Below are 71,767 nucleotides of genomic sequence, written 5' to 3' on the forward strand. Positions count from 1 at the left end.
CTCACAAACACATCCACAAAGACCACAAAAGGATTCCATTTCAGACGCGAGATTCGGTATTAAAAAAACAAGTTTGGAGATATCATTATCGTTATTATGTTTGAAAACCATTAATACTATTGAACATAATAAAGTTGCATTAGTATTTTTAAACTTTTGTTGAAGGTTGCTCAAGGCAATGTAAGTTCTAAGCCCAAGGCATCCCAAGAATAGACCTAGAGGTCTACATGTCCCTAAATATAAAGTCAAAGTCTAGAGTGTTGGGTCAACCAGTTGAGTTTGATATCACCAAAGATGAAATATCCAAGTAGAGCTCGATGACTGAAAGCCTACAAATTTGAGGACTACCTATGCTAACGTCGTTGATATTACACGTCCCAAGCAGATGTCAGATGACAAATTCTATAAATAGTCTCATTCCACTGCCTTTGAGGGGTAAATAATACTCTAAATGCTTAGTTGAACTAAACACTTCATGTAATTTAGGCATTAGAGTGTGTTTGGCTTGACACCACGCTAGTGCGAGTTTTCTTGCAAGTCGATCCAGACGCATTCACAATCCCAAAGGAGCTTTGCTACAAGCCCAAGATTGCGGGATATGCACAACAATATTTGGTGCTGCATGTGGGGATGACAAGTCCAAGAACCACCAACGAAGATTAGCACCCCAGAGGGAAAACAACAATGAAAAGATCGGGGTTCTTCCAACTCTCGAGTTAATTGTGCTTCATAACTGCTCGAGGACGAGTCCGATCGATTGGAGACCCAAGTCAATCAAGATTTTATGAGGACCAACCGTACAATTGGTGACGAAAACCGAGGAGATGACCCTAAAACAAGAGGGCCATACAATCTAAATTGGATTCAAGGTCTTCCTCGCTCTAAGGGCTAAACTTGAACAAGTCCTCAGAGAGAATGTCGATATATTTGCATGGTTCCACGAAGGCATGCCTAGAGTCAATCCGATCATGGTCGTGCATCGCCTAAATGTGGACTCAACCCCCTGTCCTGTCAAGTAGCTGAAGAGGCAAGCTATGAACTCGAAGAGAGGCAAGATGATCATCCATTAAGTTGATAATCTCTACGCACCAACTTCATCTGTAGGGTGAAATACCCTAAAAGTACTATTCATTGTAATTGTTAAATAAAAAATTATAAACTGAAATGCTAAAAGACGAGTCCATAATATATTTGTTTAAGAATTTTGAAAGACCCAATGAGAATGCCAATTGGCTCCCTTATGTTTCAAGCAATTGATCCAAACTCTTCCTATTAAAAGTGAAACCAAAATGATATTATCTCAACTTCCAAGAAAAGAAAGCAAAGTAAAAGATGTAATTGATTGACAATGATATCTTTGTCAAAATGTAAATATACACACACACATATACCTATTCTTAATGATGTCTTTACTCTTTAAAAAAAGAAAATGTCTTTATCATATGTTCTATTTTTTTCATCAAATTGAGTTATTGGTTATTCATATATTAATGCTGTTTGGTTAGATTTGAGTATCCTTTCCCCCACTTTTTCATGGAGGGAATCATGAACAAGATGGAAATATTTAAACAATATAGACCAAGACAGTTGCCATCCCTTTTGGTATTGTTGTTTTTAATATTGGAATTGTTACAAGGATTGTTTTACTTTAAATAATCAAGGATTTTGTTGTGACTTCAAATAATCAAATGTCTTAGAAATCAAAGGATTTTTTATTTATATTATATATTAGGTTAAAAATCACTTTTAGACCCCAAACTTTCGTAGAAGTAACAACTTAGTCCATAAACTTTAATTTATAACGATTTAGTTCTTAGATATTCAATTTTGTAACAATTTAATCTTTTAGTTTTACTATGTAACAACTTAATCCTTGTACTTTAAAATTTGTAACGATTTAATCCCTTTCGTAGAAATTAGTGTGAAAATTCAATAAAATTTCTTACATAAATAAACCGACAAACTAATTAGAGACTCGATCCTTTTATAAAATACAAAGATAATATCATAAACTAATAAAATTGACATCAATTTTTAATGAATTTTTTATATTGGGAACTAAACTGTTATTAATTTGAAAGTACAAAGACTAAATTATTACATACTAAAATTTATAGACTAAATTGTTACATACTAAAATTCAGGGACTAAATTATTATATACTAAAATTTAGGAACTAAATTGATACAAAATTGGAAATATACGGACTAAATCGATATAGAGAAAGCTTCAAAAACTAACTACATACCAAAATTGTAATTTAATTTAAATTTATTAATTGCTCGAGAAAAACAGCCTGAGATGCAATTATTTTTTTCTTTAAATTTAAAAATGTCATTTATTATTTTTTAAAAAAATCACACTAAGTGGGACCCACTAGAAATATAACCAAGTACCGTTGGAATAATGTTCTCAATTATTTATTGTGCAAATGGCATTTACTCATTAGGGAATATGTCGCCTACTATCAACCACACGTGAAAAATAATTTCATTAGAATTTAAAAGGATCATATTCGAGTTCTAACATATCTATTAGGGTGTTTGACACTAAATTGAGTTAATTTTTACCAACTTAATGTCTAGATCATTAATGTATTTATTGAGCTGGTAAAAATTAGTAATGCAACTAAACTCTCGCTCTCTCTAATGTTTTTAATGACTTCACCTGCTTATTATTGTGTGTGACCAACTTCGATAACAACCGTGTCGATGATTATCGCCGCCTCACTTAAGTGACCAACTCTGATAACAATCACTATCGACACCACGCACCTCACTTCGACGACCAACTTTAGGAACTACCTTCAACGACCAACTCCAACCACCACTTCTATTGATCATCTCGAACGACTAATTTCACGATCAACTCGATCAATCATATAATACTCAAAATAAAAATCGAAAAACTCAGCCAATGAGTTTCTATCAAATCAAACAAACTTGTGTATAAAAAATACTTTGAGAAAATGTAGCCACATGAGGAAATGAATATGACTTTTTAGAAAACATATTTTTCTAGGTAATCCAAACAAAACCTAATTCAAGTTTTTAAGTTAAAAAAATATCAAATGACATGTTAAAAAAGAACATACGTCTTACAAATTTTAAAAAAATGGAAATATCCGTATAAATTTCATAAGAAAGCCCTAAATAATACATATACATTTTTATTTTTAAAAAAGTTAAAGATGCATTTTTCATAAGAAAAATAGATTAAAACATGCATTCTCAATTTTAGACATAATGTTGTTAAAATTTCTTGTGTCATGTATATGAAAAAGTGGCACATACTAATGCTCTAATCCAACCAACATACATATATAATAAACCATAACTTACAATTTGATTTAAATGCCATAAAAATCTTAAGCCATAAGATTGATCTACTTTTTTTTTTTTTTTTGTGCATTTTTCATTTATACATTCCACAAATGTGAAAGTATGTTATAAATATGTTGATTCTATGAAAAAAAAAAGTATACCTTGAGTACAATGGTTTACATGCAGAAAATTATAAAAAATGTTAAGTCAACTCAATTAACTTAGACATGTGCCATCGACAAGGAGAGTCAAATGTTTAAATCCTCATACTTTCATGTTGTTGTACTAAAAAAAATCACTATAATTGGAATCTAATAAGTTATTGAAGTACTTAAGGTCGTTGGTTCCTCTATTTCAAAAAAGAAAAGAAAGAAAAGTAGGGGACGTATTCACTAATCTCAATGATCAAAGGCTTTTTTTTCATTACTTTCTAAGTTGATATCCTTGAAAAATTACATGCACAAAATCGATCGTAAAATATATGTAAACTTTTTAAATTGGTATCTCAATTGGACATTGAAAACTTAGGAAAACATGTGTAAATAAATGGTTGCACAAAAGTAGTGCAAACAGAAAATCATAGTTTTTTAGATTACAAAAAACTGCACTAGATATCTCTATTCCACTCAACTCAATTTTCCACTCCAAACACATTTTTATGAACTCCACATCTAATTATTACATGTTCAATTCAACTAAATTTTGTACTCTGAAGTTTATTAACTTTAAACTTTAAAAGTTTCTTCCAATTAAAATGAGTTAACATGACCTAAATGGTCTATTTAATATTATTACTTCGTTGGAGTATAACTCAAATAGGAGTTTGCATGCACACCTAGCTATGGGAATTGAGATCTTTCGAACAAGTTCAATGGATAAAAATACTTTATCACTTTCTTGGAAGTTGAACCATCCATAATCTCACTAAAACGAGCACGGTTGAATTAGGATATAAATGTGTTAACAATTGAGAGGTCTATAGTTTAAATTTTCAACCATTATTATACTAAAAAGATGATCAATCTCCTCACCTCCCATTGTTGTATTAGAGAGAGGAAGAAAAAACCTATCAAGTATAGGAGCCTGCTCTTTCCTTTTGAAAAATCTCATAAAATGATTGTTAGGTTTTATGTTCTAAAACTCGTGGTTTGTAAACAATAAACTTATTCTGAAATTTAGTAAAGTTGTTATTGAATATATGAATTTCTTATTTTATTTCGTTTTAGAAATAAATCCAATAAACGAATAAATCCATGACTATTATATGAGTACTTGAACTTTATGTGGAGACATAAATGTGGATCAGGTTCGAGCAAATAGTCAAAATGGTCTATAGTATATGAATAAGATTGGGTGCCTTATTCTGATTACACTATCGGATGTGGCCCATTCTGTAGTTGTTATAAGAAGTTGTAAAGTGCTACAAACGAAGTGATCATAATTCGTACATGTGATGACATGAGGAGTAGGAGCATCCTGTGCAATGAATTTGCACAAGATCGAACCACGAAATAAGTCACTCTTACTTTATAACGTTGTTTACTATTTAAGACTAATTATTTCACAACGATGACCTAGGTAACTTGACCTTAATCCTGAGCTAACTATGAACTCTTATTTATTCGGGATTATCCTTAGATTTGTATAGGTGAAGATTGGCTCAACAGCGTCGGCTCAATAAACCTTTCATTTCAGGGGTAATACCAGGTAGATAGCTGAGAACATAGGGTGCAAAATGAAACTCACTCTTACCCACTTTTAGGAATAGTAGAGAGGTTGTTCCCTTAAGTGCTAACCCTGGGTCTTGAACAAGAGGCTCTACCCTCTCATTGGCCCGATAGGGGCTCGATTTGATGATCGGATCACAAACCAATTGTTTATTAGAGGACCAATGGGATAGGAACAAGAGGTAATCTCGAGGGTAAAACAACTATTTGGCCCAGTTATTACGAACAACCTAAAAAGGGTTAACTTACTAATCATGGTTATATCGAGTGGATACAATATATCTACGGTGAGGGAAGTGCAACTCTAGGCTTTAGTGGAGTGATCCAATAGTTAAAGAATGGGGGTTTATTCGATGCAAAGAGTTTAGTCAATTAATATCGGATCGTTGGAGCCCATGATCTGTAGGTTCACTAGGTCTCCCTACTAGCTCACAAACAGATTAGCCTTAGAGTAGCGTGATAAGTTGATTTGAAATGTTCAAATTAAAATTAAGGGAATTAGTAATTATATGTGATATAATTACACGTTTAATTTTAGAATTAAACAAAATTGGAGAATCAATTAGTATTTAAATATGAGTTAAATATTAAATTCATGAATAAGAATTCACGGTTGTGGAATTGGTGTTAAATTAATTCATGAATAAGAATTCACGGTAGTGGAATTGGTGTTAAATTAATTTAATATCTGATATTAAATCATTTGAGAATTAATTAAATTATTTAATTAATTATTAATTATTAATTTTATTTAAAAAATTAATTTTGAATTCTTTTTTGTAAAACTAATAAAATTTCAGTTTTTTTTTTAAATTAAAAACTGAAATTAATTAATTTGAAAAATAAATTTTAAATTAAAAAGAAAAAAGAAAAAGAAGAAAATTAGAAATGGAAAAAATGGGGTTCTCCCACTTTAGGTGCTAGCACCTTATTCACATTCCATAAACTCTTCCAGCCCAATTTCTCAAGCATGAGTTGTAATTCAGGTAGGAAATCCATTTGCATGAAAATCATGCTATAAATAAACCAAATTGGAGTAGAAATCGGGCATGCATCAGAGGTGTTTCAGCTAAAAGTTTCAAGAGTTGAAAACTGGGTTTTGAGCTGAAAAACCAGAACCTCTTCTCCAGCTTATTTTGAGTCCCACAATTCAATCTAAGGCACCAAGAGGATAGTGGAGAAGACCTTGTGGTGGTTCACATCCATAGGACGGAAGAATTGCAGCTCGAATTTGTGATTTAAGGGTATCTTCAAAGGTTAGTGTTGAAACCCTCTTTGTTTTGCTTCCGTTGCTTATTTCCAAGATCCAGCAATGATTTTGGTAAATGCTTGAGTCTTAGCCATTAGGGACCTATCCACATATTTGATTTTAGTTTCAAATATCATTTTGGTCTCTCTACTCTTAAATTTAGTTCCTCAAAATTAATTTTTACCAAAAACTGAGTAAATAAAATAATGATTTTTATGCAAGAAAATATGATATATGAATATATTTTTAAAAAAATTACAGCAAAATGCTTATATTAGACAATAATTTTTTTAAAAAAAAAATAAACAATAAATTAGTAGGACTAAATTTAAGATCTACTGAAAATATATGTACTAAAATTGAACAAGCTTCAGAGTATGTGACCTGTGAGGTTGTAGTCTTCATCATTGATATTAACGTGCTAATTCAAATTTTTTATGTCAATAAAAGATCAAATGACATGTTAAATAATATATTTTTTTAATTTCTATTTGCAAAAATATGATATTTAACATATCACTATTTGTATAATAAAAGAAAAAGTAGAAAAACAATAATCAACCTAAACTCATACTTCAAAACTCCATATTATACAAATTAGTACGATAGATACAGATTTTCTTACACAAATTAAAATACGTTGTATCCCAAACATAAAATTATTGTACTCGAATTAAGATAATATAAATTCTAAATACAGACTTCTTGAACACAAATATAATTAGAAAGTGATTAGTGAAGTCGAAGTTTTCATTGGTCATATTAATGGGCTCCTTTGTGCCTTTTTGATGTTGTTTTTACTCATACTTCTCGTGAAGCCAACAAGATGGCTCATTTTCTTTTCTTTTCTTTTTATAACATTTGCTAATTTATTTATTATTATTACTAATATTATTGTTATTATTTTAATTTGCCTTTCTTTAGATCTTTCAATTATGGAATTCAACCTCCACAATAAATAGGGAAAAATATTTGTTAACAGATTTTTAAGAATACTTTGTTAGTTACAACCCAAACTAATGCTTTTGAGTACCTAACAATCCAAATTTACCATACATTCAAATAAACAAAAGTAATAAATAAATAAACATTAAAAAAAAAATAGCTATTAGCTTTCTATAGTTTTCATACGCTTATTCCAATTTTTTTTTAAAAAAAATCTATATAAATTTATGAAATTCTATCTCAAAACAATTAGTAATCAAATGAGTAATTCATATATCATATAAATATTGTGAGATCTCTCTGGTTTTTTAATGTAAAATCCTCAATAAATTTGTACTATTTTTAAATCTTTTAAAAAAAATCATAATTATCATCTATCGAAAAAAAATCTAAAAAATGGATTTAATTATAGATATATTCTCTCTACATTTTAGCTTAAATAGGCTCTAGCTTTAATTTTCAAATACATCATTAAATTTTGAATTATACTTTTATTTAATTCTTAAACATAACACTATTCCTTTCAAGGTCTCCTCCAAAAAAATTTAAAAGAAAAAAACACTATTAATAAGAATTACATGACATAGCCATTAGATAAATGTTAGAATGAGTTGCCATAATCTTAATATTTGAACACAACTAAATAGACTAATGGGCATCTTATATAAATATCTTACTGCCCTTTTTTTAATATTATTTTATCCATGTACTTACAAATTTGTTTAAATTTAATCCTACTTTCAAGTATTCAATTTTAGTCGTTGAAGTTTAAATAGGTATTAAATTTAGGCTCTACTAATTTAATAGATTAAGGTCACGTTTGTCGTCTAGCGCATGTGAAACATAATCTAGCAATGGTAATATGCAAGGTGGGTTCTAATTGATTACGTTTGTTGTTTTTTACTTGTATTCCGTAATTGTAATGAACTGTGGGACTCGCCTCCAAATTTGTAATCAAAATGCGCAATCTGATTGGAAAATGGATGGTGCTTAATCTGATTGTATTTGAAAATTACATGAGACTCATGACCTCTACCATTATCAGTAGTGTTACTGTTATAGATATTGTTACTGTACCAGTATGAGAATTATGGATTTGTCACATTTACTGTTACACTTACCATTACCGTTACCATTAAGGTCAAACAGTAATAGTAACGGTAAATGTGACAGATTTGTTATTCTAAATAAACATGATAAAAAATAATTCAATTACGTTTACGATTCAGGCCTAATGCAATTATTCCATCATAAAATATCATTTTGATCTCCATAGTTTGAAGTTAGGCTATATTCTGTAATAAAAATTAGTCTAATCATAATGGAATTCCCAATTTTCATTACAAATTGGTAAATATAGCCTAACTTCAAACTATGGAGATCAAAATGATATTTTATTACTAAAATATAAATGTTATATTAATTGTTTTAATGACAGCATTAAATAAAAATATAATTCCTCTTTTTTTCTGATTCGAGGGGGAGCCGTGGATACACTTCTTGATAATGGATTCCGTAGACAAAAGATTTAACAATGTCATTGGAAACTTTCAAATTTTTAATTTTTAATTTTATTTATTTATTTATTTATTTATTTTTATTAATATTGTTGAGTTGAACACAATTTGGAGGTGAGAGATTTCAACTTGTAAATTTAAATTTAGACTTAAGAAAAAATGAAAATAAGTAAAAAGTGATGTGGTTTGGCTTGCATTGAAAGTCATGGCCATATATTATGTGTATAATGTAACTGACACAACACTTTAACAAAACCCAATTTTAATTTCTCAAAAAAGGGAAAAAAAACAAAATCCAATTAAAAGTTTTATTTCTTTATTCTTTAATTTTTAATTATTATTATTGTTTTATTTTTTATTCAGATCACATGTCATTTTCCAGTACAACTCACTCTCTACCAATCATCCCATCCCATAGGCCATAGCCCATAACATCTTTTCAGATATTTAAATCAACTTCTAAAATCCTTTTTATTTTCGTTTCTTTTTTTCCACCCTTAAATTATTAAATTATTTCTAAAGAGAAATATACCTATAATTCAAACTTATCATCGAAATGTCGATTTTTGATTAGTTGCAATTTTCGCCACACTTATTTCTATTACTATTTTAAATATCTATTTCACCTAACAATCTTTTGTGTAGCATATGAAAATTTCTCTCGATACGATAGCAATAAAGAGACTTGAACCACAAATTTTTTTGATCGTTAATATATTTTTACGTTAATTGAGTTATATTCACTTTGATTTAGACTATATTATGGTGTTTAAATTTTAGGAGCAGTTACAAATATAATAATCAAACTCAAAGTATTAGCATATATAGCACAATGTAAAAGAATATATAGATATAACAAAATTTAGATCCAACTCTTAAAGTCTATCGGTATTATACTATATTGTTGATAGAAATCAATCAACTGATAGAGTCTATCACTAATAGAAGTCTACTTTTGCTATATTTGGAACTCTCTAAAAATGTTAATGTACATTTAATTATTAGTCTTAAAAGTGTTATTCACAATAATTACCCTAAATTTTACTTAATTCTATGTAAATAACAATTATGGCCATTAATCATACCAAATATCAACCAAAATTAAAACCCATTATTCTTTTCTTTTCAACTTTGGATTCTAGTTAAATTTAAATATGAGAAAGATAGAACTTTCTCAATATGAAAAAAAAATTCGATGAAAATTACACAAAGATCCTTTTTATAATAGGAAAAGAGAAAAATGATAGTTCGGATGTTGTTTTCAAATATAGGAAAATGAACTAAAATATTTACAAATATAACAAAATTTCATTGTATATTTGCGATAGATCACGATAGACTATTATCTGTGTTTATCTGTGTCATGATAGATACAAATAATAGTTTATCGCGATCTATCGCAAATACTCCGTGGTATTTTAATATTATTTGTAAATATTTTCAGCTGTACTGTTATTTAAAATAATTTTTCTAGTTTTTATATATATATATATATATATAAATGTATGATAAAAAGGTATATCCATTGTAACAGTAAAAAAGAAAAAAACTAATTTTTATTTTCATGGTTAGAAAATATAAGAACAAAAATTAGCTGCCTATTGACTTGTTTAGTTTTTTTTTTTTAAGAAAGGGTAAAAATGAAGGGTTGAGAGAAAGAGAGAGAAAAACATTGGTTTTGATTTAGTTTATTTTCCTTTTTTGGAACTGAGAAAAAAAAAGTTTATTTGCAAAAAAGCCCATCAAATTTATCTTATTTACTTGAAAAAGCAAGTATAAATACCCCCCGACATCCCTGTTTATCCCTCCCACCTTCTGAGTTCCATTGGTTCAATAACAGAAATCCAACTCCCCCAATTTTCCCGCTGTAGATCTCGTCATTTTTCCGTTTGTTTCCCGGGAAAATCAATCAAAGATGAGAGAAATCCTCCACATCCAGGGCGGCCAATGCGGCAACCAGATCGGAGCCAAGTTCTGGGAGGTCATTTGCGACGAACATGGCATTGATCACACCGGCAAGTATAGCGGCGACTCTGAGCTTCAGCTCGAGCGGATTAATGTCTATTACAATGAAGCCAGTGGCGGAAGGTATGTTCCTCGTGCTGTTCTTATGGATCTTGAGCCTGGAACCATGGATTCCGTCAGATCCGGACCCTATGGCCAGATCTTCCGTCCCGATAACTTCGTTTTTGGTCAGTCTGGGGCTGGGAATAATTGGGCTAAGGGACACTACACCGAAGGAGCTGAACTTATCGATTCTGTTCTAGACGTTGTCAGGAAGGAGGCTGAGAATTGTGATTGCTTGCAAGGTAATTTTAGTTTTTTAAATTTCGAAAAACTGTTGGTCTTGGACTTACTGTTTCGCGCGCAATTTTCTCACTTGGTTCATTTTGTGGTAATTTGTATTGAGATTTCAGTGAATTTATCTGGCATCGCAATTCTGGCGTTATTGAAATTCCACCCTTTATCTTCGTATCTTATCGATTAGCTTCTTTTATAGCCTTTTGGTGTTTGGGGTTTTGTTTTCAAGAACCATTTCTCTACTGAGCTTGCTTCTTATAATTTGAGAAATGGTTCAATTCCTGCAAATCTTTTTACGTTCGTTGAGTTGAGCTTCTGATATCATGGGTAGTATATATTTCTCCGTGTTTAGATCTGATCATGCTGAAAAGATAATCAGGACCGGAGAATCTTCCTATTTTCATCCTCTTCATAATTTGTAATTCTATGAAGTTGTTTTTATCAGCTTTGATTTTGTGGGTAATTTTGTATCTTTCTTTTAATATATACACGTTCTGTTTGTTTGCACCATTAACTCTGTTCTAATCAAGTAAAATCTAATGTAATTAATATTGTTACTCCGCTTTCAAGTCAGTTATTTATCATTTATGAACTTGAGGATTCACTATGTTGATAAATGATTCTTCATCTCCTTAAAGTGTTAACTTCTCGATTCTTCTTATATCTGGTCATTTTTTCAAACTGGATATAAATTCAAGATACTTCTCTTTTATATATCCAACATCAAGAAATTGGCAATTGCATTATGGCGGTCTCATCAAATAATTTATCATCTATGCCACATGCACATGCATGTACAAAGAGGTCTCTTAAAACGGCTCACTCCTTTTTCCTGATTATTTGTATAGGATTTCAAGTTTGTCATTCTTTGGGTGGAGGTACTGGATCTGGAATGGGAACACTTCTGATTTCAAAGATCAGAGAGGAGTACCCAGATCGCATGATGTTGACATTTTCTGTATTTCCTTCTCCCAAGGTTTCAGACACAGTTGTAGAACCATACAATGCCACTTTGTCTGTTCACCAGCTTGTTGAAAATGCTGATGAATGCATGGTTCTTGACAATGAAGCCCTCTACGATATTTGTTTCCGGACACTCAAGCTTGCTACTCCAACATGTAAGTTCCCAAGTCATACAACTCATATTTGGGTCTCGAAGTTACCCTTCCATACTCATTGTTATCTAAAATCTTAAAATGGATGGTGTTGAAAATCTGAAATTCTGATATGGCTCTTGAACTGTTTATAATGTGTTTTTTCATGGCTGTACTGAGCAATAGCAAAAAATTGATTGTTTTCAAATCCCGATCATCATTCACTGGTGGCAGTTGTAGTAAAAAGGGTTCCAGTTGTACGTTCTTTCTTTAGTTTTACTTTTCCCTTTCACCTTTTTGGCCAAATTTCAATACTGGCAAAAGGAAAAGAAAGTGGACTTTGGCATGTTATGCACAAATGCAACCGCATATTCACCTGCATGTAAATGTCAAATAAGTGCAATCTTTTAGTAGTTTTCTTCATTTATTTAATATTGTGTTTATAAGATAAGCCTTAGACCCATTTGGTAACTATTTTATGTTTGATTTTTTGTTTTTTAAAAATTAAGCTTCTAAATTCTACTTTCACTCCGAAATTTTATTTGTGTAGTCTTTTTTTTATCAATGTTTTCAAAAAACCAAACCAAATTTTGAAAACTTGTTTTTGTTTTTATATTTTCACTGAGAATTCAAATGTTTATTTAAGGAAAGTGAAAACCATGGCAAGGGATTTGGGAGAAAACGGACATAAATTTCAAAAATAGAAAACTAAAAATAAAATTATTACCAAACGGAGCCTTATTCATCAGGTTTTTTTCTTGTTCAATTGTCATATTGTAGTTGGTGATCTGAACCACCTTATCTCTGCTACTATGAGCGGTGTTACTTGTTGTCTACGTTTCCCTGGACAATTGAACTCTGATCTACGAAAGCTTGCTGTCAATCTTATTCCATTCCCTCGTCTACATTTCTTTATGGTTGGTTTTGCACCATTAACATCAAGAGGATCCCAACAATACCGAGCCCTTACAGTGCCAGAATTAACCCAGCAGATGTGGGATGCCAAAAACATGATGTGTGCTGCTGATCCACGACATGGGCGATACCTTACTGCTTCAGCCATGTTCCGTGGCAAGATGAGCACGAAAGAAGTAGACGAGCAGATGATTAATGTACAAAACAAGAACTCATCTTACTTTGTCGAATGGATACCCAACAACGTGAAGTCCAGCGTCTGTGACATCCCACCCAAGGGTCTGAAAATGGCATCGACTTTCATCGGTAACTCGACTTCGATTCAGGAGATGTTCAGGAGGGTTAGCGAGCAGTTCACAGCCATGTTTAGGCGCAAGGCCTTCTTGCATTGGTACACCGGTGAAGGAATGGACGAAATGGAGTTCACGGAGGCTGAGAGTAACATGAACGATCTGGTCGCCGAGTATCAGCAGTACCAGGATGCAACTGCGGATGAAGAGTATGAAGATGAAGAAGAGGAAATCCCTGCTTGAGCCACCGTCCCCAGCAACGACCTTGGTTTGTTCGAAACTATAATTTGCTGTTGTTGACATTTATGTTTAAGTTTGTGATGGTTATGATGATGGTGTTGTTTCCTGTTGTCCAGCAGTTTGTAGAAGCTTTTTACATGTTTTGAGCTGTATGGAGTGAGTGAGGGTTCATGTAATGTAATCAGAGCTGGGTTTTGGATATAATATTTCTTTGTTTGATTTAGAATGATTGATATTTGTATTTAGTAGGTGGGCATATTTTAAGTTGGAAATTTGTTTCATTGTCTTCTATCTTGATATAAATTAAACAATTGTTGCTTGGAGCACTTATACTTAATACATTTTTTTATTCATAATTCATAGTAAAAAACTTTTGACATCCTAATGTCATCTGGATTATTTGAATTTTTCCTTGGGATAATCCTTTTTATTCCTTAATAGTGTGATTTCTGTGTTTGATTAGCTCACAAAACCATTTTTATATCCTTCACTTTTTTCTTCCTTTTTCTCTTATCAGTTGAAGTTTCCATTTTCCGATTTTAGCCTAACTATTTTCATAATTTTCATTACAATAGACCTTTTCTTTTTTCCCCTTTTTCAAACAAACTTCATCGAGGGAAAAAAATGAAGGAATACAATGACATAAAAATAAGGGAAAAAAAAGTCCACAAAAGTTCCACTAAAGAAGGAAGTTTCAACTAAGAGGGTGACAAAAAGGGTTCCGTTACTAACATCATTTTTAAATTTTGACTTTGTTTTTGTTATATTTTAATTTCGATCGATATTCATTTAATGCAGGATATTTAAAATTAATGTTACATTCATTTTAGGAGATTTCATTTGTTTTTCCATATTCTTAGCTGAAAATCGATCACCTCCTCATTGAGATCTCAATATATGTTGAATGTAATAGTAATATACTAGAAAATGTAAATACACATTGCATATAATGTTTGGTATATAAGATGATATGTTGTATCAATTGTCTTATCTAATATACTTTGATTTATTCTTTAAAAATTCAAAATATAAATAGAATATATTTTGTCGTATATATCAAATATACCTTGTTTTCTACCTCGAAACTTCTTGTTGTTTCTGGTTTTCATTTATAAGGGGAAGAATTTTCAGATTATTAGATAATCTTTCCTTATTTTTGAAAAGAAGCCCATTTCCGATAGCTCATAATTGCGAGAAACTTGTTTTGCATATGATTTTGGTATTAATATTATTAAATACATATTTAATGAAAACAAAAACAAAATTAAAAGAATATCGTCCTTTTAAAAACTATTTAGGAAAATATTGTTTTCAAACTATTTGTAAAAATATTGTTGTTTTTTTTTAAAAAAAATAAGTCGAGGGTTGAAAATTCGATCTAGATAGGTCGAATTTTGAACCATCGACCTTCCTTTCACTTGTACGTTGAACTTTGAACCCTCGACCTTGCCCTTCCTAACATTATTATTGAGTCTGTTTAATTATCATTCCGGAGACCTTTCTCTATCAAAAGATCGTATTTCTAAATTTTCATAAGGTCCCCCTGAAATTCCTTCCAAAGCTTGTTGAATAATTTTTACGGATTCTGTCATCTCAACAAGTCTGATTAAATAACGAGCTAATGAGTCTCCTTCTTTTTGCCACTAAACTTCCCAATCAAATTCAAGAGTGGGATTATGAGAGATGGCGAGATTTTGAGAGAGCGAGAGTTTGCGAGAGCGAGATTTTGAGCGAGAGTGGGATTTTGAGCGTGAACGAGGGCGAGAGTGTGAACGAGAGCAAGGGCATGAGCGTGGGCGTGGGCGAGAGCGAGGGCGTGGGCGTGAGCGAGGGCGTGGACGCGTGGACGTGGGCGAGGGCGAGGGCGTGGGCGAGGGCGAGGGCGTGGGCGTGGGCGTGGGCGAGGGGCGAGGGCGTGGGCGAGGGCGAGGGCGAGGGCGAGGGCGAGGGCGTAGGCGTGGGCGTGAGCGAGGGCGAGGGCGAGGGCGAGGGCGAGGGCGAGGGCGTGGGCGTGGGCGTGGGCGTGGGCGAGAGCGAGATAGCAAAATTTTGATAGAGAGCGAGAATACCATACAAATTTTTCTTTTTTTTTTCTTTTTAATTATCACATTCCACCTTCTTCTTACTAATCCTTTCTTTTTTTAAAAAAAAAATCCATTTTATAAAAACAATTTCTAAAAATATTTTATTATTTTATTTAAACTCTAAAAAGAATAAATTTAAAAAAATAATAACTCATAAAAATAAAAAAATGTAAATTAAATATCTCATTTATATAAAAATAATTACAAAAATCAATGTGTCCCACCAGGCGGACGTCGTCGATTTCGAGTTGGTTGTCGTTGTCGACTTCGAACTTGAGGTTGCTCGGGTTCTTCTTGATGTTGCTCTGGTACCTCTACAGGCGCTTCATTATATAAATATTCATTATGTTCTCCACGACCCCGACCATGTCCATGCACGTATGAAGACGAAGGACCAGCCTCTGAGTCATAATATCCTGAACCAAATGCTGGCATCATCATCATTGGACTAACATAATTAGTTTGACTCTGCGTCTGCGTCATAGGGGGCAACTCTTCCACATTATGTGCAACCTCATCAAACTCATCCTCTTCCCCAATAGATCCTCTACGTCTAGGAGTTGGTGGAGGAACAATAGGTATATCATACATATAATGAATTTCCTCCATATAGCTTTGGTTGTCACTACATATAGCAAGAACTTGGTTCAGATCATTCGCAACCTCACGGAATCTACTATTGTTCGATCTCTGTGAATTATAAAACAATTAGATAATATTTAAAATAAATTTAAATTAAAAAAATTAGATAATATTCATTCATTTACCAGATGACCCACAGCTGCTCCCGGACGAGTGACGTAGCGCCTTGTGATATTATTTTACCAATGAATATATTCTAGAGTGACATCTGTGTCAAACTGTTCAAGAGAAACCCCCACTACAATAAACCTTGCACGATAGTGCTATCACACTACCAAATGTGCAACTTTTTCGGACCAATCTCCAATCCTTAGGTCAATATCATATACGGATTCAGTATTATAAGGCGATGGGACATCCTGCTGAAAACCGAATTGTCTCATCACCCTGTCAAGAAGATGCCACTCACCAATGTAAAAACATATGAGAGGACTCATCGTCCCCATATGTTTTGACCATTCGTACAAAAATTAGGCAAAGTATGTACAATAATTTTGTACGGCTCCCAAATAACCTGAAACACAAAATATTATATTAGAGAATATAAAAGAAAAATACAATAAAAATGTGAATAAAATAATCAATTAGGTTTAGTGTAATTTACTTGTTCAGGTTGAAGCAGATCAAACATGTATCTATACTAGTTGACTACATGTGTGGCTGTCCTAGTCACACAAAATTTGCCTCTCCACCTAATATTTTAAATTGATAATTTAAAATTTAAATTAACTAGATCAGTGATATAAAAATTAAATTGAATTAAAACAACATACCGAGAACCGTAGGCTCGTCCAACTAACTGAGCGTCATTAACATGATGTAGCTGTGGAGCCATTGTTGGAAATCACTCCCAAGCCCATAGTTGCAAAAGTATGAGAGACCCAGCTATCTCTTGAACCTCAGATCTTGTTGCTTTGCATAGTTGTCTATACAACCATGCCAAGCATGCTCCACCCCACGAATACCGCCCCGTATCATGGAGGTTAGCTAACAGTGGCAGGAATATCAAGTGAACAAAATGACTTGATTTATCTAAAAACAGACTTCCACCCATCATTTGTAGTATATATGCTCGCGCATATCTTATGACGGTTTCCTCGTCTGCATCATCTGTGAGCTCACAAAATTGTGTTCCTAACCATTTAAAGAATGTTATCTGAGCAAGAGCATTTATAGGCAACATTCGAGCTCCTTTGAGGACTCCATTTATGCACTCTGATAGATTTGTCGTCATCCACCCATATCTAAATCCTCCATCATGTACTTGAATCCATTGCTCTAAACTAATGTTATCAAAAAAACTTAGACAGCTCCGATTTATTCATTTTATATCTTCAATTGCTTTGTTGAACTTTTGAATTTGAAACTGACACCCGGCACGATAAACATAATTTTTCAATGAATTAAATTTATACTTTTTATTGAAGTTGTTGACGATATGTCGTAAGCAGAAATGATGGTGACATTTCGGTCCCGTCCAACCATTTGCTGGGTTGTTCACTGCTGCAATTATACCAGCATATCGATCTAAAATTAAACACACCTCTTCGTGTGTTACAATTTCTCTCAGGTGTTTCATACTTAGTGATCTCGAACAAGCCATCATACCGAGCGATACTGTTCATGTAACAAGTGGCAAGCATTCGGCATTCCATGCTCGCATTTTATGGCCGTTTGCTCATATTTTAACTTGAATTACGAAGATTTTATTAAGAACTACTACAAATTGTCAACGTATGCTGAATGTTACTCTCCTCAATTTCAACATATACCGCATGAAGATTACTGGATCACGCACCCTAATATGCCCGTCTTACATCCTGATCCATCGTTTTTTAGAAGACCTGGTAGACCAAAAAATTCACGTTATCACAACGAGATGGATTGGACAGAACCAGTCACTCGACAACGATGTGGATTTTATAACCAGTTAGGACATAATCGAAGGAAGTGTCCTTTGTTACTAAGACGGGCTCCAGATTGTATTCAATTTTTTTTTTGTAATCAATATAATAATCTAATATATTCAATGTATAGTATAATAATCTAATATATTTAATTTGTTGTCTAATGATTATTCAATTATAGTATAATAATCTAATATATTCAATTTATTATCTAATGATTATTCAATTATAGTATAATAATCTAATATATTCAAATAGTCTATGATTATTCAATTATAGTATGATTATTAGCTCTTTTTTCTCTTTTTTTATATATATTTCTATGGGAAGTTCAAATAAATGAAGACTCTCGCTCTCTCCTAAGATCTCGCTCTCTCACTCTTGCTCCCTCCTAAGATCTCGCTCTCTCGCTCTCGCTCTCTCCTAAGATCTCGCTCTCGCTCCCTCCTAAGATCTCGCTCTCTCACTCTCGCTCTCTCTGTTATTGTTGTTATTTTTCCATTAATGATTACTAGCTTTCATTTCTTCTGGAACAATCATAAACACTTTTTTTATTATGGATCTACTTCCAGAAACTCAATGCGTAATCTTAACATTCAATGTGTATTCCTAAATAATCTCATTTTTCAATTATTCAACCATTTCATTTTACCAAATTCAATGTTAGTCAGATTAGTCAATATAAACTAAATCTCGCTCTCTCCAACATTCTCGCTTTGAATCTCGCTTTGAATCTCGCTCTCTCCTTAATCTGCTTCAGTCCATTTATCTCCTTAATCGCTTTAAAGTTTCGACATGTGTGTAACCTTTGACAACCTAATATATAAAATTTTGTTAGTAGACAAAGTTAATTCGAAATTGTCTTTCATTTTAAGGCATAACTTGTATCCATGCGCTTCATATTCGCCTCGAGTTTGCTCCCAGAAATATAACCATCCCCACCCCCTCACATCAATCCCACAAGCCTCCGTCTAATTCGAAATGATAACAAAATGCATAGGTTGTTAGAAGCGACTCGAGTATACAGATACATATAGTATACCATCTCATTACTTTATTTCCTCTATGAGGGAAAAAGAAAAGTAATAAATCTACAATCTCGAGGGTGGATGTGTGTCGAAACTTCAACTTTCGACAACCTAAGCGAGATTCGCGAGATTTTCCTTGTCGAGGCTTGAAGTTTCGGCCTATGTATTGTTTCCAAGTTTTTATTTGTTCGTCGAGTTCTCAACGTTCGAACTCTAGCCTCGAACTCCCAAAACAACAATATTTCTCTAATAAGTTTCAAAACAACAATATTTCTCTAATAAGTTTTGAAAACAACAATATTAATATTAAAGGTCCGATAAAAAAGTAAACTAGGGAAAAGGTAAATGTAAATAATAACCCATTAGACTATTCACGTAAAAAAAAAGTTTAGACAATTGTGTAATTGAGACTATTTATTTAAGTTATATGTGTAGAAAGTTTGAGTAACTACAAAATTCTTCAAAGTCGAAACCAAAAAGAAACATGGAACCTTAACAAGGACTAAACATCACAAGGGTCTCTTTTCACACTACTAAAAAACTCTATTATTTTTCTCATTCCAAAGACTCCATAACAAGGCATCCAACCCAGCACACCATATAAAAAGACTTTTCTCACTAAAAGGTAGATGAACTCCCTGATCGAATCTCTAACAACCCTATGATGAGCAAGCTTACCAAATTCCGAGAAGAAGCGTCTTTCACACAAATTTCACAAACTCACAACTCCAAATCATGCAAGGGGCTCGAAAATGGAAAAGATAATAAATGGAAATGCCACTTAAAACCAATCTAAACAAAGTAAGTCTTCTAGCTTTGGAGAAATAACCATGCTTCCAAGAGGCCAAACTCTTCATGACCTTTTAAGAGTCAGATCCCAAAACGAGAGAGCTTTCAACTATCGGATCCTATAAAGAGCCAATTCCAAAAACAAACAAAAAAACAACAAATCTTAAAAATTATTGTCTCGTTTGATAAAAATTTGATTTTTAGTTCTTAATTTTTAAATCTTTTTATTTGTTATCCCATACTTGTTTTTACAATAGTTTTCATCTTTCATAAAGAAAGAAACTATAAGTTGGAAGTATTGTTTATAAACCTAATTTTTTTTAAAAAAAAAAAATTATTATTGGATGGAGACTACATTTCTTAGTTAACAAAATTTCGTATGAATTTTAAAAATATTGTTACAAAGTAGATAACAAAACGAACTCATAGGTTGAACGTAGGAGTAAATTTTATAAGCTTGCTTTTCAAAAAAGAAATTCTTATAAATAGAAAAATCCAAAAAATATTTACACTTAATAATAAAAAGTCCCAAAAATATTTTGTACTTTTGAAACTTTTTGCTATAAAATATAAATATTTTTAAATATTTTTTATATTAAAAAATGACCTTTTCAAAAATTAGTGAAAACATAGTATCCAAAGTTTTAAAAGATGAAAACATTGAACAAACCCATGAAAAAATCTATAAAACAAAGAGGCTAAGCACACCAAATATCACTAAAAAGTGATAAAGATGAAATGTTGAAGTTATTGACATGAAATATGTTTGAACCTTTTTTTTTCCTTCCATTATCCATTTTTCCGTAAAATCTATTTAGTATAACTTTTCAAGTGCTAAAAAAAATATTTTTAAATATTTGAAAAGTCATTTTAGACAAACCCTTAATTAAGTAAGTAATCGTTATATGATACCATCATTTTAAAAGATAAAGTTCAAAAAGCATCTTTTATACATCTCAATATCTAATTGCTACACAAATCTCTCTTATCTTATCTATACTTATTTCTCTATTTTAAAATAATAATAATAATAATAGTACATTTACGATCATAATAGGTCTTAATTATTGAATTTGAGTTATAAATTGACAAATTGGAGTTACTTTTGATACTATATATTTCCTAAAACATATAGGAATGTGAATGAAATTGAGATGATATATTGACATTCTACCAACTAAATCACTTAAGTGGTAAAGTCATGATTTATAGAACTAATAACTCAATTCTTCTGCTAAGGATGGATGCATAAATGAAGACTTTGAATGCCATAGCCATTGATTACCTACCATTTAAGTAGCAACAACAATATCCAATTAAGATAAAAGAACTTCCCGTCGCATCCACTCCACTCTACCATCGTGTCATGAAATGCACTTCATTATCTTCCAAAGAATTAGTCAACTTTTAAAAGGTGGGGAGCAATCATTTGACTATATCAAAATTTAAATTAAAAAAAGAAAGAAAGTTCCACCTCAACGCATTTAAGGGAGAATTAGATAGCTCTGGGTTCGAGTGACATTTCACCCCTAACCACAACTCATCCGCTGGGGTGAAAAAAAATGAAAGAGTGGGACGAAATTTCTCTCGCTTTTGGGTCAACAAGAATATTTCTAGTGGAACATTTTTCATAATCCCCTTGAGAGATAGTTTACTAAAAGTTAAAAATGAAAAAGTGAGTGATCCAGATTTACCAAGAATTTCAATATTGGACTCAACTCAATTTATCTTACTGATTAGTTTGTTTTTCTATTTGTGCGCTTGTTGCATCAAATTCGTTACATTTATCCAAGAAATATGTCAAGTAACTATTTATCACTTGTATAGACTCACGCTTCAAAGTTCCAGTATTAAGAATCTTTTTAAATTTTAAAAAATAAACAAATAAGATCACAAAATTATAGACTAAATTTATTACTTGTATAACTTTTTTTTAAGTGTCCACAACTTGATTGTAGATCATCAAGCATATAACCTGTAAAGATGGTAAATGTTGTGCATAATGAGGCCACATGCGTAAAGCTAATTGGGTTTTATTTCATGAATAACTCCATAAAAAAAATATGCAATTATTTGAGTAAATAGTAATATAAAATATGAGGAGGCCACATGACTATAATTTTATTTTTAAATTCACTTAAAAGGAAAAAAAAAAAAAAAAAAAAAAAAAAAAAAAAAAAAAAAAAAAGGAAAGAAAGAAAGATCGTTTGGTAACAAAACAATCTACTTTTTAGATTTTTATTATTTGAATGTTTTTAGAAAAACTAAAGATAGAATTGCATTCCAAACTGATTCTAAAATTTTATGTGTTTCCAAATTCGATGGGGTTTCTAACTAACTAGAAAATGAGAAGAAAGACGTCATTAGAGGAACTTATTTTCTTATTCTTGAAAGAAAGAAATTGAGATAATGGTATGAAAACCCCAAAAATATAAAAGTTGAAAATGGTTTGAAATAGAGGATGACAAAGTGGCAGGTTGGTTAGATCAAGAAGCACACATGAGATTTTGGCGGACTCCCACTTTTTCCTTGACTATGTGCTTAGACAGTACAAAGAATACAAACCAGTATGGACGAACGTTGACTTCGTATTTGGGCCAATCAACATCAAACAACACTAGCTTATGCTTGCCATCGATCTACAAGAGTGCACAATCTTTGTATTCTACTCCATACCGAACTACATCGGTGGCAACATAGTTGAGGGTCATCTAACGCTCGTGGCCAGAGCAATACCGTCCATGTTGATTTCTGTCGGATTTGACAAACAACATAAGAAATTCAAGTACAGGCAATGGAAAGTTAGGAGATCGAATACAACCCTCCAAGAGGGCAAGTCTCTAGATTGTGGAATATTTTGTGTTAAATTTATAGAATATTGTGTAACTAGAACTAACTTAACACAGGTGAATATGGGATTGTATAGGAAACAATATGTTGCCTAAATGTGGGCAAATAAATATTTATGGTAATATTTTTTGTGATAAATTTGTGTTGAATTTTTAGAATATAATTGGTGTTGTATATTGAACTAAGCAAATAAATAACTAAGCAATCACCCAAAACTAAGTAAAAGATCATTTAAGTTTATGTGCAAAATCGTTTAAGAATATGTAAACGGTCGTCTAAATCTAAACGACCGTTTAGAAAATTCTAACCAATTGTTTATGTAAACATCCCGAATTTCAGAAAAAATTAAGTTAATTATCTAAAATTATTGAGTTCAAATTTCTCTTTCATTTGAAAAATTGGGATTAAAATGAAATAATTGAAAAACTTTTATTTGTTAAATTGAATTTAATTATTAGATATTCAACTAATTATTTTGAAAATATTGAATTTTGCTTCCTTTGATTTTGGATTTTAGGATCAACTTAAAAAAAATTAAATTAAGGAGATAATTAATTTCATGTGGTTTTGAATTAATTTAAATATTTGGAAGAATTTAATTTATATCAAATTGATGGATCTTATGCCATTTAATTTTGGTTTTTGAAGCCTAAATTAAGATAATTTGAAAGGTTAACTGATTTATTAATTTAATAGAATCTTTGGAGATTTTGGAGATATTATGATAAAATATTTTATTTATCCTTTCAAATTTTGAAAAAAAAAATAATAAAAGAATTGAGATTTTTTCGAAATTAAATGAGAGTGAAAAGAGGCCAAAAATTGGAGAGAAAACAATTCGGTTTTTCAGCGACAACTTCCACAAAATTGTGAATTTCCGGAGTTTGAATCGTTGGATCGTGCTCAAATTTGGTCAGTCGGTTCGAGACATATAGAGTTTCATTTTGAACGGTTGGATCGTTGTTTGAAGCTCTGGTTTGTTCGTAATCGCTGCTGAATAAAATATGTAAAACTAGAAATTCCCCTTCTCTCTCACTCTCGCAAACCCTCCTCATGCAAGACCCTCACTACCCACTGCTAGTCTAAACAATTTATGCCGTCCGACAGCAACACCCGCTTCCTGTCTATGGTAGCCACGAGCCGACGTGCCAACAGCCACCACTTGTCCGATCTTTGCCGGAATCTTGAGAAAAACCTTGGGTAAGACTTATTTTCCTTATAATTAGGGAGGTGAAATTCACCCATTTGATTTTGGGTTAAATTAGTTAACCTCTCTTTGGTGTGAAACTTAGATTCAAGATTTGGAAGTTTTGAGGCATTGACCATCAAGCTAGATACCATTTCTCGTTTTGCAGAAAATTGGTAAAGATCAATAAGTTTTCGGTAAGTTGTTGGTTGGTTATTATTTTAGATTGAGAGTAATAGTGGGAAAATTAAGTTATTGATTTTGGATTTAATTCTTGATCAGATTGGCTAATTGAATCAAGTTTTGGAATTTGTCTGGGATCAAGACACAACTTTGTGGTTGATTCAAGTTTTCCAAAGGTTTTAAGGAATTATTTGCGTGGACTTTTGTGACCAAGTTGAGGTAAGTAATACTATTACCGGTGCCTTCGTGCCAGACGACCTAGATTAGATTTATAAAGTTAATTAATGGACTTTAGAAGCATGATTTTGTCATTGTGATATACTTGTTGCATGACAGTTATGAGTATCATGAGCATGTTCGAATTTCTAATCAATACTGAAATTATGTATATGATGCATGAATAGACCAATAGGGCTGTTCACCGTCTCGCCTTGACGTATGTTTTATTTCAGAGGACCGACGGGTCTAGTTTCATGTTTGACGGTGTGCCTATGGGCCGTTAAACATGTGTGAGTTGACAGGTTCACGTTCATGTTATTTTCCATGTTTGACGGTGTGCCTATGGGCCGTTAGACATGCGTGAATCGACAAGTTCACATTTTTTCCATGTTTGACGGTGTGCCTATGGGCTGCTAGACATGTGTAAGTCGACGGGTTCACGTTCATGTTAGACGATGTGCCTACGGGCCGCTAGACATGCGTGTCAAGGCAAGACAGTCCTTTGGTTTCTTTTCATCATCTAAAATCGATGTAGTTGTTTAAGCCACGAGCCATCATTCTCTGCTCGTGGATGCATAGCCTGATCCCTGTAATGGGATCACTTACTGAGTATTTTTATACTCAAGCTTTCTTAATTCATATTTTTCAGGTAAGGATAGGAACGGACCGGCGGGTGACGAGAGGAAGCTGTGATCATGCCATATGGGACATGTAAATCGCTTCGGCTCAGTTTACGTTTTCAAGTTATTTAAAAATTTTTATTTGAAACTCGATGTTGATCAAAATGCTATCTATTTAAGTTTGTTTTTCTTCATTATTTTAGGGGTCCCGAACAAAGGTTTTACTTATTTGTTATTTATTTTGGAAATTGTCTTCATTATTTTAATGAAATTTATTTTCCTCAATGGTAAAAAATGTTTTGAATGTAAATGTGTAATTATGAGTAACGACCCTTATCAGAGTACTCAAAAAGGTTAAAAAATTCTAACCGATCGTTTAAAAAATCTATCTATACGATCGTGTAGCAAATATCTATTCTAAATGATCGCGCATAATTAGCTAAGCGATTGTACATAATTAACTGAGCGATCACGCACAAATAACTAAGCGATTGCGTACAAATAACTAAGCGATCGTACAAAAATAACTAAGCAATTGGCTTAAAAAATTACATATCTTTCAGTCTAGATATGCTAGTGCCAGGTGTTATCAATGTTTGTCTGCACGTTTTCTTGTTATGTCCTCTCTGATCACATCGTGTACACCTATGTATTTTGTTGTGGCTCCTCTCCAATTGAAGGTATGCTGACGATTTGACGTCGACCTACACATGATACCTTTCGCGGTGGTAGAATTGGTTCAACATCTTCAAAATCTGGTCTTCGACGTCATTCTTGTCTGTGTCCACTAAAGATTGGTTCGACGTAAGCAGCACAGTTGTAAATCATTTTTCACATAATGTTTGAACATTAATGTTTCTCAGGGTCATTGCATGGGAGCACAGGATCTCGATGCACTTAAACTCCATACAAGTACATGTCCGTGAACGAAGATCAACCAATCTCCCAAATATCCATCGTCCACATTAATTGATATTTAGGGGGTTTAGAGTTTAATTGCATCGAGATCCCGTGCTCCCATGCTATATTTGCAGCGACCCTAAGAAACATTAATGTTCAAACATCATGTGAAAAATAGTTTACAGTTGAGTGTGTGCTTGTCGCCAATCTTTCTAGTGGACACAGACAAGAATGGCATCGAAGACCATATTTTGAAGATGTTGAACCAATTCTACCATCGCGAAAGGTAGCACGTGTAGGTCGATGTCAAACCGTCGGGATACCTTCAATTGGAAAGAAGTCACGACAAATACATAGGTGTACACGATGTGGTCAGAGAAGACACAACAAGAAAACATGAAGACAAACATTAATAACACCTGGCACTTGCCCATTTAGACTAAACGATATGTAATTTTTTGGGTGATCGCTTAGTTATTTGTACACGATCGCTTAGTTATTTGTGCGCGATCACTCAGTTAATTATGTACGCTTAACTAATTATGCGCGATCGTTCAGAATAGATATTTATTTCCTAAATGATCGTATAGATAGTACTAAACGATCGTATAGATAGATAGATTTTTTAAACGATCGGTTAGAATTTTCTAAACGGTCGTTTAGATTTTCTAGAAGATCGTTTACATATTCTTAAACGATCTTGCACATAAACTTAAATGATCTTTTACTTAGTTTTAGGCGATTGCTTAGTTATTTATTTGCTTAGTTCAACGTACAACACCAATTATATTTTACAAATTCAGCACAAATTTATCACAGAATATATTACCATAAATATTTATTTGCCCACACTTGGGCAACATATTGTTTCCTATACAATCCCATATTCACCTGTGCTAAGTCAGCCCCATCAGTCCCAGTTACACAATATTCTATAAATTTAGCACAAAATATTCCACAATCCAGAGACTTGCCCTCTTGGAAGGTCGCATTCGATCTCCTAACTTCCCATTGCCCATACTTGAACTTCTTATGTTGTTTGTCAAATCCGACAGAAATCAACATGGACGGTATTGCTCTGACCACGAGCATTAGATGACCCTAAACTATGTCGCCATTGATGTAGTTCGGCATGGAGTCGAATACAAAGATTGTGCACCCCTATAGATTGATGGCAAGCATATGCCAGTGTTGTTTGATGTTGATGCCTAAATACGAAGTCAACATCCGTCCATGCTGGTATTCTTTGTACTGTCTAAGCACGTAGTAAAGGAAGAGGTGGGAGTTCGCCCAAAACCTCATGTGTGCTTCTTGATCTAACCAGCCTGCCACTTTGCCATCCTCTATTTCAATACCATCTGGCCGAATCTTAGAAGCAACACCCTCTGGCTCCATCAAAACATCTTGGGAAAGGCAAGATGTAAATATATGCTTGAGTTAACAGTAGTTTCAACAGATATGTGAAATTTTCATACCGTGAAGCTTGAATCAATGATCGTGAATCGAATCATACAGAGGTCAGGTTTCGATTGCAACTTCTGATGCACGTGCATCAAAAGGAGATCCATAGTCTGGTACAACAAAGAAAAATATAAGTTGAGCTTAAAAGTTACTAAAAGAAAATCTTGGTTAATGAATTAACAAAAATACTCATGTCTCCAAGCACCCATACGTTCTCCTCAGCGTTTTAAAGAAATCCTTGGTCCTAAATGTATATACTACCGTTCGCTCCTCATTTTCTGTTTTAGGATGGCTCTTCCATTTATTGTATGCATTCCACATAACATCAAGGACTGGGAAGCATGGGTCACAGAAACGAACGATCCTTATAGGGAACTCAAGTACATGGACTAAGGGGTTGAGATTGATAACATCGATGGCCGATTTCAGTGCCACTATAGGTGATTCAGCTTCTTCTTGGGGCTGAGGAGATTTTGGAGGTGAATAAGGTTGAATTGTTTCTGAATGTGGCTGAGAATGGGGCTGAGAAGATTGGGGTTGAGAATGTTGGGGCTGAGTTGTAAACTTCTTCCCCTTTTTGAAACACTCAGGTGTGAACTTGGCTGGGTTTTTTTCCTTTTCCGACGCTCTGGTTTGTTCATGCAATAGTCGTACCTCAACTTCAGTGGCATCCTTTCAATTGACATCCTTGAATTGAAATGGACCCTAACACTGAACACTTCAATTGACGTTCCCACAACCAACTCCAATATTTCATTAGCAGTTTGAGGAATTAGTTGTTCATTGACATTTGGTTCATTGATAGAGGTGTCCATCAATTCAGATATTGAATCCTGATCGTTGATAGTTTTGGACTGCTCACTGATCGTCCCAGCTGGCTGTTCATTGTGGGTTTCTTGGTGGGTTTGAGGGGGACCTTGTGCATCGGTCTGTGGGGGATCATCATCATTATGAGGTTCCTGATAATTGTTACCATCACCATTATTATCATCATAAGGAGTCATTATATAGATATTCTAAACGATTGTCCATTTAAGAATATCTAAACGACTGTACAGAAATACATACCTCACATAGATGATGGATCATCATCTTTATCTCGTTCAGTTGTTGGCCCATCAAATGATGTTGGACAGTAAATGTATCTCCCATCTGACGAACCATGGTAGTCAAGTTCACCAAGTCTTTCCGAACTTCTTTTATTTCCTCCCTAAGAATCTTGTACGATTTGGAATGATGATGTCTGGAGGACTTTTGTTGCTTATGTGGTTCCGACTCTGTTTGGTTAGTCTGAACCAGCATACGTGGTTCTGGCTTTATTCGTTGCACATTTACAGAGCTTTCTACATGGGGTTCATGCTCTTCATGTCCCCCAAATGACTCGCGAGTATCGATGGAGTGTTCAACCCCTTCAATCCTCCTTTCCCCAACAACAGAAACCACATTAAGTCCTTCAAGTCGATCCTCCTTATACCTTAACTCCTCTGTGCTAGGTACAAGTCTCGACACAACAATAGTTTGTACATAAACAAATGAGCAAGTCAATATGCATGAAACTATAAACAAATGAGCAAGTCAGGAGTGATCAGTTACTTATTTTTTTTTTGCTGGAAAACTTTATTGCTCAATGATTTATAAGATGGAGCATGAGAATAAGTCCATCTAAGAATTTTAGGGATTGCAACCTTGTTGACTTTGGTGGCTAGGAATTTACTCGATGTGGATAAAATTTCGTAAGTCCAATCCTACGATATGTAAACTTCTTAGACGAATATAACACAAGTTCAATGTATATTAAAGTGAATTAGAAATAAAAGTACATACCTAGAATGCAAGTACATGAATCCCTTATACAGCAATGTGAGGCGTGGTGATCACCTTCTGCTTTCTTTGAATCATATGCCTTCTTCCCGCGCACGATAGTCTTCATGGTATACAATGTACATCCATAGAAGAGGGAAGACCAGTCATAATGTACGAAGACGTCGTGGACATCGACAATCCCAAATATATTGCTATCGAACTGGGTTTTCTTGTCCTTTTCAATCATCACCATTTCAATGAACAGTGCCAATACAACCTTGATAGCATCTTCGTCATTAGTAAAATTGAAATTCTCGAAGGCGATCTCCACATCCTTGCAAGAACTATCCTTTCCATTTGGGTCCTTAGGTCTAAGAATGAATTTTTGTAGTCTTTCACCACTTGTTTCTTTTTCCACTGTTTCCTTGGTCGGTCACAACCCATTTATTAAGTTAAAATCCACTTGGGAGAATGTTATCTTCTTCCCGAATGTTGAATGAAATAACGTCTAGGTTCGCATCTGCTACCTCCCTTAATAGAAAGTGGTGCGAAAGTTGTCCATTGAAAACAAGACCTATATCCAACAGAGGACCAAAGGTCGTTTTCCTATACAGTCTCATACATTATTATGTCAACTTTTTCTTAATGACAAGGGCAATTTTGTGGACTTGGCAAGCGACTGTAGCAGGAAAATATTTCTCAGCAGAGACGACCATCTTACCAATCTCACAATCGTATACATTACAAGAATTAGTAAGCAATCGCATAACAAAAACTAAACGATATCATAACAAAAACTAAACAATCGCATAACAAAACCAAAACGATCGTATAACAAAAACTAAACGATCGCGTAACAGTTAGCCAAACGATCGTGTAATAGTTAGTCAAACAATTGCATAACAGATATCTAAACGATCGTGTAATAGCTAGATAAACGATCGCATAATGAATATCTAAACGATCGCGTAACAGTTAGCTAAGCGATCGCATAACGGATGTCTAAACAATTGCATAACAATTAGCCAAACGATCGCATAACTGATATCTAAACGATCGCGTAACAGTTAACCAAACGATCGCATAACAAATGTCTAAACGATCGCGTAACAGTTAGCTAAATGATCGCACGATATAAACCTAAATGATCTGATTGCTTAGTAATCTCTATACGATCGCTTAGTAATATCTAAACACTTGCATTCTTCAAGAAAAATAGTCATACCTTTCAGATCACGACAACAATGACAAATGCGTAGAGACAACCGACGAGAAACCTACGAGAAGTGCTCGACTTCGGAGAGAAAACGAGAGCAAAATCGAGAGAAAACGCTCCGAAGAAAAATGCTTTGAGCAGAAAATGAACGAAATGGAGGGAGACCCTATCGTTGCAAAGTATTCGTAGAGACACGCGTTCACCAACGGTCTGAAGGTTTTTTTAAAAACTGGGGGTAATTTTGGAATTTCGAATGGACAAAAGGTCAATGGTAAAAAAAATTTTAAGTGATCATTGGTAGAAAAGTTTTTGAGTTTTGGGTCATTTTGTGAAATTTTCCTGCTTACATCATCAGCCAAAATTACAAAATTACCCCTAATTTTTCCCCCTTCCTCTTTCCATTTTTTCCAATTGGAGAGATGTTGTCACCGATCATCGAAAGATTGCAATAGAATCACCATAGTGGGATTAAAATGTCAAATGTGTGGGGCCACGGAAAGTGAGGGAAAAATGGTGATGCGAGAATGCGAGAGAGAAAAATTGAAAATCAATCGTTGACCATCGCAAAGGCAAGATGAGATCGAGATGGGGTGTCACTAGCAAGAGCGAGAGAGGAGATTGAGATGGGATGAGCATCAAATGTGTCATCGACAAGAACGAGAGAGAAGGGAATGTGAGTGAGAAAAGAGACGGAGAGAGGAACAGTGAAAGCGAGAGAGGAAGTGGCCCAATCTGCACATGCAAAGTTTCGTTTTGATAATTTCACACAAATATGACATAAACAAAAGGGCAAAAGTCTTGAAATTAAGAAAGTATGCCAAATCTCATTTCAACTCGATATTTTAGGTCATTCGTAAGATTATCCCAAAAAAATAAACAAAAATCTTTCAACTTTTTAACTTTATAATGATGTAGCGAGTCAAATGATTGCTTGTCAGCTCAATTCTTAAAACTATGATTGACCGATTTATAATATTGCACATCCTAAGGATGACCGTTCTAACGATTCACATAAATATATTTTTTTTTAGTAAAACACGTGGGAGTCTGAATTCGAATTACTAACTTTTTGGACAACAATATATGTCCTAACAAAGTGAATTATACTCAGATTGACACAACTCCATAAACACAATCCCGTAAGATCATATCACTACAAAACAAATTGCAAATATACTTAAAAAGATAGAAAACAGTTCCTAAGAACAATTGCCAAACAACAGTAAAAGAGTAACAATAAAGAAGACCTTTTCATGTTAACACAATAAGACAACCATAAAGAACGAGAAAAATGAGAAATAGAATACAGGCAGACAGGCAGATCATTATAATTTGTGAATACCAAAGGGAGAAGGGGGTCCACTGGTTCCCTACATGTAAGTGCGCATGGGAAAGAGCCATAACTTTGTTCCTTTCTAAAAGCCAACCAAAACCAGATTATTGGGTCACTCCTAACCTAAAGCTTTGCTTTACATATTTGATTTTCTATGCCTTTCTCTAACTAAAACATTACAGCAATAGCCTCACTCTTGGTCTTTGAGGCACCAAAAAAGCTTTACTGAAATTTTCAGAGCCCTAGAAGGCATTTTTTGCACCCAATTCCTAAACTTCTTCCTATAAATACCTCAGCTTCTTTATTCCTTCTCCCACAAACTTTAACATTGAGTAAATTTGACTCAATATCCCCTTCTGTTCCTGTTCTTTCAAGATAAACTTCTGGACTCATTATCTCCTTGTTTCTAATGGCCAGTAATGGTTGTATATTGGCTGTTTCATTTCTACAATTAGTTTTCTTTATTGCCTTGGCATCTGACCAGAATCCTATTCAAGATTTTTGTGTAGCAGATACTGGAAGTACAGGTATTGTTTGATCTCCTCTGCTTGTTTTTGTTCCTATGCTTTCCTTGTTTAACATATTTACCTGAGTTGTTAATAAGACAGATTGAACTGGTAGAGGTTCAGGATTTAACTAGCACCATCTAAGATATTTCAAGAGAAAGAAGAGCACCTTCTTATTCTCTAAATCTTCAGCAAAATCTCTAGCTTAGCTACAATTTTGTTGCTTATTGCAACCGTATAACGTAAGAAGCATGGAAACAGATACGAACACGACACAACATGACAATACGCCAATTTCAAAATAACTAGGACACGGATACGCTCTTTTTTTACTATTTTTTTAAGGATATATAAGTTTAACATAAAATACTAAATGCACTAAAAAACAACAAAAAAAACAAAACCAAAAACAAAAAATGTCAAGTTATAGGAAATGAATTGTTTAGGCTCCTAACTTTTTTTTTTTTTTTTTTTAATATTTGGTTTTAAAAAAATGAGCTTTCCTTTTGTTTTTGTTTTTGTTTTTGGTTTTTTATCTTCGTTAGATATAATTGATTTAGACTTTTAAATTTGGGTCCAATATGAAAGGCTGGATCATTTCCTTTTTAAAATAATTTCTGAAGCATTCCAGTAAGTGTCCCAAACGTGTCTCCACGTATTTGAAATTAAAAATAGGACAAGGAACTTTGTGTGTCAGACAGACGTCCGGCGCATGTCCAACACGGACACTCGGCCTAAATGGAGTGTATGTGCTTCGTAGTGTATAACCAACACAACTATGAAACTAATCATATTCATTTTTGCTCATGTATCTCATTTGTGCTCTTTATTTTAGCAACTAGTCCTGTGGACATAAATATTCTTGACTCCCAAGTTTCCTTTTCTTTTCCCCCTTTTTCTTTCTTTCATTCATTCATTCACGCATCTTTATCAAATTTGTGAAGGATAATCATGATATGCTTTCATTCTAAGTTATCTGTCATCTTTATCAGAAAAATATAAAGTTTCTAAGAAGTTCTTTTCCATGATTCTGCTAGGACTTCACTAACTTCTTTTCCTGATGAACCTAATCACTAAAGCATCTGATGATGTTAGCAATTGATTGCAGTGTTACTAAATGGACTAACCTGCAAAGATCCAAAGCAAGTTGTAGCCGATGACTTTTCCTTTGGGGGGCTTCACCTTGCAGCCAACACATCAAATGCACTGGGGTGTCATGTGACTCCAGTTACTCCATCAGAAATGCCAGGACTCAACACCCTCGGCCTCTCGATCGTTAGAATAGACTATGCACCACAAGGCATCAACCCTCTGCACACGCACCCCCGAGCTTCTGAGATATTGATCGTCTTGGAAGGCAGTCTAGAAGTCGGATTCATCACATCATTCCCTGAAAATCGACATATAGGGAAAGTGTTGCAGAAGGGCGATGCATTTGTCTTCCCTGTTGGTCTAGTTCACTACCAGAGAAATCCAGGTCCTACCAATGCAGTCGCTATTGCTGCTCTCAGTAGCCAAAATCCAGGAGTTATTATAGTTGCAAATGCAGTATTTGGGTCTACTCCAAATATTTCCAGTGACGTTCTAGAGAAATCTTTTCAAATTAATAAACAGGTTATTGGTTACCTTCAAAGTAAGTTCTAGATTAGAAATTTAAAATTCAGAAAAGACAGGAGTTTATACATGAAATTGTTCTATAAGAATCATTTACATCTGCTTGTTTGTCATATGCAGAATATGCAATGAATTTCCCTTAAAATACATCACTTGCAGTTCAAGCGAATCTCCTATTTAGGCTTCCATAATATTAGCAGAATGTGAAAGTGGTTCAAAATGTAACAGCTGAGGGTGTTTAAGAAAAAATCAGGAGTGGGATGAGAGGGTTATTTTGTTTTTGTAGTTCGTGTTTTTTTTTTTTTTTTTTTTTTTTTTGTGCTTCCATAATATTAGCAGAAAGAGGGACATCAACACCTTCCTTTCTGTGATTTTTTTGTAATTTGTCATTTCAACAAGGAGAAAAAGATGCTCTCCACTTGACGAGAGCATTTTTAAATTCTTTGGCTTGAAAAGAACGCTAGGATGTCTGACAAGTGACAATAAAGAAAAATAGACTGTCCTTTGTGGCCCTTTTCCATTGTAAACTTGTCTTTCCTTTCTACAATTTAAACGTTAATACCCTTTCTGCCACTTAATTTCAAAATTCCTTTGGCTTTTGGCATCGCTTCTCCTCCTTTTTTATAACCTTATGTTGATGTGATCGTTTCTTAAAGAAACAGACAGGATAAGTTACTAGGTGATATGGTATCATCAACCATACTAAGTGCACAGCTCCTCTCCAGTGATTGGAATTTTGAAATCATTATATGTATAAAGATAAATGTTGTAGAAGTTGTTTCCTTCTAATGGTGTTTATACACTCACTGGCATTCAAGGTTCAAGAGTCATTGATAATGATCTTATACCTGTTTCCAGATTTATGTCATCTTACAACAACCAGAGCAGCCAAAAATGTAGTAACAGTTTCATGATAAATAGTCGAAATCTGAAGTTTGAATTTTCCATAAATAGGCACTACATAAGGTATCTAGACAATCACCTTGAAGTTGAGATCTGCTTGGCTTCAATATCCTTCAATCTAAGACTTACAGCTCTTTTATGGGCATCCAGTCCCTCAACTTCAGCCATTTTTTCGACATAGGGGCCAAGTTTTCTTAAACCTTCCTCTGTCAAAGATTGTACTGTCATGTATTTTAAAAACGAGTCAAGCGAAACTCCACCATACATCCGTGCATAACCATAGGTTGGAAGAACGTGATTTGTCCCACTTGCATAATCTCCCACGCTTTCTGGAGTCCATGGCCCCAAGAAGACAGAACCTGCAAGATAAAAACAAAGTTCATTATAATGGACATGCCATTATTGTCAAAAGCTGTCGAAGCTAACAATAACAATTAACCAGTGACAACAAATGGGGACCCAGGGAGAATTTGGTTATGCCTACATCAAATTACATGCCACAAATAACTATCAAAGCAACACTAACTGGATAATTAACAACTGAATTGCGTTTATTACACACTCTGGACCTACTTCGTATTTAACAATTTCATAGAGTACTTGTGAGGCTCTAAACTCCAAATGGAACAGTTGAACTGAATTTATATTTGATGAACGTTATTACAATCCTTCATAGTCTAAAGAACATGAGACAGATTATATTACAAAGTTTTGAGGGATTAAGAAATTTAAAATATGAGAGTTACCCTAGTAGCAACCTACCAAGTCCTTTTGTAACTATTCTCCCTTGATGGTTATAACCGGGTGGAGATCTCTCAACTCTGATATAACTCCATGATTTTTCTCTAGTCCAGTGCTTCTTATTTTAAGAAATTATAGTAATATATGTAGAAACCCCCTAGTATTAGCCTAAAAGCTAGTAAGGTGTTAAGTACAAGCTTGAACCAAAAAAAAAAAAAAAAACTCTTAGCAGATACCTGCATTCTGAATGAAACTCTCCCACTTTTCTGCGTCCTTGACATTAATTATTAAATGCTCAGGTGCATATAAGTTTGAAAAGGAGACTGCCTGAGAATATAAAACAACCCTATTTAGTTCCACAAGACATGAAGTGCTGTAGAAATTCTGAAATAATATAGTAACTGAATTTTGCAAAAATCCAATGACCAATGACAGGCAGGGTCAAGCACATATTTGTAGTTGATGGTATATGTACATCTATATGCAGGAAACAAATGCAATTTAGAGTACAAGAAAATTTCTAGGAGTTCTCTGTTGTTAGTTAGAAACACATTATTATTATTATTATTATTATTATTATTATTATTATTATTATTATTATTATTATTATTATTGTTAATGTTATTGTTATTACTACTACTATATGAAACTTTGATTCCTCCATTTCATTGATAAGATAAGGAACCCTATGTGCCAAAGAAGTTTAACAAAACAAAAAAAAAAAAAACATCCAATGGGCAATAAGAGGAGTGAAATTAGCTACTAAAATAAGGGGAAAAATCACATAAGAGAGAGCCGTAAAAGTCAAACGTCCAAAAGAACAATCAAAATCAGAGGCTTTGTCCTCAAAAATGTTCTTACAGATAATGTTTTTACAGATTCCCTTGATATATTATTAGCAGTACTACCATTTCTTCGCCTCTAACGACTAACATTGATAGTGGCAGTCAAAAGTAATGCTAAATATCAACTTGATCACAACATATTCCTGGCCACACCTTAATCAATATTGATATCACCATTTAAAAAAATGCATGACTGATTTATTTCTACTGGCTTAAAATGAATTTGAATTTCCATATATTTAAGTCATGTAAGTTCCCATTATTAACCAAAACCTCCAGTTTACATTAGCATTTCCTTATGTGGATTGGATACAAACTCAAGCCGTTTATCCAAGACAACAAACCTCAACCATATCACGAGCAAACACAGTAAAACTATGGCTCAGGGCTTTTGAAGCAAACTCTCCCCTTGGAAGACTTTTACATTGTTTGCTGAGTTCTTCTTCAATAGCTTTAAGATCCACACCATCACCGGCAATTACAAGAACTACTTGACTGTCAGGGCCATGCTCAGCCTACATATTAACTGAAATGTTAGGTGTAGAAAATTGTCAAAGGGACCTAAGTAACTCATCAATCGCATGCAACACAAGAGAATAAGACAAAGCTTCGGTCACATAAATTGTTGTCCAAAGGTGAAGTATAAATATTGAGGGATTATCCCCCATTTGTAATCATACTATCAATGAAATTATTATTTATCCAAAAATATTGAGGGATTTTGTGCTCCTATCCTATATTAACCACAGAAGTTTAATAACTATTAAGGGATGTTGTCACTACGGAAATCACCTGGGAAAGCAGATCTGCCGCTATATGAACTGGGCTGGCATATCTATCAGCAATAACCAGAACTTCTGAAGGGCCCGCAGGCATGTCAATTGAGATCATCGCTTCACTATTCTGTCCCAGGAAAAATGGCCAAATAGTTAAAATGTTCATCAAACTTCTAGCAAATGAGATTCTTTACCCTTTTTCAAATTTTTTTCAAGTACAACTCAAATCTAAAATAACAATTCCAATGCAGAAGTCAATATTTTTATAATCCATCTTAAGTTGAATATATTTGTCTTATACCTGGATCCAAAAAGCTTTTTTTAACTTTGTCAAAATCAGTCCGTTTATTTTAATGTATGTGCATGTGCTTTCTTTAACCCATGCATTTACTTCACTATATTTTCCAAAAAGAAAATCAGCAATCCTGTAACATGACAGAATATGAGGGGTGAACGTCACATGAATATGACTAAGGGTGTCAATAGGGTAGAGCAGTTTTTTAGGTGGTCCTCCCAAGCGCTCGCCTAGTCACTGAGCACAAGTCTTGTGCCTCACCTTAAGGTGAGGTAAACAAAAAAAGGCGTGCATTTTTTTATGGAATCAACAACTTTCGTTGAGGAAGAAAAATAAAAGAGTAAGGTGCGCGCCTTTTATAAAGCCTTGGCCTTGGGGCTTTTCCATTATTTTTTAAATAGTAATAATCAAGTCCCCGTTTGGCAACAATTTCGTTTTTTCATTTTGATTTTTTAATATTAAGCCTATCTCCTCCCTTTCTTACAATGATTTGCATCTTTCTTAAATACAATAGTTGAATTCTTAGCCAAATTCCAAAAACAAAAACAATTTTGACTTGTTTTTAAACCATCGATAAAAAGAATATGAAAAAGGAAGAATTTGGAAGTGGAAGTGTCTATAGGCCTAATTTTCAAAAACAAAAAAACTAAATAGTAGTCAAACGGGACCTAAGGTTTTCTCTTATTTATTTAGAAAAAAAACACACCCACAGACTGAATGCAAAATTTCTGTCTTTAGGGTTTTTTTTTTTTTTTAATATTCCCACCTCAACTATGTTTTCTCTTCTATTATAATGCAGCTCACAAAAACGCTTTTTTTTTTTGGCTCATTGCACCTAAGCCCCATGAGACTTAGAGATGTCCATTTACCCTGTGGGACGGGTCCCTCGAACGGGGTGGGGAATCCCCGATTGGATGGGGAACGGGGGAGGGAGTGGGGACAATTTTTTCCCGTTGACTAAACGGGGACGGGGGCGGGGATTATATTCCCCGGCCCGTCCCCGCCACCGCCCCAATGAAATATTTTATAACTATATTCATATAATAATAGTAACTATTATTATTATTATTATTAACAACTCAAATTTTGTTTACATAAACAGAAAATGAGTTTACAATTATTATTATTATTATTATTATTATTATTTTTATAATAATCATAATCATAATTATTATTTTATCTATATACATTTTACAAAGATTGTGGTATAAAAAAATAGTTATTTTCTAATTTTCATTTCAACCTTTTCGTTCTTTAATACACCTCTAAATTGTTTTAACATTTAAGACTTTCTACCTTAAACCATAAATGTTGTAGTATTTAAATGGAAAACTAGACTATGATATTGTAATATTTAACTTTTAACTTTTAGAAATTATAGGATTAAATTATATTTTTACACATATAATAGTATTATTTTTATTAGGAAATTTTATAATATTTTCTTTGAATGAAAAATGTATTGGAAAGAACTCATTTAATATATATAATTTTATTTGGTTGAGAACAAACAAAATTGCTAAAAATGACTAACATTATAAAAAAACAAATGGGGAAATTTTCCCCATAGGGAACCCGATCCCTACGAATTCCCTGCAGGGAATCCCTGCCCCGATTCCCACAAGGAATTTCGCAAGGACGGGGAATGAAAAAGGGGCGGGGAAGCCTTCCCCGTCCCCGCCCCACCCTGTGGACATCTCTAATGAGATTATTGCACTTTATTGCACCTCACACGCGCACACGTGTACGCACACATGGGCAGGCGGCCCATGCCCCGTGCTTGGAGGTTAGCATGGACATATGCGGCAGATAGGCGTGCGCGGCACACGGATGCGCGCTCGACAACGAGCACCATAGGGCGCACGCATAGGGCCCAATGGTAAGGGGCGCGCGCGTGCATGGCGCACAGCCCAGATAGGCACAACGGGCACAAAGCGATGCAACATTGGGCGCGTGCACACACTAGGCGGGCACACGAGGCGTCCCAGGTGTGCGCCAAGCAACGAGCGGTAAGCATGCATGCACAAGGCAGTGCATGGGAGGTGCAGTCCGACTCTGAACCTGGCAGCCACGAGCGGGCAATGCACTTAGTGGACACTTGACCTATGGACGATCGGAAGACTACCCGAGGAGTAGGGAAGACCACGTTCCAAACGTGGGATGAAGCTGCACGAATTGTGGATTCCAAGGGTAACCACCCACTAGGTGGGATCCTGGGAAGTGTCCTACAAACTAGGAAGGTGGTGTCCTAAAAATAGTATGTGGCAAAGTGGAGCTAGTCGTCATGTCCTCTCCAAAAAGGAAGGAGATCATGGGACATGAAGAGTGGCCTTATTTTCAAGGGTAGTGGCCAGTTAACCCCCATTTGGGCCACTCTCCCACATCCTCCAAGTTTTTAGGCTCCTCCTACTAGTATAAATATGAGGAGTTTTGGGAATGTCAAAATACTACTTCACTTCTAGGCAAAAGTGATATTCTCTCCATTGTAACTCTCTCTAGAGTTTACAGTCCTGATAATAAAGTGTGATTTTCACAATCAAGTGTATTCTCCTCTTCTCCCTCTCAACGTGAATCAAGCAAAACAACCCACTCTAGGGTTTGTGAACTTCGGTAGGTGCCCTTAGGGAAATTTTGGGTCCAACTTATAGGCTGGTCAAAGAAACCTCCTTGGCGCCGCACGGGAAAGATTCTATCATTTACGCATACCACGCTTCCACCCCGTGACACCAGGTATCATCACATGGGATATTTTGACCTCTAACTATGACCATTATTGCATGAAAAAACAAATATCAACATTAGGACAACCTCCATCTTGAACATTAATTCCCGTGAATAAGAAACTACAATATTGTTAGACATTCTTCTGGTCTCCCATGAAAATAAATTTTAAAACACAGACGCTGAAAAAAAAAATCATACTTGAAGAATCATTTTGGCAGCTGTTACATATTGATTACCAGGGCCAAAAATTTTCTCAACCTGCAAACAAAGAACCAATTAACTCCAAAGGAAGCTCGACCAAAATATATAACCATAAAATAATAAATATATACATATCCCACTGCATATTAATATATAACCTTGAACGTATGTTGACAATAACATATAATAATTAATCAATAAAAGAAATGGATTGATTATTATCAAATAGAGTGCAAAAAATATTTTAATAGGCATTTACCAGGAGACTACATCTGCACAAGGCATTATTATCACGTATTTCAAATATTCAAGACTTAAAAGACCCTATTACTTGCTTGAATTTGCTATAATCCATCCACAAAAGTTCTCACATATTGATACAGCCATACAGGATATTAGATAAAGGATATTCATATGCTTTGAGAAACAAAATTGACATCAATCTTTAGAAAGCTTTGAGAAACCACTAATTCGGCTATAAATCAAAGGATTCTAATACTATATGGTAAATAAACGTAAAAGTGACATGAAATCTAAAAAAGTATTACCTTAGGGCAAGATTCTGTCCCCCAAGCCATAGCAGAGATAGCCTACAATCACAAAAGGTCATGCAGTCAGAAATATTTATTTTTGACAACTAATATCACAAAAACAAACTCAACCATCTCTCTATTCAATGTACATTCAAGAGTAGAAATATGTATTTTTGACCGTCGTGCACATTTTCATCACCTGAGCTCCTCCTGCCTTAAGAATGTGAGTCACACCAGCCTTCTTCGCACAATAGAGCACCTCCTAAATAAATTGGCATCAGTTAGACCCTTTACATGCGATAATTGAAAAGAAATACGTCTCACTTATTGCTGTTATATGTGCTTTTTATCCCAAAACAGGATAAACTTGAAGCATGTAAAGGTAGAGAAGATACCTTGCATATGCTGCCATCCTGACTGGGAGGTGTTGCAAGAACAACAGTACCACAACCAGCAATCTGAGCAGGCTGACGCCAATAAAAAGAAGTGTTAATGGATGCATCTGGTATCTCATAAGCCACATTTATTAATGAGGCATGAGTATGAAGATACATTGAAATAAAAAAATAATTAAAAAAATCTGGAAATAAGAATAAATATATGTGTTATTGTTGATATTTAAAATGCCAAAGTGAGCTTAGCTCAATATTAGTGCCATGTGCTCCGTCCTGACACAAGTTCAATCTCCCACACCCGGAAGTGTACTAAAAAAAATCATTGATATTTAAATCAAGTTTAAACTAGTGCGGGCCCCAAAACAAATGAGACAGTGAAAAGTAGAGAGATTCACAAACATGAGTGTAGCATTCCTTACCTTCAGGATCAATGGAATGACTCAATTTTGGAGTGAGGCATAAATTAGAAATCATTCCACATCATATTAGAAGTTCAGTATGCAATGAAGATATGAATAATAGAAAATGAGCGTCATTCCCTATTTCTCATTCCTAACAGGTAAACATGACAAAAATCGAATTGTACAGATCATCCTTAGCAACTAAGATCCTATGGTACTGGTAACTCACAATGGTACTGGTAACTCACAATCGAGAGCATCAAAGCTGTTGAAGGTAAAACAGCAGTTCCCCCAGGAACGTAGAGACCAACAGAAGCAATGCTTCTTGCCACTCGTTTGCATTTTACCCCCTGAAATATTTGTGTACAAAGCTTATAACATAGATTAAAAGCTCCTATAGCTGATAATACTACAAATTAAGATGCAAACTCACAGGCATATTTTCTACACTTTTTTCCACTGATATCTGGGCAGCATGAAATGCATATATATTGTCATAAGCTACATCAAAGGCTTCTTTGACAGCTGCATCAAGCTGTGTGAAAGCAAAAATTACAAATGCCAATTATCAATATGCGAAGAAAAACCCAAGAAGTCCAGTTTAATTATGTAAATCCAAAAGAAATAATAATGAATCCATTTTGCAGTGTAAATACATAATTAGTTAAAATATGTGGATCCTGGATTTATTCAAAGTTACCTCTGGCTCTGGCAGGTCAGAGACACTAACAACAATCTCGTTGAGTTCCGCTCTGTCAAACTTTGCAGTATAGCTGCAAAATATTCAAATTTGGCGAGAGGTTATGTTTACACACAGATCAAATGATTCAGAGTAAATATAGAATATATATGATGAAATAAATAAAAAAGAACCACGACCACCTACTCTCTAACTGCAGCATCGCCTCTTTTTCGAACATCATCAACAATGGGCTGGACCTAAACATAGAATTTAAAATCAGATGTTTTAAACTGAAAGAGAAACTGAAGTTTAAAGTTATAGTTAACACCAGGATATGGAAAACAGTGAATAAAACGCACCACACCAAATATTGAAGAAAAATCAATACGAGGACGAGCCTTTAGACTAGTGACAGCATCCTGATTAAGTTCAGATAATTTGTAAGACTTCATTGAACACTTTATGCCTCTACCCAAAATTCCTGATAGAAACAAAATACCAAACAGAGTGAACAATAAAATGTTGCAGGCAGGAAGATAAGAAGAACAAAAATTTCTACCAAGTCCATTAAACTACAATCAGAATTCGGACGCTAAAAACTACAATCTTAAAGCTTTTGGTTGGCAGACTAATTTTCCATGTGACACTCGGTACATCCTTTATTGCTCATTGGGTATCCTTTCAAGAAAGAAAATAACATTTTGTTGAATTCTATTCAGGCTTTTTTTGCGGAAGAAGATACCCATATGTATCTAGCTAGAGCTTAATTCTTGTTTATGCAACAAAAAGGCATGAGACCCTCAATCCTTTTAACATCCATTGTATACTTGTCACTTAATTGGTGTAAATTGAGTTCGCCTTTTTAGTAATTATAGCTTAACAAATCTGATGAACAATTCAAAAAGCTTTTTGTAATCCATGGGATAGGACTTCCCTTTTTGTAATTTCATGATATCAATGAAATGTCTATGTTTCCTAGCCAAAAAAGAAAAAGAACTACGAAGTCTTCTAAGAAAATATTAGCATGACGACCATGGTATCCTCATCCCACGATCCAAAACTACGTAACATTTGGATTTGACAGACCAGCGTCCTCGAAAGCCATTGTTAATTTCTTGTTCAATCAAATGCAATAAATATAAACTTCTACAGCATTTGCTCTAGACCTTGTGAAGTAAAGACTTCTCCATATTCACACACAAGGAATCGAAAAGCACAGACAAAAATGCACAATTATACCTCCGGAAAAATAAGAAGTCTGAAAAGAAGCAGACTTCGAAACACACAAAGTTCGAAAATTCCGCGTCCTACGTTGTTGAACCAAGAAATTACACCTCCAATTCAAGCTTATAATCTGACTGTCCATAATCACCTTCAATCAGATTGATCAGAGTATGGCTTCATAAATTAGTGAAATGTACCCAGAAAACATTAGAAATTATATGGTCCACCCAATTTTCAAACACTGTAACCAGCGCTAACAAAAATGAAAACGAAGAATAAATCCGGAGTGAAATAAACGTAACTGTGATTTCAGGGATTACCACTGAAGATGGACCTTATCCCCGGCTGTGGCTGCAAGCACCGGCTTGGAAGCTAAAAACGAAACTAAAATCAGAAAAGTGTTCACAGATGGTGCGCCGCCGTCCGATGGTGGGCCGTCGTTCGATGGTCCGATTGTGGTGTCGCCGTCCGATGGAAGCAAGTTTTCACCGCTGATGCAGCAGCAGTCGCACACGGGAGGATTCAATCGTGGAAGACCAATTTGAATTTTAGGGATTTCCCAACAAATTTTCTGCCTTAAAAAAATTAAGATTCTTTAATAATAACTTTTTTTTTTTAAAGAGTTTAGGGGCCAGGATGTCATTCAACAATTAATTTAAATCACTTGTGTGAACCAATTTTAATTAAATAATTAATTTTATTATTAAATTATTTATTAGGGTTAGTTTTGAATGATAATTTAAATTTAAATATAAATTATTCAAATTTTGCCTTAAAAAAGCTAATTACTTTTTTAGTAGAAATAAATATAATTCAAATTATTACACTCTAAATTTAAACATATTCATTATCTTTTCCAATAAATAGTCAAATTTGAAATTTAAATATAATATTTATATAATGATAATAACATCATATTATTAGATAACTATACTAAATGAATATGTAAAAGCTAATCGAGACGGGGATAGGAAATGCATTCCCCGTCCTCGTCCTCATTTAGTTCACAGGGAATTTTTTTTCCCACTCCTCCCCCATTCCCCCGTCTAATCGGGGAATCCCCGCCCCGTCCTTATGGGGAAATCGAACATCTCTAGTCTCGTTGATAGAAAATTTAATGTCATGTTTATCCCATTAAAAACGTAATAGATCCATAATTTTTTTTAAAAAAAAACAAGCCTCGTTTAATTATTTTTTGTGTTGTTTATTTGTGTTATATATTTGTGCTATCACATGGATCCCACATCTTAATCTGTAATGAAATAATGTAACGTGATTGATGAATAAAGAGTACTCAATATGATTGTGTATGAGAATTACGTCTTATCGTTATTCTTACCATTATAGTTACCGGTACAACTATCATTGTTGTTATACTGAAAAATTATCAATTTTGACATATTTACTGACCCTAAAAAATAGAGGTAGAGATAACGATAACAGTAAATCTGACAAGATTCATAATTTTAAGTAAATACGATCAAAATCAATCTGATTACATTTACGATTCAAGCTCATTACAATTAATCCATCGATGAAATTTCATTACTATTACACTCAATTTCATTATGGTTTGGTAAACGTGGCATAAAAACATACCTTTGAAAGAATGATTCAAAAAAGTAGAGGTAGAAGTAACAATAATAGTAAATCTGACAAAATTCATAATTTTAAATACGATCAAAATCAATCCAATTACGTTTACGATTCAAGCTCATTACCATTAATTCATCGATGAAATTTCATTACCATTACATCAATCTTCGTTATGGTTTGGTAAATGTAGCCTAAAAACAATGATTCAACAAAATAAAGTTATATTTCATGTTTTTATATATGTGTCTAATAGCGTATTCAAAAATTGGATTCTAATTTAAACTAAAATGTCTTTGATACCATATTTATAAATTATAGAATTAGTTAATTTTTCCACTAAATATTAGATGACAATAGTTATTATTAATTTATTTATGAACATATTTTATATTAAAAAAATATAATTATTATTTCTAAATGTTATATGACTTATAATACATTACGTAATACAATTTATATTTCAATTTTTTTTAAAATAATTTGATTTATAACATAACATACTTCATTTTTAAATATGTTTATATTTATTTAATATAATTCTAAATTTTATAATTTAAAATTCAAAATATGGATATAATGAAAATAAAAAAATGTTGTTTTAAAAATTTACATTGATTTGATCATAAAATCCAAAAAACGGATTTTATAAGTAGAGTATGAATGATCAACCTAACACATATTTGTTGAACTCAATGAAACTGAGAAATATGTGCAAGATCTTAAAATTTGACCAACATTTTTGAAGTCCTTTTTAAGAAAAACAGGATTTTTTACCAAAAGAAAAACAAGTCTAATTCTTATTAAACAAACATATTTTTCTAATATATATGTGCGCGTGAAAATGAACGTAACACAACTATACTTACATGGTAGCGATGAATAGGTATATAACAATAATATAACAACCTAAACATAGTTCAATTGACGTAGTCATACATTATTGACCAAGAGATTTATATTAGAATATTACTACTCCAAATGCTAGTGAATCAAAACAACAATATATATATATATATGTGCCTGCGCGCGCTAGTCCTTGAATTTTAAAACTGGTACCTATTTGATCTATGAATTTTTAAAATTATAATTTTAGCTATCGAATATTAAAAGTTTTTACAATTTATTAATCCACATAATATACAAAATTCTATATCTATAGAGTTCAAATTTATATCAATTCAATTGATTTTTAAAATTTGCAGTCATTATATTGGCTTTCTTAAAATAAAATAACATTTTCTTACAACCATGTAAGATGGGAACTCTCACATTGAGATTTAAAGTAGAGGCTTTATATGATTTGAGTTATGTTCATTTCGGTAAATATATATTTTCTTTTTAACTTTGATATGGATTTTTTATACCGTTGATTTACCAACAAAAATCTAAGATTAAAAAAAACCATATGAAACAAAGAAACATTTCCTTGCCATTATTTGGCAATTAAGAGGTCATCTCTCCCGTATTGCTTGCTTCATTATTAGTTTTAGCGTTTTTTTTTTTTTTTTTTAAAGGTATGGTAACTAAAGTGTGGGGTGGGGATTGAACCTCAGACCACGAGGTTAATAATATAAACATTGTGACAATTGAGTAACGCTCTTGTAGGCTAGTTTTAGTCTTTTTTTTTCCCCTCTCTCTTTTCAAAATTTAATGCAAGTAGTATTTTTATGTTAATCAAACTATATAGTTTTCTTCGTGTAAAAATGAGTGTGAATAGATTAGTGATAGAGAAATATGTGATGATAATATGACAATTTTTTTAACAATATGTGGGACGGAAGAAACGGACCTCTGATTTCGAGGTTGTTAATAAAACACTATACCAAATGAGTTATGCTCATTTTGGCAATAATATGACAACCTAAACATAGTTCAATCGGTGTAGTCATATATATCCTTCATGAAGAGAGGTTATGTAGATACATCTTTCGACTCTAAATGTTGTCAAACTCAAAAGGAAAAATAAAAATAAAAATTTAATCCTTGAACTTTGAAGTTTGTGTCTATTTGATTTATGAGCATTCAAAATTACAATTTTAATCGTTAAATATTTAAATTTTCTAAAATTTACAAACCTACTAACATAGAAAACTAAAAAGTTAGAATCATATTAGACATAAAATTCAAATTTATTAGCATTGACACAAAATTGAAAGATAAGAACAATTAATTAAAAGTTTATAAGCTAAATAGACAACTCGAAGTTGATTAAACTATAGGGTATAATGAGTATTGTATTAGTATAGTATAGCAAGCATCCTTTACAAACTTCTTTACAATATCAGTATATGATGTGGAAGAAGATACACAAAAAGGAACTACTGTATCAACCCAAAAACAAAACAAGCCAAAATGAGAGAGAATAAAGAAGTGCAAACTTTGAGAGAGTTTTTCTTAACATTCTAGCTCTTGATGCACTGTTATCTCATGGAATACTTGCAATCTGTTTCTCCTCATCAAGTTGTTTTCCTGCCCAGAATTACAACAAACCTCAGTTGTCAAATCTTTCCTTGGCAGTGGCGAGGTGCAGCGGTTATTGGTCGACTCTAGCATAGGCTGTTGGTCGAAATACAAGGGTCGCCGTACTGCCGGATTTCTCAACAAAACAACGTCACCTGAGTCTTTAGCTCCATCTTTGATCTCAAGTGAATCAAATGTTATGATATCTTCCACTTGATTATTGCTGCTTGGACTCTGATTTTTCTGGTGGAGTATGTTGGAATTTAGATTTTCATCATTGAACTTGAACTCTCCATTGTCACTGCTGCTGCTCCAATTGTCGTCAAAGCAATTGACTTGACCTCTTCCGCTTGACGACGACATTTCTTCTGTATCTTCTTCTTTCTCGACGTCACTGTCTTCTTCCTCTTCTTCAACCATATCTGCCCAACTTTTCTTCCCACCAACTGTTGATGAATTATCTTTGAACTTTTGATCAACAGTTACGTGTTCTTCCTTTATCTTGATCGAGCCGTACAGCACTGCGCCTTCTCCATACTTGATATCTCCACAAGAAGTCTTTTTCCAGTCTGCAGCAAGATCTTGAGGTTCATCACTCACTGCTCTGGAAAGTTCAGATCTTCCAAAGTTTGAATCTTGAATATTTTCAGTGTTTGTGGGCGGCTCAAATGAAAGTTTTCTACTAGAACTGCTGCTGATCAAACTTCGGAAGCATTCGGTCGCCTTTCTCGAATGTTCTCCTCCATTCATACCCCATGAACAACTCCTTGGCTGTGTAAATGGAACTTCCAGTTCAGCTGGATCAGGAGCTGCAGACCTGTACTTTGTCTTGTAATTCGAAGTCGGTCCGGCGGTTCCTTCAGATTCAGAAGAAGCATCTACAACAAAGCCATTGTCAAAACTTTGATCCTTCATTGAAGGATTCTCAAACAAAACTTTCCTAGATCTTTTTCGCTGCTGCCTCCTTTCCTTCGACCGCCATCGATTATTGAATTCCCAAAAGGAGTTTTTCGGTTGAGTGAATGGAACTTCGACATTTCTTTTCGCTGGAATCGGAGATGAATACAGTGAGCAGCAGTTGAAACTCTCATCTACTAATCTCAATAAACCATCCTGGTTGTTTCGGTTTCCCTTCTTTTTGATGGGAAGAATGCAGGAGTCAGTTTTTCCTAGATTTTCAATGAAACAACCTTCACTCCATTTATCACAATGCAGATAATTATGTGAAGAATTCACAGCTCCATTTGACTTGTTCTCATAGCAATCCCAGTGATGATTGTCGTCCCGACTATTTTCATTGATGTACATCTGTTCATCATCATGAGTCCACCTTGTGGATGTAGTCATCTGAGGAACACAAGGCCCAGCTCTAGCAGTCGTGTTCTTTGAGGTTATTGCAGTCACAGTGCAGTTATCTTCTTCGTGTCCTGTTGAATTGAATGAATTTGATTCTTTTTCGGCCAGCATGTGAGACGCACGTTCAAATGATTTGGCATATGATTCTTCCATGGGCTTACCTCCAGAAGAAGCTCTTACAGACTGAAGCAGAGACTTTGCTTCCAGGAGCCGATTCGTAAGGATCAGACAGATAGCAAGATTGCATTTTTTGTTGTTATCTGACTCGAGAGACAAAGCTTTCCTGCAAGCAAAAATTACTTCCTTAAAAACTTATGAATTTATGATGCCTTGGATGTTAGAAAACATGAAAAAAGCTAGCTCTCATTCCAATGGTAAATCTTAACCTCATTGGATCAAAGTATACGGAGGAAACCGACTCACCGGTAATAATCTTCAGCGACATAGACATTGTCCAGCTGCAAGAAAGCCCAGGCCAAGTTGCCAAGAACTCTGAGTTGGGAAAGAGTTCTTGTAAGTCCGATGTAGAATTAATCAAGAAAAGAACAAAAACAAATTTAATAGCTACCTTGATTTCTCTTGTTCAATGGTAATTTGCACCTTCTTCCCCTGGGATCTTGCAGCCTTCGTCCTCTTCCCTCCAAAAACCGTGCCTTCTTCGATCTGTTTCAGCTTGCATTGAAGCATATCAATCTCTTCTTCTATTCTTCCAGATCTCTGCAAGAAAATTCAATCTCAAATGACATCTATGGGACTGAACAATGATTTCTTAAACATTGCCATATTCATTAAAAATTGAGACTGAACAATGGTTTCTCTCTTTACAGTAAACAGAATACACAAATCTCATTCATTAAACCAACAAAAGTTCTTACCTTGTATAATTCAATCAAGACATTGTCAATGGATTCCTGAGAATCATAAGGGCAGAGATGGCGAAACGATCTGATCGCCTCAATTGCCTCATCGGAGCGGTCCAGCTGCTTCATCACTACAGCCATGTCTTTCAGTGCACTATCCACTCGATCACCGGCATTTATCGCTGCCCAAAACAGAGAAACAGCCCTACTAGGATCTTTGTCTATCAACTGCAAAAGCAAAAATGACCAAAGACCTAAATTTTCATCACTTCAAAACGCCGAAACCCCCTTTGATACTCATTTAGTTTTTGAAAATTAAATCTAAAAACACCCTTTCTGCCTATAAATCTATTGATGTGTAAATCTACTTCTAACTAATGTTTTAAAAAACCAAACCAAGTTTTGAAAAAAAATCATTTTTAAAAACTTGTTTTTGTTTTTTGAATTTGGCTAAGAATTCAACTCTCAACTCTACCGTAAGAAATTGAGAGGAAATAATTTTCAAAAACCAAATGGTTTCTAGTACATACATTCTAATCACTAATCATCTACAAACTCATTGAAACAAGAACACAGCTTTAATTTCTTCAAGCTTTTAATCAGTTCAACCAAACCCCAAATGATCCATTTTATTAAACTAACAACTAATCTCCAATTCATTCCTCTCTGTTTCTCATTAATTCCCACTTAAAAACCCAACATTATTTGAATTAACCACCACAGAGAAGGAAAGAAACAGATTCAAAAACAGAACCAACAATCTTCAATTCAAGAACCAGAAACTTCAAAACAAAAAACAGAACAAAGCCACCAAGAACAAAACAGAGTACCAATCAACAAAAGAATTCGAACCCAAAATTCAAAAACTCACAAACCTGAACTTGTTTAGCCTTAACATAGGGAGAGTCCCCGGCGGGAACTTTATGAATGACATGAAAAAGATCAGACTTATTTGCAGAATTAGGAGACGATCTTTTCCTCTCTGAGAATGGCGACGTTTTGATTGACCGGAACGGCCTGGATTTCCACGACGGCGGTGGGGTTGAAAATCCCTTGCAGGGAAAATTGTTCTTGCCGCTGTTCGTCCACATGGGGTTCCTCAATCTCAACTGAATTTTCCCGAGAAAAATTTCGGTCTCAGTTTCTCGTCCTAGAAAATCGCCAAGAAAAAACAAGTTTTCTTTTGATGGGTTTTTGTCTTCTCGTTCTTGGGCTAGATATTCTTCTTTGGATCTTGCATGGGATTGATTATTATTGTGGTTAGAACAAATACAGAGAGAAGTGTGAAGTGAAAAGGCGAGAACGAAAAAGCGATGATGGTCCTGAAGAGTGGGGAACAAAAAATTAGCCGTTTTATATAATTACTAGCCGTTGAGAATTTCGATTACTTCACACGTGTGGGGACTTGAGAGACGTGTTTACAAACCGGAACGGTTGCTATAGATGGGTCGGGGGGTTTTTTATTTTTTATTTGTTTATTTATTTTTACCTTTTTTTTTTTTTTTTTTTTTTGAATTTGAATTGAGATGGGTTGAAGGATTTTCTAATTTAACCCAAATAATCTTTATTAAGAAAAATGAGCCAAACCCAATCCAACCATGAAACATTTGACTTTGATTAGTTCGGGTTACTCAGATTATTTATTTAAATTTTTATTCTAAAAAGAAGTAAAATGTTAATATTTAAAAATTGACTTAATTATTCAAATTGTAATTTTCTTTAATCCAAATAATCTTTATTAGAAAAATGAACCAAACTCAATCTAGTTACTCAGATCATTTATTTAAAATTTTATTCTAAAAAGAAGTAAAATGTTAATATTTAAAAATTGACTTAATTATTTTTATATATTGAATTAATAATAAAACTTAATTTCAATTTATTTAATGAAAACTTTCTTTTCAAAATGTAAAAAAAAAACTATTTTTAGGAGTTGTTGGAGAATATATTATCTAGAAAATAATGAAATTAAATAAATATAAAATAAATACATGTATATAATTGTATCATGAGTAAAAAAATATATATACATTTTAAAGTTATGGTTAGTGAAATGGAGATTGATTATGGTTCAATGAAAAGTAACTTATATGTACTAAGGCCGTTAGTCATAAAAGCATTATTTAACACCGAAATGTTCAGTACGACAACGACAGTTAAAAAACCAAAAGTTTCTCCTAAGGAAAACGTCAATCTTTGGTATCTAAGGTTAGGTTTGACGACCCAAAATTTAAAAAAAGAAAAAGAAAAAGAAAATAAATAAATAATAAAATAAAAACAATATAGTTGGTTAATTTGGGAAAAGGAAGATGGAAGTAGGGTTATAAAAGTTGGGGCCTCGGGCTGCGTGCAAAGAGAAAAAAAAAGTTTTTTTTTCTTTTTTCTTTTTCTTTTTCTTCTTCCTCCTCCAGCCCCCCTTTCTACAGTCACCGATCTCCGCTGTCGACCGTGCACCTCTTCGTCGATCTCCATCGTCAGCCGCGCGCCTCTTCGTCGATCTCCGTCGTCAGCTGTGCAAGTTCGCCTTCCGCCTCTTCCGCCTTCCGCCGCCGATCGTGCTTCTTCTCCACGCCACTGTTCGACCCGACGCAGACGAAGCCATTGAAGCCGGAGTTCGCGAGGCCCTCGTCTTCGCCATCGACCGAGTCCGAAGCCACCGAGCATGAAGTCGCGAGCCTCTTCGTCGTTCCAGCCACGCCGAGCTCCCCTTCCGCTTCTGTTCGTCTGCCGCACGTCAGTGTTCCGTCGTTAGCCGAAGCCCAACGCGCATCAGATCGCTCACCTCGTTCGATTGCATACTAGAACAGTGTCGGTTGTCGCCGATTCGTGGTTGGTTCCGCCTGATTTTTCTGTTCGAGGTAAGTGTTGGTTCCCTTTTGGTAGCCCGAGATTCTTGGGCCTAATTTGTGATTGGTTATAGGAACGTGCAGCAGTGAAGGAAGTTCTCAAGTGGAGTAAGGTCTTTACTGCTGGTTGCCCTAAATTTTGATAAGTATGCTGAGGAATTTTTATGCCATATGTGAAACTGTGATGAGGTCTATTATGGGTATTTGTGCTGTATTCATACTGTGATGAAGTTGGACATAAGGGTTAAGGGGAGAAGTATGAATAGACTGTGTTAAGGCCCGATGATGTATGAGTAGACTGTGAAACAGTTAGTATGGGTAATGGTGTTAAAGTTTGATGCTGAGTCATGACCTTGATTGCATGCTTATGTCTGATGTGAGATTTTAGTGGCTATTAGTGTATCGTTAGGCCATGCACATAGCATGTGTGAGCCTTCGGGCCCACAATATGTACGATGTCCTTTTTGGGATCACCACTTGTATTTATGTCGTGACCTTTGTGTCACTACTTATGAAAGCATGTCTTCGAGTTTGCCCATTTTGGGTCCAATGGATAGATTAATAGATCACTGAGTGAGCTGCTGACAGACTGGTGCATGACAAGTATTACGTTTTGAAATCTGGTTTAGGAGTTAGGCGTCTTTCACTTTTATGCAAGATATATTAATTTTATTATTTGACTATTTAATTTCATTCATTTGTTTTTAGTAGGGTTTAGGGGTACCCCGAATAGTAAATTATTTTATTTTATTTTGCTTTAGTTTATTTATTATTATTTAATTATGTTTTCACATCTTTACTCGTTTGAGCATTATTAAATAAATGTTGGCTCTTTAATTTGATGATTTAAAAGAGATTGTACGATTAAGCCTATGCATGCTTGAAGGAACGTCCTAGAATGTAGTAGGAAACTAGGGTCGTTATAGTTGGTATTAGAGCCTAAGTTTTAGGTTCTGTAGACTAACTTACATCGTGAGTTTAATCTGTTCCTTATGGCCACAAATGGATCTTTCGTCATCGCCCGTTTTTTTTTTTTTTTAAAAAAAACCTTTAGGGAAATATATATATACATGAAATCCTACTTGTGTGTTGTCGTTTGATGGTTTACCCTGCTAGCGTGTATTGAAGTGCTGCGTGTTGTCACCAGGTATGACACCACGAACTAGAGAAAGGGGCAGTTGATGGCGGGAAATTAGAAGTCAATTTTACTCGACAACCAAAATCCCGTGGACGCGGTATGCGATGCATGTTCTTAAGATATGCGTTGATAGTCATGTGTCGATGCGTTAATGAATGTATGCGATGACCATGTGTCCTGCCACAAGTTTTCTTGCGCTCACGCCAAGTACAACGCGAATGCAAGTTTCTTGGGTAATCTAAGGTCGAACACAGGGACTTGTAGCTATATGTATGCAGTGATGTGTGTCACAATCGCTCTTTCGGAAGCTTCTCTTAGCGATTGTGCGGCACTTGTTCCCGCTCACGAACAAGCCAGCCAACTCGATTACGGACTGCCGATGGCACACCGAGTGCCTCTTGCAACCTCCACCCCCGTTTTAGGGAAAACGGTTTTAGAAAACGGGTTTGGAGAAAAGGTTTTCGTAAGAAGATTTGTGAGTGTGAATAAAGAAAGAAAGATTGTAGTAGACTAGAAAGCAATAAGCAACAACAACGGCTTTATAGAGTACTACTCCGGGTATGAGGAAATGATGGTTAGTCTTATCCCCATATAGTGCATTCTGAACAAAAAGCCAACTGGCGCCCTTGCATATGCAAAAGGGCGAGTGGTCACTTACAATGAAAATGTAAAGAAAGCAAGCTAACTACACTAATACAATACAGGATGTGAAAGTAAGCTAGAAAGGGGTTGGATTGGGCATGCGGCCATGGGCAACAGGCCCTGGACAAGCATGACCGTTACATTCTCCCCCACTTAATTGGTTGACGTCCCCGTCAACCGACCTTGTTCAAAACCTGCAATGGCTGGAGCTGCATTCTTCAAGTCTTCGGCCCGCTCCCAACTGATCTCTTCGTCGGGGAGATCCTTCCATTTCACTAAGAACTCTGTCAGTTCACGTCTGGGTCTTCCAATACGGCGCGTACGTTTATCCAGGATTTGTGCAACTTCTTTCTCAGCAGAACTCTTCATCGTGACCGGTGGGCGCCTTAGCATGTTTCGCTGTTCGTCCTCGGGATCGGAATGATAGGGCTTCAGGATACTCACATGGATGACAGGATGAATCTTCATCCATGAGGGTAACTGAACCCTGTATGAGGTTCTCCCGACCTTCTCAATTACCTCCACTGGACCTTCATATTTCCTTACTAGCCGTTGGTCTCTCTGGCCTCGGAAACGAAACTGTTCCGGTCGTAGCTTGATCAGGACCTTGTCCCCAGCTTGAAACTCAAGGGCCCTCCGCTTCTTATCAGCCCACTTCTTCATCCTCTTCGATGCTCTTTCTAGGTAGGCGCGAGCGATCTCAGAGGTTTCGCTCCACTCTTTAGTGAAGTTATGTGCCTGAGGACTTTTGCCTGCATAAGGGTGGTCCACCAAGTGTGGCATGAGTGGCTGTCTGCCGCACACGACTTCGAAGGGTGTTTTTCCGGTCGCGGAACTCTGCTGGCTATTGAAGCTGAACTGAGCCACATCTAACAACTGGACCCAGTTCTTCTGCCTAGCGTCGATAAAGTGACGCAGATATTCCTCGAGCATACTGTTGAAGCGTTCCGTCTGTCCGTCGGTTTGGGGATGATAGCTAGAGGAGATATTCAGTGATGATCCCAATATTCTGAACAATTCTGTCCAGAATGTCCCAGTGAATCTTCCGTCCCGATCGCTAACAATGCTCATGGGGACACCCCATAATTTCACGATGTGTTTGAAGAACAACTGAGCAGTCATCACGGCTGTGCACATTTTCGGCGTTGGGACGAACGTGGCATATTTCGAGAACCGGTCGATGATAACAAGGACCGATTCAAACTCTCCCACCTTGGGCAAATGGGTGATGAAGTCGAGAGACACACTCTCCCACGGTCTAGAGGGCACAGGTAGGGGTTCCAGCAGACCCGCTAATTTCGCCCTTTCAACCTTATCTTGTTGGCAGACAAGGCAAGTCTTGGTAAATTGCATGACATCGTCTCGAAGACTTGGCCAATAGTAGCCTTGCTTCAGAAGGGCATAAGTCCTCTGCCAACCATTATGTCCTGCCCACGGTGTGTCGTGACACTCCTTCATCAGCGACCTTCGTAACTCCCCGGATCTGGGGATGTAGAGGCGATTGCCTTTGGTGTATAGTAGATCATCTTCCACCCAGAACTGGCGTGTCTTCCCCTCCCTGGCCAACTGTAAGATGGCCTGCGCTGCTGTATCATTTGTCAAGTGAGTTTTGACAGTTTCTCGTACTGTTGCACTCAACGTACTTGCTTGTAGGCGGGCGAACATGCACAGGGCCGCATGTTCGCTCTTTCGGCTAAGAGCGTCAGCCGCTTGGTTGCTCTTCCCCGGTCTATGTTCGAATTGGAAGTCGAACTCCGCTAGACATTCCTGCCACCGTGCCTGTTTGGACGACAACTTCGGTTGGTTGAAGAAGTGACAAATGGAGTTATTGTCGGTCTTGACCACGAACTTGGCCCCCAAGAGATACTGTCTCCAGGCCCTCAAGCAGTGAACTACTGCTAACATCTCTTTCTCGGAGGCGGCATACCTCCGTTCTGCATCATTTAGTTTTCTACTCTCATACGCGATGGGCTGTCCGTCTTGGAGGAGAACACCGCCCAACGCGAAGTCAGAAGCATCAGTCTCTACTTCAAATGGCTTGGTCACGTCGGCAATTCCGAGGACCGGCCCCTCAATCATCACTTTCTTCAAGCCCTCAAAGGCGGCTTGACATTCAGGAGTCCAGCTCCATTGGCTATCCTTCTTCAACAGTTCGGTTAACGGCCCTGTTCTTCTCGAGAATCCTTCTACGAACCGCCTATAGTAGTTGGCTAGTCCGAGGAAGGATCGTAGTTCGGTCACGGATGATGGTACCCTCCAGTCTCTAATTGCGGCCACCTTGCCCTCTTCCATACCAATCCGACCACACTCAATCACGTGGCCGAGGAAATTTATGCGCTCTTGGGCAAAGGAGCACTTCTCTCTCTTTACATACAACTGATTTCTCCTCAGCTTTTCAAAGACTAGTTGGAGGTGACGCCGATGGTCCTCCAACGAGGCACTATAGACCACAATGTCATCAAGATATACTACGACGAATTTGTCGAGGTATTCGTGAAACACTTGGTTCATTAGGGTACAGAACGTTGCTGGAGCATTGGTGAGGCCAAAGGGCATCACGAGGAATTCGAAGGCTCCATATCTCGTGACACAGGTCGTCTTGGGTTCGTCTCCTTCAGCAATTCGAACCTGATAATATCCAGACCGTAGGTCCAGCTTCGAGAAATACTTAGCACTGTGAAGCTGATCAAATAAGTCAGTGATGATAGGAAGGGGATATTTGTTGCGGACTGTGAGCTTATTCAAGGCCCGATAGTCGATGCACAACCGGAGGCTCCCATCCTTCTTCTTCTGGAACAGTACTGGGGCTCCATAAGGAGCCTTTGCCGGTCTAATAAATCCTGCCTCTAACAACTCGTCTAACTGTTTCCGAAGTTCAGCCAATTCTGGCGGGGCCATCCGATATGCATTCTTGGCAGGCGGCTTTGCCCCTGGCAACAACTCAATCTCATGGTCAATCCCCCTTCGTGGGGGTAAGGACTTGGGCAGACTTTTCGGCATGACGTCCCGATACTCTTCCAAGACAAATAGAACGTCTTGGGGGATCTCCTCTTCAGTGGACTCAACTGATTCTATCGGGATGGCCATGAACGTGGGTTCGTCGTGGGCCAGGCCCCTCTTCAATTGGAGGGCTGAGATCATTCTCACCCCATTTGGCTGCTTGATACTGGCTTGGACTACGGTCGGTGTAGATCCGGTAATGACTAAGCATTTGGCAAGGGGCATTGGTATGACTTTATGTTCAAGCAGAAATTCCATTCCCAGTACCACGTCGAAATCATCCATCTTGACAATTACGAAGTCAACGAAGCCCTTCCAATCTCCTAACTTCACTGGAGTTCTCTTCGCTATCCCCGTAATTGGTAGGGCTGCGGAATTCACAGCTTTCATCTTCCCTGCATCTCTTTCCCAATTCAAGTTCAGGCGGCGAGCTTCCCTTTCAGCCATGAAGTTATGGGTAGCTCCAGAGTCAACCATCGTGGTCTTGGCCGATCTTTGGTTGACCCAAGCGTCCACATACATGAGACCTTTCTCTAGTGGCTCCGTCGCCTTTCCCATATTCTTCTGAAGTGCAGATAGGAATTTCAATGCCCCCATCCTGGGATTCTCAATTTCTGCCACTGGCTCGTTTACCGTCTCCTCCAGTTCAGCCTTGTCTTCGGAGGTAGAGGCCAATGTGGCTTGAAAAGCATTGAACGCAGTTCGATTTGGACATTCGCCCGCCCTGTGTGGCCCTCTACATATGAAACAAGATAGGGGGCAATTGTAATTGTTATGCTGTTGTGGCGGCCCCCGCTAGTTGTTTCCTGATCTCGGTTGGGATGATTTACGGTCCCCCCCTGTGTTCTTGTCTCCTCCCCCAGGTCGGGGAGGACTGGAACGGCTGTTTCTGTTTCCCCCATTGGAGGAAGTTGATTGTTTCCTCACATCTTGCGAGTCAGTGCTAAGGTCGTACAGCCGTTCAGCTGCCGCGTAGGCAGAGGGGAGATCCTGTACTCTCTGTTCATATAGTTTTGATTTTGCCCACGGTTTCAGCCCTTCCACAAAGCAAAAGACCTTGTCTTTTTCAGACATATCTCGTATGTCTAACATGAGTCCTGCAAACTGTTTTACATAGTCCCTGATGTTACCTGTTTGCTTTAGCTCTCGAAGTTTTCGTCGAGCCAAGATCTCGACATTTTCAGGGAAGAACTGCGAACGAAGTTCTTGTTTCAATCTATCCCAAGTATCAATAGTGCAGCGTCCTTCCTGTATGTCTGTAAATCGTGATCTCCACCACAATTTCGCATCTTCAACTAGATGCATCGTTGCTATTGTGACTTTCGACTCTTCAGTCACTGTGTTCGTCGCCTTGAAGTATTGCTCAAGGTCGAAGATAAAATTTTCCAGGGCTTTCGCTTCTCGCACCCCACAGAAGGGTTTCGGTTCTGGGATTTTTATTCGGCTCACTGCCATTGCTCCCCCAGGTGGGGCTTGGTTCCCTACCGCTCGGATGGTGAGATTCACTCTAGCACTCACATCCGCTATCTCGGCTCTGACGACATCCAGGGCCGATCGAAAGTCTTCAGATAAGTCAGTTACCATCTGAAGTATTGCTTTTTGGGAGCTGTCCAGCTCTTCGACACGCTCCTCTATGTGGGCAACAGAGCCCGAGGAGCTATCGCCTCGTTCAAAGCTGTCGGACCGTACTGTCTTGGTCTCGAGGGTCTCTACCCTCATCATCAATTCTCTGACGGGTAATCCGTCTAGGCGGCCTACCACCGCATCAATTCCATCGGCTTTCTCGGCAACTTCTTGTAGCCGAGTCTCAAGGAAACGAACATTATCTGGGACCTCTCTCAGGTAGAGCATTTGTTCTTCCATCTCTACCAATCTGTCCACATGGGACTTGTTCAGGTTCTTCGTCGCCGACATGATCACTGATCTCTCTCTATAAGCCAACCTTGGCTCTGATACCAACTGTCACAATCGCTCTTTCGGAAGCTTCTCTTAGCGATTGTGCGGCACTTGTTCCCGCTCACGAACAAGCCAGCCAACTCGATTACGGACTGCCGATGGCACACCGAGTGCCTCTTGCAACCTCCACCCCCGTTTTAGGGAAAACGGTTTTAGAAAACGGGTTTGGAGAAAAGGTTTTCGTAAGAAGATTTGTGAGTGTGAATAAAGAAAGAAAGATTGTAGTAGACTAGAAAGCAATAAGCAACAACAACGGCTTTATAGAGTACTACTCCGGGTATGAGGAAATGATGGTTAGTCTTATCCCCATATAGTGCATTCTGAACAAAAAGCCAACTGGCGCCCTTGCATATGCAAAAGGGCGAGTGGTCACTTACAATGAAAATGTAAAGAAAGCAAGCTAACTACACTAATACAATACAGGATGTGAAAGTAAGCTAGAAAGGGGTTGGATTGGGCATGCGGCCATGGGCAACAGGCCCTGGACAAGCATGACCGTTACAATGTGCATGCGCCGGTTTAAATAAAAGAATGGAGGGGATGTTGCTAAGTTAATCCTACTCCTACTCCTATCTAACAGACAACACAATGAGAATATGCATGAAAGGTAGAGATACGACTACACTTGACATGAAACAAATGAATGGGAAAATAGATAAAATGCGGAGATGATTTCATTGCATCCCTTAAGAGTGACCGTAGGGACAACTTTAGTCAACGCAAACCATGCAATCATGCTACACACACGTGAACCTAACTCTAGGACGTATGCAGTGTATCTGCGATATTGTCGAGAAGCCTATGCCTGCCTAGACCGCGTGGCTGCCACATATCCCCTTGTCCTACTTCCTGGACGCATGCAAATCCAATCTATAGGGTGCATACGCTGTGTGAAGCAAACAGAGCTTATCTCTAAGATCCTAATTCTTGCCTATGTGTTCCAATCCGCTCTCTCGAGTCTTAGATTTGGGTTTTAGACTACTCTCTCAAGTATGCCTAAATGATGAGTGATGCACTCATAGAACAAGGTAATCGCATGAACTTGACTGACCTAAGATTATTCCTATCTCTAGTGAACAATGCATACATTGCTTAATGCGATCAACCACTTACCCTCTCGGGTAGTTGATTGTTGCTGACTTTACTCATAAACAAGCAATGCGTTAGCCTATAGATAGGCATTGCCGTAGCTTCACACTAAGCAAATAAGGTTACTCACACACTCACACAACGCACACCTCTCGGTGGGTTACTACATGCTTCATATCCCTAATCCACATGACTAAGTATGTAATACCCAAGCAATCTCACTAAGTGTTGCAATGAAAGTAAAGATGCTAAAGCAAAGAAGATGGAGATGGAGTCGAAGGAACAGAGAAATGCATTGAAAACAAATTTTATTAATTTCTTAATTCCAAAATGTCATACAATACAATATGAGAAAAGAAAGGAAAAGGAAATGACCGGCTGGAAGCAAAGATTTGCTCCTAGCGGATGTACGTCAAGGCTTCCGGTGGTGCCATGGATGGGCGGAGGAGCCGACTCTTTCAAGATTTAGCTCCGGTCGAATGCTCAGATCGTCACTCGGAATGAATGAAAGAGGTGAAGAACTTTCAGCCATCTTCTCACGCATTTGTCTGGATCGTAGGGAAAATCCCCGGATCACAAGGATCCTCCCCTGATAACTTGAATTTCAGCTCGGGCTTCTATTTATAGAGCTTAGGTCGTCGATAGCATTAGTTGGACTGCTCTGAGTCTGACGTTCGGCGCGTTAGTCCTTTTCTGAACCTCTACCACTAACGGCGTGGTAGGTGAAATGTCAGTATCAGCTTTGGATTTTCTCGAGGTAGATGCGTTGATGCGTTCATTCCACCAACCTTGCGTTGATCCCATTAGAATGCGTTGTCGCACAGCCGCAATCATTCAATGGTCGCATTCGTTTAATACCGCAACTCTACATGATGACCTCAATCGCTTGACGAGCGCAACTCCCATGCGATAAACGCATACAGATGATTACCGCAACATCCATGCGTTGATCGATGCGTTTGCCTTTATGATGGAGTGTTTCTGCGCATGCAGTCGTCTATGCGGTGGTCCGGTTTCCACATTTGTGTTCATTTCTTGCATTAGCTACAAAAATAGAACATTGAACGCATAGTTAATGCAAAATAATGGGTTGGCTGAGATTCGACATGCTGATTGACACAAGCTCATTTTCTCGTGAATTCCTATCATGATTTTCGCATATTCTGCCTAATGATCTTCCTAATTCTAAGTAAAAGGCCTAAGATGACATGCATTTCTGCATGTCATCAGTAGTCGAGGCAGGAAAGTGGTTGAGGAACGAGACCCTGACCTGCAAGAACCCGAGGTGTAGAGCCAAGAGGTGCGGGACCTACCACCTCGTGACCCTTCTGGGTCAAACTGGCAGAGGGTTAGATCAAGAAGCGGCCTCGAACTTCGACTGTGCCCCCACTAAGACCGTCATCCTGAGAAATTCCAGTAGAATATATGGCTATGGCTGCAGCTATTGGGAACGTCGTCATGCAAGCCATGGTGGGACAGCTAAGGGGCATGGTGGTCGAGCAGATCGCCCAACACGTATAGTCACAGCAGGCGTCATCCTCATCAGTCCCGTTGCCATCAGTTCAGAATCAGAATAGGGCCATGAGTTGGACCATGGCAAGCCCTTCGTTGGAAGCTAGATACCTACGAGATTTCAAGAAGTATGATCCCCAACGTTTAACGGATCCTTGAAAGACCCCATAAATGCAGAATTGTGGTTGTCCACTGTTAAGGGGATCTTCCAGTACATGAGGTGCCAGAGGAGCAGAAGCTGTAGTGTGCCGCTTTCGTTCTCATCGACAATGCCAAGCTCTGGTGGCGCTCGGCTGAGAGAATGATAGAAGCCAGTGGAGGCCAAGCCACGTAGGATCAGTTCAAGGAGCGGTTTTATGAGAAGTACTTCTATATTCATGTGAGGTACAACAAGCAGGCTGAGTTCATGAACTTGAAGCAATCATGACAGTGGAAGAGTATGAAGAGGAGTTTGATAAATTGTCTTGTTTTGCCCCTGACCTAGTGTTTACCAAGGCAAAGAAGGTTGAAATGTTTGTGTAAGGGCTCCAAGACGGGGTGCGAGGCATCGTGTAAGCCCTGAAGCCTCCCACCTATGTTGCAGCCTTCCGAGCGGTAGCATACGTGGGTTATCCTTCATGGATAGAGTTTCTAAAGTCCCTGACGGAGGAACCGGCCCTCGGCCAGAAGAGGAAGGTTGAGTAGAAAGCTCTGGGACCTCTGCAGAAGGTTCAGAGTACAAGCAGGTCAGTAGGGCATGCTCAACAACAGGCCACGACTTCAGGAAGAGTTTGGAAGGAAAGGCCAGTATGCAAATCATGTGGGAAGCGTCATTGGGGACGCTGTCTAATTGGCACAGGGACATGCTTCAGATGTAAGCAGATAGGGCATACGCCAGACCAATGCCCTAGTAGTGGTTCCAGAAGTACGGGGGGTCAGCCCCCCGAGTTCGCATTAGGGTAGTTCAAACCGACAGCAGCAGCAGGGTCGGGTCTATGCCACCAGTCGTCGGGAAATTGAGCACTCGGGAACAGTGGTAACAGGTACGCTCCCAATCTTGGGGCACTATGCCTTGACATGTTGACTCTGGCTCGTCCCACTCTTTCATTTCTTCGTTGTTCGTAAAGCATGCCATGTTAGTTTTGGAACCTTTGGGTTATGTTTTGTCAGTGTCTACACCGTCGGGAGAAATTATGATAGCCAGTGAAAAGATAAAAGCATGTCAGTTAGAAATAGCAAACCGCACCCTTGATGTGACTCTGATAGTATTAGACATGCGTGATTTCGATGTAATTCTGGGCATAGATTGGTTGGCTGCCAACCATGCTAGTATAGACTGTTCTCGTAAGGAGGTGAATTTTAACCCCCCCTAGAGAAGCCAGCTTTAAGTTCAAAGGGGTCGGGACAGTAGTTTTGCCCAAGGTGATTTCAGCAGTTAAAGCCAAGGGATTGATTAGCCAAGGTGTCTGGAGTATCTTGGCTAGTGTAGTTGACACAAGGGAAACCGAGGTTGCACTAACCTCTGAACCAGTTGTGAGAGATTATCCCGATGTATTTCCGGAAGAACTTCCAGGATTTCCTCCACCAAGGGAGATTGATTTTACGATTGAACTGGAGCCTGACACTATTCCTATATCCAAAGCTTCGTACAGAATGACTCTGGTAGAATTGAAAGAATTGAAGGTTCAATTGTAGGAACTGCTTGATAAAGGGTTCATTCGACCCAATGTTTCTCCGTGGGGTGCACCAATATTGTTTGAAGAAAAAGGATGGGTCGTTACGTTTATGCATAGACTACGGGGAGTTAAATAAGGTGACCATTAAGAATAAGTACCCGCTTCCTAGAATTGATGACCTGTTTGACCAGCTACAGGGTACTACCGTATTTTCCAAGATTGACCTACGGTCAGGGTACCATCAGCTGAGGATTAGGGACAGTGATATTCCGAAGACTGCATTTCGATCCAAATACGGGCATTACCAGTTCATTGTAATGTCTTTTGGTCTGACCAATGCTCCAGGGGTATTCATGGATTTGATGAACCAGGTGTTCAAGGACTTCCTAGACGCCTTTGTAATCGTTTTTATTGATGTCATTTTGGTATACTCCAAGACAGAAGCGGAACATGAGGGACATCTTAGGAAGGTCCTAGGAACACTGAGGGAAAACAAACTGTATGCAAAGTTTTCTAAGTGCGAGTTCTGGCTACGAAAGGTGTCCTTCCTTAGGCACGTGGTGTCGAAGGACGGGGTTTCAGTGGATCCAGCTAAGATTGAGGCCGTTACCAATTGGCCCCACCCTACAACGGTTAGTGAGGTGCGTAGTTTCTTGGGATTGGTTGGATACTATCATAGATTTGTAGAGAATTTCTCCAGCATGGCCATGTCGTTGACCTAGCTAACCAGGAAGGGAGCTTCGTTTGTTTGGAGCAAAGCTTGTGAGGACAGTTTTCAGGACCTCAAGCAAAGGTTGGTTTCAGCTCCGGTTCTCACTGTACCAGACGGCTCCGGGAACTTCGTGATCTACAGTGATGCTTTTAAGAAGGGTTTGGGTTGTGTACTTATGCAACATGGTAGGGTGGTCGCCTATGCCTCCCGCCAGTTGAAGAACCATGAGCGCAACTATCCTACCCACGACTTGGAATTGGTAGCGGTAGTGTTTGCCCTGAAGATCTGGAGACACTACTTGTATGGGGAAAAGATCCAAGTGTTCACCGACCACAAGAGTCTGAAATACTTTTTCACCCAGAAGGAGTTAAACATGGGGCAGCGCAAGTGACTCGAGTTAGTAAAGGATTATGACTGCGAGATCCTCTACCACCTAGGTAAGGCAAATGTAGTAGTCGATGCCCTCAGTCGAAAGATAGCTCATTCGGCCACCTTGATCACCAAGCAGGTTCAATTGTGTAAAGATCTAGAACGAGTAGAGATTGCGGTGGCAGTGGGGGAAGTTACTTCGCAGCTAGCCCAGTTGGCAGTGCAACCAACCTTGAGGCAGCAGATTATTGATGCACAGTAGGGTGATCCCGACCTGGTTTAGAAGTGTTATCGGGTAAGGTCAGGTCGGGCAAGTGAATTTTCTGTGTCAGTAGACAAGGGTCTTTTGTATCAGGGACGGTTGTGCGTCCCAGCAGATGATGGCTTGAAAGGGAAACTATTGGCGGAAGCTCATAACTCTCCATTCTCGATGTACCCAGGTAGTACCAAAATGTACCAAGATGTGAAACGATATTACTGGTGGCCCAATATGAAAAGGGAGATAGTTGAATATGTCAGTAGATGTTTAGTCTGTCAGTAGGTGAAGGCCCCGAGGCAGAAGATAGTAGGCTTGCTACAACCATTGGATGTGTCAGAGTGGAAATGGGAGAGCGTGGCTATGGATTTTATTACGGGGTTGCCCAGGACAGCTAAAGGTTTCTCGGTGATTTGGATTGTGATAGATAGACTCACTAAGGTGGCACATTTTATTCCAGGAAAGCCCACGTACGCGATGAGTGAGTGGGCTAAGTTGTACATGAAGGAGATAGTAAGGTTGCATGGTGTGCTAGTGTCAATTGTGTCCAACAGGGACCCTTGTTTCACCTCCAGTTTTTGGAAGAGCCTCCAAGCAGCTTTAGGGTCGCAATTGAACTTCAGTACAACGTTTCACCCCCAAACTGATGGGCAAACAGAACGTTTAAATCAGACATTGGAGGACATGTTGTGCGCGCGTGCGTTGGAATTCTCAGGGGGTTGGGACTCCCACTTACATTTGGCAGAGTTTGCTTATAATAATAGCTATCAGGCTACCATTGGCATGTCGCCGTTTGAAGCTCTTTATGGCAGAGGTTGCAGGTCTTCTGTTTGCTGGGGTGAGATTGGGGAGAGGAAATTGGTGGGGACTGAGTCAGTGGAGTTGACGAATGAAGCCATGCAGAAAATTAGGGTCAGAATGCTAGCAACACAAAGTAGACAGAAAAGTTACGTGGATGTTAGGCGAAAAGATCTAGAGTTCGAAGCAGGTGACAAGGTGTTCTTGAAAGTGGCGCCGATGAAGGGTGTCCTGAGAATCGGGAAGAAGTGTAAGCTAAGTCCGCGTTTTGTAAGGCCATTCGAGATTTTGGAACGGGTCAGCTCTGTGGCTTACCGTTTGGCCTTGCCACCGTCCCTCTCTACGGTCCATAATGTATTTCATGTCTCAATGCTGAGGAAGTATTTAACGGACCCGTCTCATATGGTGGATTTTGAGCCCTTGCAACTGAATGAAAACTTGAGTTACGAGGAGAAGCCTGCGTAAATTGTGGCCAGGGAGGTAAAAGTTTTGCACAACAAGGAGGTGCCACTGGTGAAGGTTCTGTGGCACAATCATCAGTTTGAAGAAGCAACTTGGGAGCGAGAGGACGAGATGAGGGCACTGCATCCAAAGCTCTTCTAAGATTAGAACTTTCGAGGACGAAAGTTTATCAAAGGAGGGAAGAGCGTGACGCCCCAAAGTCTTTTTTTTTTTTTAAAAAAAAAAAGAAAAATAAAAATAAATAAATAATATAATTGGTTAATTTGGGAAAAGGAAGATGGAAGTAGGGTTATAAAATTTGGGGCCTCGGGCTACGTGCAAAGAGGAAAAAAAGGATTTTCTTTTTCTTCTTCTTTCTCATCCAGCCGTCCCCCCTTTTCTACAGTCGCCGATCTTAGCCGTTAATCTCCGCCGCCGATCGCCGTCGATTGTGCTTCTTCTCCATGCTGCCGCTCGACCCGACGCAGACAAAGCCATTGAACCCGAAGTTCGCGAGGCCCTCTTCTTCGCCATCGACTGAGTCCGAAGCCGCCGAGCGTGAAGTCGCGAGCCTCTCCGTCGTTCCAGCCATGCCGAGCTCCCCTTCCGCCTCTGTTCATCCGTTGCATGTCAGTGTTCTGTCGTTAACCGAAGCCCAACGCGCGTTAGATCGCTTACCTTGTTCGATTGCACATTAGAACAGTGTCGGTTGTCGTCGATTCGTGATTGGTTCCACCTGATTCTTCTGTTCGGGGTAAGTGTTGGTTCCCTTTTGGCAGCCCACTGTCTTTTAAGATTCTTGGGCCTAATTTGTGATTGGTTACAAGAACGTGCGGCGATGAAAGAAGTTCTCGAGTGGAGTAAGGTCTCGTTTTGGGACAGTGCGTTATCCTGAGGTAAGTGGTTTACTGCTGGGTTGCCCTATTTTGATAAGCCCGCTGAGGAATTTTTATGCCATATGTGAAACTGTGATGAGGTCTGTTATGGGTATTTTTGCTAAATTTGATGTGCTGAATTTGAAGTATTCACATTGTGATGAAGTTGGACGTAAGGGTTAAAGGGATACTGTGATAAGGTGCATGAGTAAACTGGGGATAGTGGGCTAATGTTGAAGTATGAATAGACTGTGTTAAGGCCTGATGTATGAGTAGACTGTGAAACAATTTATTAAAGTATGGGTAACTGTGTTAAAGTTTGATGCTGAGTCATGGCCTTGATTGCATGCTTATGTCTGATAATGTACTGAAGTTTGTAAGCTTATGTCCATATGAGATTTTAGTGGTTGTTAGTGTACCATTGGGCCATGCACATCGCATGTGTGAGCCTTCGAGCCCACATCCTATGCTTATGTATGGTATCCTTTTTGGGATCACCACTTGTATTTATGTCATGATCTTTGTATCACTACTTATGAAAGCGTGCCTTCGGGTTCGCCCCTTATGCCTATGCTTATGCCTATGTTTATGATGCCCTTGTGCATTTTGGGTCCAATGGATAGACTAATAGATCACTGAGTGGGCCTAGTAGTGGGCTGTTTACTGAGTATATTTTTATACTCACCTTTTTCTTTCCCTATTTTTCAGAGTAATGACAGACTAGTGCATGACAAGAGAGATCCGTGACCTGGCCATTAGGACGATTCACTGCTTCCGCATATAGTATTACGTTTTGAAATCTGGTTTAGGAGTTGGGCGTCTTTCACTTTTATGCAAGATATATCAATTTTATTATTTGATTATTTAATTTCATTCAGTTATTTTTAGTAGGCTTTAGGGGTACCCCGAATAGTAAATTATTTTATTTTATTTTGCTTTAGTTTATTTATTATTATTTAATTATGTTTTCACATCTTTGCTCGTTTGAGCATTATTAAATAAAATTTTTGCTCTTTAATTTGATGATTTAAAAGAGATTGTACGATTAAGCCTAAGCATGCTTGAAGTAGCGTCCTAGAATGTAGTAGGAAACTAGGGTCGTTACAGTTGGTATCAAAGCCTAAGTTTTAGGTTCTGTAGACTGACTTACATCGTGAGTCTAATCTGTTCCTTATGGCTACAAATGGATCTTTCGTCATCGCCAGGTATGTTTTTTTTTTTTTAAAAAAAAAACCTTTAGGGAAATATATATATATACATGAAATCCTACTTGTGTGTTGTCGTTTGATGGTTTCTCACCTGTTGTCATGCTCAAGTCCATCCGGATACTCCTGTCCATAGCCATATTTTATGATTATGAAGTATGACAAATGGACGTCAAGACTGCTTTTCTTAATGGTAATCTTGAGGAGACCATCTATATGACTCAATCAGAGGGGTTCATAGTTCCAGATCAAGAGCAAAAAGTTTGCAAGCTTAATAGGTCCATTTATGGGTTGAAACAAGCATCTAGATCATGGAACATCAGATTTGACATTGCAGTCAAGTCGTTTGGCTTTGATCAGAACGTTGATGAGCCTTATGTTTACAAGAAGATCATCAATAGCTCAGTAGCTTTCCTGGTACTGTATGTGGATGATATCCTACTCATTGGGAATGATGTAGGGTATCTAACTGACATTAAGAAATGACTAGCTACCTAGTTCCAAATGAAATATTTGGGTGGGGCACAGTATGTTTTAGGGATCCAGATTATTCGGGATCGTAAAAATAAACGGTTAGCCCTGTCTCAGGCATCGTACGTCGATCAAATGTTGATCAGGTACAAAATGCAAGATGCCAAGAGGGGTTTATTACCCTTCAGGCATGGAATCGTTTTGTCTAAGGATCAATGTCCTAAGACACCTCAAGAGTTTGAGGAGATGAGACAGATTCCCTATGCTTCAACTGTAGGAAGCTTAATGTATGCAATGTTGTGTACTACACCCAACATTTACTATGCAGTAGGGATTGTCAGTCAGTATCAGTCCAATCCAGGATTTGATCACTGGACTGTGGTCAAGACGATCCTTAAGTATTTTCAGAGAATGAGGGACTACATGTTGAGGTTTGTGCCCTAAATTCTCGTGTCCAGTAGTTTGTAAACAACTTTGTACGAACACTTGGGATGTATAATATAAATGATATTTACTTCATTACTTGACTTTGCACATTTAAATTTTACCACAAACCAATAAACATAAAATCCCTAGTTATCTGTATGTGACTCAAGCATGTATGTGGTGACATACAAGTGGATCATGTCTTGAGTGATAACTAAAATGGTCTGTAGTATATGGATATAGGAGGAAAACCTTATCCTGGTAATGCTACGGATGCGGCCCGCTTTGTGGAATGGTCACAAGTGTTGTGACTTGTAACAGATGATCTGATCCTGATCATTCTTGTAGGGACATGCGAGCGGGGGCGTCCTAATTACAAAGAGTTTGTATAAGACCGACCACGAAGTGTCAACATCTCGTTATATAACACCGTTCATAACTGAGACTTCACTTCACTAGGATGACCATTGGTAACATGATCTCAATCCTGAGTGAGTTGGGAACTCCTGCCATTGAGAGCGGTCCTTTGATTTGTATGGGTGCGAGTGGCCAGAACGTCAACTCAAACCTACCATTTTGGGGATTTGTTTGATTTAGGAGCTGGGAACCGCTTCACAAGATGAAATTCACTCTTTCCCCGAGGCAGGGGTAAGTAGATAGTTAGCTCCCTTAAGGGTTGATTACAGGGCTTGAACGATGTGGCGCCACACACCTTCTCATGGCTCGAGAGGTGTTCACACATGGTAGGACTATGTTGTATTGTTCATTAGAGGGATCAGTGGTACTTAAGGAGAAAGATGTAATTACAGGGGCAAAACAGTAAATTGGTCTATTGTAATTACGAGCATTTGTGAAGGGTCATTGTACTAATGATTGGTTATATCCAATGGACATAGAAATATATTTATGGCAAGAAGAGTTCAACTGTCGGTCTTTAGTGGAATGCCTAGCAGTTAACAGATGGTGGATATCGTGACTAAAGAGTTTAGTCAGCTATTCACGTACCGTTGGAGCTTCGAGCCATAGGTCCATAAGGTCCCCTGGGTAGCTTGGATACAAGTTGAGAGTCAATTTTTGGGTCAATTTGAAATATTTAAATTGACAAGAGGGAGTTCGATTATATATGATATAATTGAATGAGTTAATTAAATATGATATAATTAACTTTATGTATGAGATACATTAATTTGGAGAAATTTAATATAAATATGATTTATATCTATTAGAGGAAAAATATTATAATTAATATATGATATTAATTTATAAGTTTGAATGTGATAAGATCACATTCATTGGACGGTTATAAAGGAAATGGGAAGGCGTCTCTTCGTTTAACATAACAGATGAGTGCATTATAAATAGTAGACGATGTGTTGATCTTGTTGTGCACGGGTATTGTGAAAAAGATAGTGTCATCGTTTAGAAAATCAGTGCTTATACGATAGAGACTGCACAATCGCTTACATATATGATATTGCTAAGCGATCGCATACCAATTACACTGTCACACGTTATTACCTAAACGATCGTTTAGACGATTGTTTACTTTTCCTTACACGATCGTTTAGAAGATCACTTACTTTTACTACACGATCGTATACTTTACCTAAACGATCAAGCATATTGTCTATGCGATAGACGATCGCATCTCCCACTTGCTTGATCGTTGTGTACGTTCGCTATTCCTCCTTCCCTCTACCAAATCCGAACAAAGCCCAAACTTTGGATTCTCACTCCAAGAATACTGAGGGCTCTAAGTGGTGTTGTCTTCTCCGTTTCATTCTGTTTGAGTGGTGACTGTTCGAGGTAGCCGGTTAGGCTTCAGACTCGAGAAATCTTCATCTGGTATGATTTCTTGATTCCTTTAGCATTATGAAAGTATGTTTGAATGTATATGAGGTAATTCTGTCACAATGAATTGGAAAGATCCGCTTCCGCTCGTAGGTACTCTTGAATAAGAGTTCCTTCACTACATGATCGTGTAAGGATATAAGGATCTGATCCTTACAGAATACACAGACTCTGACTTTTAGACCGATAGAAATTCTCGCAAATCGACATCGGGGTCCATTTTCACTCTGAATGGAGGGGCTGTAGTGTGACGAAGCATCAAGCAAGGATGCATCGTGGACTCCACTATGGAAGTAGAATACGTAACTGCTTGTGAGGCAGCTAAGGAAACTGTTTGGTTAAGGAAATTCCTTTCAGATTTGGAAGTTGTTCCAAATATGGATTTGCCTATCACTCTATATTATGATAACAGCGGGGCTGTGGCAAATTCAAAGGAGTCTCGGAGTCATCGTCGGGGTAAGCATATAGAGCGGAGATACCACTTGATCAAGGAGATTGTGCATCGCGGTGAGGTGATAGTCACGAAGATCTCGTCGGAGCACAACGTTGCTGATCCCTTTACAAAGGATCTCACGACTAAAGTGTTCGAGG

The 71,767-nt window shown here is 36.9% G+C and overlaps 5 protein-coding genes across 27 annotated transcripts; 3 read left to right on the forward strand and 2 right to left on the reverse strand.

Annotated features, from left to right (window-relative positions):
• The first annotated feature begins 10,557 nt into the window (after positions 1-10,557).
• On the forward strand, positions 10,558-13,882 carry LOC120082992 (tubulin beta-7 chain). The gene is made up of 3 exons (XM_039038449.2): positions 10,558-11,070; positions 11,911-12,180; positions 12,937-13,882. The coding sequence occupies exons 1-3, from the start codon at positions 10,677-10,679 to the stop codon at positions 13,602-13,604; spliced, it is 1,332 nt and encodes a 443-aa protein (XP_038894377.1). The 5' UTR covers positions 10,558-10,676; the 3' UTR covers positions 13,605-13,882.
• An 8,532-nt stretch (positions 13,883-22,414) lies between these two features.
• HDH (histidinol dehydrogenase) lies at positions 22,415-44,279 on the reverse strand. Of its 21 annotated transcripts, XM_090316354.1 has the most exons (18): positions 43,983-44,279; positions 43,678-43,810; positions 42,798-42,919; positions 42,643-42,695; positions 42,457-42,529; positions 42,190-42,291; positions 42,005-42,106; positions 41,356-41,427; positions 41,160-41,222; positions 40,976-41,017; positions 40,425-40,484; positions 37,224-37,334; positions 36,776-36,946; positions 35,823-35,913; positions 34,925-35,204; positions 33,456-33,829; positions 27,485-27,580; positions 26,819-27,412 (listed from the first exon to the last, which is right to left on the reverse strand). In XM_090316354.1, exons 2-16 carry the CDS (start codon positions 43,802-43,804, stop codon positions 33,781-33,783), a joined length of 1,518 nt encoding a protein of 505 aa, XP_090172480.1. In that variant the 5' UTR covers positions 43,805-43,810; positions 43,983-44,279; the 3' UTR covers positions 26,819-27,412; positions 27,485-27,580; positions 33,456-33,780. The 21 variants fall into 21 exon arrangements, with proteins under 21 accessions (XP_090172478.1, XP_090172481.1, XP_038894210.1 ...); XM_090316352.1 differs by lacking the exons at positions 26,819-27,412; positions 27,485-27,580 and adding an exon at positions 22,415-22,802; XM_090316355.1 differs by lacking the exons at positions 26,819-27,412; positions 27,485-27,580 and adding an exon at positions 22,415-22,802 and having other exon boundaries at positions 33,456-33,922.
• LOC120082893 (putative germin-like protein 2-2) lies at positions 32,216-34,469 on the forward strand. Of its 2 annotated transcripts, XM_039038288.2 has the most exons (3): positions 32,216-32,349; positions 33,437-33,961; positions 34,063-34,469. In XM_039038288.2, exons 1-3 carry the CDS (start codon positions 32,232-32,234, stop codon positions 34,083-34,085), a joined length of 666 nt encoding a protein of 221 aa, XP_038894216.1. In that variant the 5' UTR covers positions 32,216-32,231; the 3' UTR covers positions 34,086-34,469. The 2 variants fall into 2 exon arrangements, with proteins under 2 accessions (XP_038894216.1, XP_090172490.1); XM_090316364.1 differs by having other exon boundaries at positions 33,437-34,111.
• Positions 44,280-47,462: 3,183 nt separating the features above from the next.
• Positions 47,463-51,177, reverse strand: LOC120082846 (uncharacterized). Of its 2 annotated transcripts, XM_039038183.2 has the most exons (6): positions 50,810-51,177; positions 49,950-50,162; positions 49,643-49,791; positions 49,498-49,566; positions 49,236-49,357; positions 47,463-49,145 (listed from the first exon to the last, which is right to left on the reverse strand). In XM_039038183.2, the coding sequence occupies exons 1-6, from the start codon at positions 51,023-51,025 to the stop codon at positions 47,653-47,655; spliced, it is 2,262 nt and encodes a 753-aa protein (XP_038894111.1). In that variant the 5' UTR covers positions 51,026-51,177; the 3' UTR covers positions 47,463-47,652. The 2 variants fall into 2 exon arrangements, with proteins under 2 accessions (XP_038894111.1, XP_038894110.1); XM_039038182.2 differs by having other exon boundaries at positions 47,463-49,357.
• A 12,052-nt stretch (positions 51,178-63,229) lies between these two features.
• LOC150034530 (uncharacterized) lies at positions 63,230-63,791 on the forward strand. The gene is made up of 2 exons (XM_090316776.1): positions 63,230-63,448; positions 63,519-63,791. Exons 1-2 carry the CDS (start codon positions 63,230-63,232, stop codon positions 63,789-63,791), a joined length of 492 nt encoding a protein of 163 aa, XP_090172902.1.
• The last annotated feature ends 7,976 nt before the right edge of the window (positions 63,792-71,767 follow it).

Source organism: Benincasa hispida, chromosome 8 (genome assembly GCF_027475165.1).
Source record: "Benincasa hispida cultivar pf3 chromosome 8, pf3_genome.v1.1, whole genome shotgun sequence".
NCBI lineage: Eukaryota > Viridiplantae > Streptophyta > Magnoliopsida > Cucurbitales > Cucurbitaceae > Benincasa > Benincasa hispida.

Bases quoted from the DNA above. Each gene is read 5' to 3' on its own strand.
- LOC120082893 (XM_039038288.2), top strand. From the start codon at position 32,232: ATGGCCAGTAATGGTTGTATATTGGCTGTTTCATTTCTACAATTAGTT. The intron at 32,350-33,436 runs GTATTGTTTGAT...AATTGATTGCAG, and splicing joins AGCAGATACTGGAAGTACAG to TGTTACTAAATGGACTAACC. The intron at 33,962-34,062 runs GTAAGTTCTAGA...TGTCATATGCAG, and splicing joins GGTTATTGGTTACCTTCAAA to AATATGCAATGAATTTCCCT.
- LOC120082992 (XM_039038449.2), top strand. From the start codon at position 10,677: ATGAGAGAAATCCTCCACATCCAGGGCGGCCAATGCGGCAACCAGATC. The intron at 11,071-11,910 runs GTAATTTTAGTT...TTATTTGTATAG, and splicing joins GAATTGTGATTGCTTGCAAG to GATTTCAAGTTTGTCATTCT. The intron at 12,181-12,936 runs GTAAGTTCCCAA...GTCATATTGTAG, and splicing joins CAAGCTTGCTACTCCAACAT to TTGGTGATCTGAACCACCTT.
- LOC120082846 (XM_039038182.2), bottom strand. From the start codon at position 51,025: ATGTGGACGAACAGCGGCAAGAACAATTTTCCCTGCAAGGGATTTTCA. The intron at 50,163-50,809 runs GTTTGTGAGTTT...TTGCTTTTGCAG, and splicing joins TTAAGGCTAAACAAGTTCAG to TTGATAGACAAAGATCCTAG. The intron at 49,792-49,949 runs GTAAGAACTTTT...ATTTTCTTGCAG, and splicing joins TCTTGATTGAATTATACAAG to AGATCTGGAAGAATAGAAGA.
- HDH (XM_090316352.1), bottom strand. From the start codon at position 43,804: ATGGACAGTCAGATTATAAGCTTGAATTGGAGGTGTAATTTCTTGGTT. The intron at 42,530-42,642 runs GTAGGTGGTCGT...AATATTTTGCAG, and splicing joins GGCGATGCTGCAGTTAGAGA to CTATACTGCAAAGTTTGACA. The intron at 36,947-37,223 runs GTGATTTCCGTA...GTTAATATGTAG, and splicing joins CGGCAGATCTGCTTTCCCAG to GCTGAGCATGGCCCTGACAG.
- LOC150034530 (XM_090316776.1), top strand. From the start codon at position 63,230: ATGTTAGTTTTGGAACCTTTGGGTTATGTTTTGTCAGTGTCTACACCG. The intron at 63,449-63,518 runs GTGAATTTTAAC...GTTTTGCCCAAG, and splicing joins TAGACTGTTCTCGTAAGGAG to GTGATTTCAGCAGTTAAAGC.